Below are 72,089 nucleotides of genomic sequence, written 5' to 3' on the forward strand. Positions count from 1 at the left end.
TGGGCGAGATGGAGGCTACTAAAGGAGACGTCGGTGCCAAGGAATCAGCTGGTGGATGCTGCACAAAAGCACCAGAAGGATTAGCAGTACAAGGCACACATGGCAACGATAAAGAAGGTGCAACAGAGGATAATGGAGCAGAAGATGGAGTGACAAGTGAAAGAGAATCCAAGATAGGCTCACAAAAAACAGAGATGTCCAAAGATTGTGGAGATCGTGAAGAAGAGGAGCCAATAAGAGGAAAATTCAGTTCATCAAATCTAACATGTCGTGTAATATAAATACGTTGAAGAATGGGATCAAGGCACCAGAATCCCTTATGAGACATGCTATAACCAAGAAAAAGACAAGCAGCGCTCCAGGGAGCAAACTTATGAGAAGCATAATCTCGTAAATAAGGAAAAACATGAACGCCAAAGGGATGAAAATTTTCATACGTGGGTGGCTTACGATACAATACCTCACAAGGAGATAGCCCATCAAGAACAAGTGTGGGCAACCGATTGATAGTGTAGACAACGATGCTAAATGCCTCAACCCAGCAAGCTAAAGGGACATGAGACTGAAATAACATGGCAAGTCTAGTTTCAGTGACATGCTAATGTTTACGTTCAACTCGACCGTTCTGAGATGGGGTATAGGGACAAGACATTTGGTGATGGATGCCAGAAGTAATGAGATGAGATTGAAATTGATGACTTGTAAATTTAGCCCCCCGTCACTCTGAAAAGTCTTGATTTTGTGTGAAAGTTGAACTTCAACAAAGGTTTGAAATTGCAAAAAAATTTTAAAGGCATGAAATTTTAACGTCATGGGCAAAACCACATGAAGCGGGAGTGATCATCAATAAAAATAATATAATAGCGATAATGAGAAAAGGACGTAATGGGAGTAGGGTCCCAAATATCACAATGGATAAGATCCAAAACATGTTGAGAACACCGATCATTAGAGGTGAAAGGCAATCTGTGGCTCTTAGTAGTTTGACTAGCAACACACAAAGTAGGAGAATGCAGTAAAGATGTAACAGAAAGATGCCCTTTTTCATTCAATAGAGAAATAACAGAATAATTAACATGACCCAAACGTGCATGCCAAAGATCATAAGAAGCACGAAGATAATTATTTTGAAAGGCAGAGAGAAGCGCTGAATGACTGCGCCCAAGCACATAGAGACCATCTTCACAATGACCAATTGCCACCACCTTTCCTATTGCACGGTTCTGTATGGTAAATGACATATCAGTGAAAGTAATGGAAATAGGAAAATCAGAGGTTAATTTGTTGATGGATAACAAGTTTTTGGTGAGTTGAGGAACAACTAAAACATCTAACAAAGTTATATTTTTAGATGGAGAATGAGTACCAGTGTGGGTCATCGGTAAAGAAGCTCCATTACCAACTATTATACAATCCTTGTAAGCACAGCCTTATCCAACTGAGATGAATCAGGAGTCATATGTGCAATGACTATAGTATACGTATACAAGGCAGCATCGGGACCCCCTAGAGAGCACTGGGAGAAAGCTTCAGCAAGCTGAGCATGAGAATCAGCTAGTGCATACTGGTCATGACATCTTTCTGTAGTGTGCCCCTCACTGCAGCAAATCTAGAAGTGAGGAGTATAATTCCCACAACCCTTGCCACAACCAGCATTGGAGAAGCTGCCTTTGCCACGTGATTTGCAATTCCCACCACCACGAGACGCACCAAAGGAGCCTTCAGTAGCAATGAAAGCAGCCAATGGAGCAAGATCATGAAAGAGTGGCAACGGAGAAATAGAGAGCTGGGCAGTTGAAAAATTGACAAACTCAGGACCAAGACCACGAAGTTACCAGTGGACCTTGTCAGTGTCGTCAACAAGACGGCCCATGGCAGCCAACTGATCGCACATCGCCTTAAAAGAGCAAGAGTACTCAGTAACACTGCGAGTACCCCAATTTAGAAGTTGAAGATCGTCCTTGAGATGAATCTCACGGGTTTTCGATTGGTGACTAAAGAAGGACTCGAATGCAGTCCAAACAGCCTAAGAGGTGGAGAGACCAATAATCTCATCCATGGCTTCCTCTGTGAGAGAGGAACGGAGGAGAATCAGGAGACGCTGGTCCTCAGGTTTCCAAGCAGCATGCTAAGGATTTGGAACATAAGAGGAAGCAGACGTATTGGTTTCCAGAGGCTCAGGAAGAGAGCCATCAATGTAGCCAAGAAGTTTTTTAGAGTTAAGAAGTGGAAGAACTTGGTTGCGCCAGAGAAGGTAGTTGGCAGAGGAAAGTTTGATGGTGATCATATGAACCATCGTTTGAAGAGGAAGGAAAGAGTCAGAAGCCATTGGATCGACGGAGTTTAATCCAGAAAGGTATATGATACCATGAAAAGGTTTGAAAAACCAGCATGCTTGGCTCTAGTGGTGACGTTCTCACTTATAGAAATGTAAGTTGTCAATGTACGGATATGGAATGATTTACAGTCGTATATTGCACAACTAACTATGGAAACTATCACCTAGAAATATCTCCTATAATCAATGAGGATCTCATGAATATGGTTCATAATCAGAGGGCAATATTCTTGAACCCTCTACAAACTATATAGGTCAACCCGAACCTGGCTTGTTAAGCTAAACATGTTAAACATTTAAATCCTGATCCAACACATAGATAATGGGTAGTGTCGAGCACCCTTTTTGACACTCTTAAAAACACCTTAATTAGCATGTGCTTTTTAGTGGTATAATCTGTCTGGTTCAATTCGGTTTTGGGTAAGTTTTAGAACTGAACCGATATATATATATATTAGTTTTAAAAATTTAAGAATTGATACAGATCGATTTATCATTGAAATTGAAACTTTCACTTTTTTTAGTTTCGGTTCGGTCCAATTTTTCGCTTATTCTTTTATTTAATGTTTAAATAAGTATTTTGAATGAGTTTGTAATTTTTGTGAAAAATATTTAAAAAGATTTGAAAAATACTTTAAAAAAAAAAGAGAGTGGAAAATGCACTTTCGCTCGGTGGACGTAACATGTCCTTCACTTTTACCTTCCTACGTCCATTGCTTATTTTACTGTGATGATCCAAAAAAGTTCCAACTTCTTCAGAGAAACGGCTCTTTGAACATAATGCAAAGAAAAATAATAGCATTTTTTTAAGGAAAAATTTATACAACCTCCTACAATTTACACAACCTCCACACATCACACTTTTTTTTAATTTTTATTATTTTTTTCTTTTATCAAATATTTAATATATGAATAATGAATAGAAGAATTGAATTAGTTTAAAAAGAATAAGCTCAAAAAAAATTAAAAAAAAATTTAAAAATTAAAAATTTAAAAATTTTAAAAAAATGGGGTTTGTGGAGGTTGAGGAGGTTGTGTACAACCTCCTTTTTTTTTTTAAATCAAACAGATGAATGCAATTAAAAGAGACTACATAATTGGTGACTTAGGTGGGTTTGGGTAGTGAGGTATTTTTAGGTATTTAGTAAATCGTATTGAAAAAGTAATGATAATATAGTAAATAGTAGTGAAAAGTAAGTGAAAACTAATAACAAAATAATAAATAGTAGTGAGATATTTTGAGAATATCTGCAATATTCTCAATACCTAAACTAGACCTTATAAATAAACATATTATAAAAATAGAACTATGTTTGGTGAAAACTAACCAAAGTGGGGTAAAAAAATATCAATCTTCCATTATGTTTGGTCAAAATCAACGGTATCATAGCATAGTAATCTTAGGAATGGTTTGGTTACGTAAAATTACATTATTTCATTTCATCTTATCTCATATAACTATTACAATTTTATCAAATTTTCGCACAAAATATAATAAAAAACTCAACTTTTTCAAATTCTAAAATAAAAATAATATTAAAAAATTATTATAATAATATATTATTTAATTTTTAACAAAATATCTCATCTTATCTCACCTCAACTACTTAATTTAACGAGGTCAGTTGGTTCCCATCACAGGTCATGTAGCCCTCTACATTTATGTTGCTCCCACGTTATCATATTATATATATATATTTTTTTATCTTCCCTATTTTATAACATTTATTTATATTAAACAAGTTAGAGATTGCTGATTGATTACCAAATACTATACCGTGTAAAGAAAAGGGTTCATCAAATCGTACAATAGCCTTTATTTTGGAAATGAATGATGCTAGTTTGCCGGCTGAGTAGCACAACTCAAATTGACCGTTAGGCAAAATTAGTCTTTTTCTTTTTTTAATTTTTTTATCATATTTTTTTTATAATTTTAAAACATTTTTAAAAAATATAAAAAAAATCAATACACTATTAGTTACTTCCTTAACCATTAAGTAAAAAAAAAAAAAAAGAATTAAAATAAAGGGGGTGTCAAAATGAAGTGTCAAATTTGGGGGTCAAATTATTTTGATATAACATCTGAAAACCTTTGGCATGGTGTACTGGTTTTCGTATCTGACTCTGTCTCTACTTTGCTCTGTAATGTTTTGCTCTATTTGGGTTGGTACCAACTTCTCTGTCTCTGAGTGCACCCACTTTGGAAACAAAATGGTTTTATTGTGGTCTTTCTTGTGTGCACACTCGGGGCTCCGAGAAGAATAAATGAAAGATTTCATCTCAGTCTCTGCCTAGTTTGGCCACTGGGGTTAGCACAACCCTACCACGAGGGTGAAACATGGTCTCTGCTCTGTTTTGATCTGATGATGATACTCAGTTTATGTTATGCCAAAGTATTATGGGTTTTACGTGTTTTAAAACCATCGTTCTGTTACTTTTGAAAATATGTTCTGTCTTGCATGATAACTCTGGAAAATATTTTGTTATGCATGCTATACTTTGTAAATTCTCATGTTTGCATGCTAGCATATGTCCTCTGCTTACTGAGTTGTTGATAATTCACCCCCTATCTCCATAATATTTTTCAGATGATGTGAAGAGTCCAACTGAGGATTTGGATTAGATTGGTGAGCATGATTAAGCTGAGAGAGACTGTTAGAAGAAGGAATTCTGATGTCTTAATGTCTTTTAGATTTAATTATATCTTAGGCTTGGGTTTAGTAAGACTTTTGAAGATATTAGTTTGATTTGTTATGACTACCGGGAGATTTTGGACTCCTTAGTTTATTTTGCTGCAGTAATAACTTTGCAGAGTTTCAATGTGGTTATTTAGAGTACTTGAGATTGAGTTTTACTAATAAAGTGTTGGAGTTTTATTTTAGTTGTGTTGGAAAACATGTTATTAAGTGACAGGTAGTAATTCTCCAGGCCAACCGGGTTTGGGGCGTTACATTTCGCAATAACTCTTCACTGTAATAATTGATCTGTATTCAGCTTCTGTTTTGAATAATTGTAAATCTTTTATGAATTCGAATTTCACATTACTGACTTATCTAAACAATTTTAAAGACTTCTAGATAAACTCAATATTGTTAAAGATAAAGTCAGCAATTATTTTACATCATCCAAATTTAAACTTATAATGATAAGATAAATTTTATCATTTAATTAACTAATCCTAGCTAACTTTAGTATTTACAATTTTAAAAATAGGGAAGGGATACAACTCACGCAACATGTGACGTAAAGCAAGCCCTTGATTTTGAACACGAGATTTAAACAGTAGGGTGGAGATGTATGGTTACTTTTTTGGCACAAATTACCTACTTCGCAAAACAGAGTTCAGTTCAGATTCTATAATGGCATCTCACAAGGCATTCCGCGCAAGCAATCTTGATGGTGACCAAACAAAAGAAGATGAGAGCTTCGTCTACGCCGGCCAACTGGCAAACTCACTTGTGCTGCCCATGGCACTGCAAACGGCCATTGAGCTCGGCGTTTTCGAAATTCTTGCAAAAGCAGGTCCTGGAGCTAAGCTCTCCCCCTCACAGATTTCAACAGAGATGCCCACCACAAATCCTGAGGCACCCAAGATGCTAGACCGCATCCTCAGGATGCTAACCAGCCATTCTGTGCTGAGTTGCTCTGCGGGTGCTGATGATGCTGGGTCTTTTCAGAGGCTCTACTCTCTTTCACCTGTGTCAAAACAGTTCGTTCCTGACCAAGACGGGGTCTCCTTGCGCCCTTTGATGGCCCTCGTTCAAGACAAGGTCTTCTTAGCTAGCTGGTCTGTACCTATTTTCCCTTCGTTTTTCTATTTATTTATTCTACTTCTATTTATATATGCATAGTTTAGTTAGCTTTGTCTTGATCCATAATGTATACTTAAAAATAAGTGAAATGGTTACAAAAAATGTCGTAAAATATAATTTGTAAATTAACTGTAAAATTATTTTTATTATAAAATAAATCTAACCTATTATATAAAATTATATTAATCTATAAATTTATTTTTATAAAATTCTTTACGGTAATAACACTTTCTCTGAAATACAAGAATATCAAACAAGATAAAATCGCCCCAGCTTCTGAATTGTAGCGGGCCACGTGCTCCCAAATCTAGAATCCATATCCAAGAGCTTTTCTGAATTGCCAATAATTAATAATAATAAATAAAAAAAAGCTTTTCTTAACATATATATAATATATGAGTGCGGCTCCCAGCCGGTCGGGTGCAAAAATTAATTTCACACCGGCCAAATCATGAAGAGCCATGTAGGCCTCCCACAAAATTTCCTCATGCACCCGCATACAGGTGGTCACCAATTTTTTTCTCTCGCTCTCGCTCTCCCTCTCCCTCTCCCATCTGCACTCGGACGACGCCCCTAAAAAAGTCCCTCTCCCATCTGCCCTCCGACGGAAGATGCCCCAAAAAAGTCCCTCCCCCATCTGCAATTGAGCTTCTTTGCCTTAAAATAAAAATCCCTCCCCTACCTGCAACCGCTCTTCCTTGTTACCTCCTTTGTTCTTCTCCTTTTCTCTGCTTTCACTTATAAAAGTTGTGTTTTCATCTCCAGCACTACAAAATCGATGTATAGAAGGGAGATATCTCTGCGAGAAGACATGTTTTTCCCACAAAGGAGAAGAACCCCATCTTTCTCTTCCTCTCTCCTCGATGCAGTTTACCGTTCCATCGACGAGTCCAACACCGAAGAAACTCATTTCAAAGAAACAAGCGTGTTCAAAAAACTAGAAAATTATACAATGATCTTCTAATAAGTTTATGTTTTCGTACGTAGATCCCACATGCATGATTTGAATCTTGCAGAGTTGCAGTACTACTACAGGCCATATGTGGCCATACGATGATACGTAATAATATGTTTACAGCTACCAGAATGATCTAAAATAAATGCTTAATTTTGGGTTGATTCTGCAACTCATGATGTACGTACGTAGTTTCCAAGCATATCTGCATGCACACACTGACCATGATCATGTCATGTAATGTGTTTGCAATATTTAATATTTAGATTTCGTTGCTCTTTCTCTTTAAAAGAAAAAAATGTGTGTTCAAGAAACAAAGCATTTCTAGCTTTGCTAAGCGTGGCACTTGGGTGGAAGAAGAGGAAAAAGAGGTGCTGAATCTTCGTCGAATCGACGATTGGATGGGGAAGCGGAGCATTCACAGCTCTGTGCTCTACAATTCAGCCTCGAGCTCCTCGGAGTCTAGCTCTGGCGCAACCTTCTCATCCTCGAAAACAGAGTTGAGCAAAAGACACAAACTGAAACCAAAGCTGCAGAGCTCCAAGAAGCAGACAAAGTTGGAGTAATGGGAGAGGAGAGGAAGAGGGGAGAAGATGGGTTACGGGGGAAAAATGATTGGGGGGAGAAAGGAAAGAGAGAAGAGGAAAGGGGGAAAATAGAGAGAGTTTTACCTAGATCTGTGCTTATTGTCATTTCTATAAGCTGCCGACGTGTTTATTTTTCACTGGTGGGTGTGAAAACGAAAGTTATACCCGACCGGCCTCAAGCTTTTTCCATAATATATCTAGTGAAACTAACCGCCTATTTTTAGCATCTCTAATAAAATCCGAGGAAAAACATCATTTCGGGCCCAAGACGGCCAATTGCAGAAGGTATTAGCTGCGTTTGATGAGTTGAGTTGAATTTTTTTTTATGAATAGTAATAAGTTAAAATGACAGAGTAAATTTTGTAAGGTCTAATTAAAATGAGTTTAAATGTGTTTAGACGTTAAGATGATCAGTTTAGATACATTTATAAAAAATTAAAAAATATTGTGAGTCTCACGTGTAAAGAAGTGTTGAATTGAAAAAGATTGTGGATCTCACGTGTAAAGAAGTTTTGAGTTGAGATGAATTTAATAATTTGAAAGTTGGGAGTTTAGATGTTAGATTTAGTTTAAAATTAAATTGAACTGAGTTGAATTTAGATGAGTTTAACAAAAATAAATAAATAAAAAGCACAAGTATTTACTAAAAGGCACGTGCCCGGTTCCCATGCATTGGATCTCATCATTTCGAATTAAAAATAAAAGATAAAAATCTAGACTAAAATGTAATGTCGTTTAATTAAGCGACTAATACAAATTATCGACTTTCTTTCAGTTTGTTTTATAATTTTACATTGTTTGAGCCAAACGTAACATGATTAACATAAAGTCATGAAGCATTATTTGTCGGTCGCCTAGGTAGGACCCTAGCTATGTCCCCACCCCCCACCTTTCTCCATCTAGAATTATTAGGTCTTGTTTGAATATTGATATCATCTCAATTCATTTTAACTGATCTTAACATCTAAATATTATTTAAATATAAATACTTTTTATTTTTCATTTTTTTTATTTAATTATTACTTAATCATTACACATTTTTCAAACTTTCAAATAAAACCAAAAATCCATTCAAGTTTATTATCAATTTTATTCAATTTTTTTTTTCTTTTTCAAAATTTCATAAAATATCTCAACTCAAACTATTTTAATTTATAAACTATTTCACTAATATTCATAGATTTTTTTATTTCATTTCATATAAATATCCAAACGAGGCCTTATTCTCGCCATTTGCCACGTGCTACTAAGATTCATGTGCATTTTTTTTTTTTGTGTCCATGATATAAAATTAATATGGTTAGATGGATCATGGTTTTTGACCCTAATCTATTCATAGGTCCCAGCTAAAAGATGCAATTCTTGAGGGAGGAATTCCATTCGATAGGGTTCATGGCACGAGTGCCTTCGAGTATCTTGGCGTGGACCCCAGGTTTAATAAGGTTTTTAACACAGCTATGCTCAATCACACTACAATGCTTTTTAAGAAGATCCTTGAGTCCTACAAGGGCTTCGAGCCACTCAAGCAATTGGTCGATGTTGGTGGTGGTCTAGGTGGCGCGCTTCACTCAATTACTTCAAAGTATCCCCACATCAAGGGCATTAATTTCGACTTGCCTCATGTCGTACAACAAGCCCCATCTTATCCAGGTACGATTTCAATTCATAAATGATCTCCACCTAATTTCCAATGTTGTTTACCTATATATCTTCTTATTTTACCAAGTTAAAATTTGATTAAAACAATTAGGAGCTAAGTGGCAATTAAATCAATCTTTTTATAAATATATTAATATGTAATTGGATTGAATTGGATCAAGGTTTTATAACTTGGAATCATATTATATATAATATATAAATATATATATATATGTATCAATTACGATCATTTACACCTATATTCATAACAAAACAAATAAAAATTCATAAGAATAATTAAGAATATAATCCAAAAATGTTACTGAAAATCTAATTAAATTCATTAAATCAGTATAATACACGAACAAATTAACACGTAGCAATAATAGGGTTTTCAAGTTTTAAGGTCAAGATTTGTATAACAATATAATTTTAACTTAAACAGCTATTCAATTAATTAATTAATTGCAAGTTTAAGGGTTGGGGTGCAATTAATTAACTTTTTATTACTCACGTCTAATTGAGTCAACCCGCCGTTTGACCCGAACCTGGCAACACTGGATCGTACTTCTCGGATTCACACAGGTCGTATCAAATATCGCTAGCATTAGATATAACTTGGTACCGATATCTTAAGTTTAAATGCTAGATAACATTATGGTTTGGAAAAATAAGAGCTATGTAGATAAAAGGCGCTTATTAACTAGCTCATATTAACTAGCTCAAGTTGCAGGCGTGGAACATGTAGGAGGAGATATGTTCAAAAGCGTTCCTAAAGGAGATGCAATCTTCATGAAGGTGAGTGAAATATTTAACTTGCAGGGATTCTATCTTGTATGACCCGTACGTATTGACTTAGTAATCCAAATACATTGCAAATTTATTGCCAATGGCACAATCCATTAGTGCAAAACATTGATCATGTTGCTACGACTATATATAGCATTACTTTAAAAATTAAGGGCATTGCGGACATCTCTTTCAAATTTTTGGAGATCGTATTGTCGTTTGGCATAAAAATTTCACAAAAAGGCATGAAGGAGTTCAAGGTGAGAAATCCTATTCTTCAACATATAGATTTTATCATCCAATATCTTCACTTGAAGTGGTTTGCTTATGAGACAACATGAAAGACTGTCAAATCAGTGAGTATAACTGAGATTGATAAATACTTGATGAATATAACATTCCAGCTTTGTTCAAGAAGATATATGTGATCCCATCTATGGATAATTTTATAGGGGATACTTCATGATTGGGGTGATGAACAGTGCTTGAAACTTCTGAAAAATTGCTCTACATCCATTCCAAATGATGGGAAGGTAATCATTGTGGAGGCATTTCTTCCAATGATGCCCGAGGTTAGCACTTGTATGAAGCGCAACTCTCAACTTGATGTGCTTATGATGGCTCAACACCCAGGAGGGAAGGAAAGGACGCAGCAAGAATTTGAGGCCTTGGCAACCAAAGCTGGATTTAAAGGCATCAGATATGAATGCCTTGTTTATAGTTTCCAAGTCATGGAGTTTTTTAAATAGATTGCTTGCTTGTAAAATTTATAATTGTATCTGTTGTGGACATGTTTTGTACTCCTGCTAATGGTCTCTGATGACCTGTATCAAGTAAATAAGGGAGGCTTGGTATGGTATAGGACACTTCAGACGCCTATAAGTTAGAATAAAGCATATTGAGTATTTCAATTCTTTGATTGTTTAGAAGTTACATCTGGCGTGTGCTTTGACCACCATTTATATAGATTGAGTGTTTAATTGGTACGATTTGCTAACGGCTTGATCCTCTACAATCATGGTTAGACTGCGGGTTGTTAGTACTTTTCTCCGCTATCATGCTGGGCGGAATTGATATCTTGGGTGAGTATTTCGGGCGATTATCATGCTTGAGATCATTCATACTATTCCTTGCCGATACATTATTAACATCATTAAATAGCTATTAATAATGGTTAGACCTGTATCAGTGCATTTGGGAGTCACGACCTTGGTTTTTTGCTAGGCGGGCTTGTGATTTTGGATTCATGCATGAGCCTTTATGGTGTGGAGTCTGATCCACTTCACAAGAAGACAATATTTGCTCCTCTAGTATCTATGAATTCTGAAATGAAAATGTTCACAATATAGTTAGGCTTAATTAGAAATTGTATTTAATCAGTATTTTAAACAGATATTTTACGACGGTTTTAGTTTACTAATAGAAAACAAAGTGCCACTAAAGGTAAGTTTTTTTATGTGTTTGAACACTGATAATTTTACCTTCGAACTGTATCTTTTGTGACGCTTTTAAGTGTAAAGCCCGACTAATGTTAAGAACACAAGGAGAAAAACATGAGGACTATCAACAACTCATGTAAAATGATGTTCAAACACTGAAGGTTTATTTACTCGTTAGATGTACGACTGTAATATCCGAATTCTACTACGTAGGTCTTTACGTTATCTATTAATATTTTAAGTTAAATATTTTGAAATAAAGACTTTTAATATTTTATAAATTTATTTTAAGTTGGGTGAATTTTATTTTATGTGAGTTATTAAATAATTCAAGAGTATAATTTTTATGACCTTAAAATATTTCTTTCAAATTCCTTTAATTTTTATTTATTCAAGAAATCACACACAAACTCTTTTTATTCATTCCGGGACAAATTTGATTGAAGTCATTGACTTTTCTTTCCCCTGAAACCAAAGCTTCCTCGAGAAGCCAAGTAAATCACCTTACTCGTAGCTTTCTCCAGAAGCTAATTAAATCTCTTTTCCTTCTCCTACACAACAGCATCTAAGGCAGGCAAGTAAGTGGTTCGTTTCTCATTTTCCTGCACCCGTCGGCTCTAAAGCAAACAAAAGAGAAAAGATTTCCTCAATCCTTCCCTCACACGAAGAACCCTTCGGTTCCACAACCCCCCCGGGGAGCGCGACTTCTCCTTTCCTCAAAGCCGATCTCTCTCATTTTGTAAACCTAAGAGTTTCATTGAAAATCCTCAACGAAACCAACCCTGTAAGTGAATTCTATGGCTCTAATCTCTGGTTTGGAATCTTAGATTTATGGGTTTAACTTAAGGTTTGTTTTAAGAAATTTTCTGTTGTGTTCCAGCTTTGGGTCTATTAAGAACCTCATTGTAAAACTCTGTGATTATACTCCACAGATGAATGAATGGAACTGCTTCCAGAGAAATATAAGGAATTGATCCTTGCTGTTTAGTTGTAGTGAGGGATATAAGAAAATGTAATGGATGTTGTTTGAAGAATAAAGAAGAATGCCCTGAAGGTATTTGATAAAAACACTCAGAAAAGCCACTGGTTCATAGCTACGGGTTCTTCAAGGGACCCCACCTCCCTTACAAAATCCTAAATTCCAGAATACTCCAAAAGATGCCCCACTACACTTCGTTCCTCACTCAAATACCCACTCAGTAACAAACTCTTAGAACTTTAGCTAAACTGACCATGGGTCTCTACATAATAAAAAATAGTAATAAAAACACACCGTTTTGGTTCATCAAAACTGTGCGTATTACAAAAGCAACTATAATCAAACTTAGTCTATTTATCCCTTTTTATTTAAACTGGGCGTTTTCCCCATACAACCCAAACGGTGCGTTTGAGATCTCCCCCATGCGCTGCCGTTTTGAGTTCTAGCTCTTCATTAGTTTCGCAAGCTTCCAGTTCACATCACTTCGACAGTTTCTTCACTTCGTGTTCCTCTTCTAACCTTAGGGTTCGAACAACTCCCTCTTTCTTCACAGCACCTTGCCCACAAGGTGGGGATAGAGCTGTTGGAGCTTCCATAATTTCTCCCAAGTGTTCTCCTCTTCCGCTTCCATTTCACTAATACCTCTGTTATTCCTCGATTCCCTTCTTTCTATGATCACTGATCTACAATCAACTCGGGTTCAGGCCGAACCTCCCCATTCGTGTCGACTGGAGGTAGAGTCACCAGTGGTTGGATCAAGCTTCCCACCTTCTTTTTAAGACAAAATACGTGGAAGGTGGGGTGGATCCGAGATGTATCAGGTAGCTTGAGACGATATGTCACCTCTCCCACCTTTTTCTCCACCTGAAAAGGTCCAAAGTAGCAAGGAGAAAGCTTCATATTGCGGCGATGTACCACGAATTTCTGTCTGCAACCAAAGGTACACCCAATCTCCTTCCTCAAACTTCCTTTCGGTCCTATGTTTATCTGCTTGTGTTTTCATCCTGTTCCTTGCACTTTCGAGATTTTCCTTTAACAGCTTGAGAATTTGGTCTCTATTTTGCATTGTTTGGTCCACTGTCTGGTTTGATGAAGTACCTGGTATATAGGATATGAGTGGTGGTGGAGGGCAGCCATATATTGCTTGAAACGGTGTCATTTTGGTGGCTGTGTGATAGGTGGTGTTATGCCACCTTTCAGCAAAGGGAAGCCACTGTGACCATTTTTGGGGTTTAATCCCAGCATAACACCTTAGGTAGGATTCTAGACACTTGTTTAATGCTTCGGTCTGCCCATCCGTTTGAGGGTGGTAGGCCGAACTGTGGTTCAAAACTGAACCTTGCAGTGAGAAGAAGGCTTGCCAAAATGAACTCACAAACACCAGATCCTGGTCAGTAACAATACTACAGGGTAAACCATGTTGTTTAAACACATTAAGCATGAACAAATTAGCCACAGTAGCTGCTGTATAAGGATGGGATAGGGGTATAAAGTGCCCAAACTTGGGGAACCTATCAACCACAACTAGGATCACAGTAAACCCACTCGACATGGGCAATCCTTCTATGAAATCCATAGAAATATCAGTCCAAGCTTGCTGAGGTATTGGTAGAGGTTGTAGCAACCCCGCAGGTGGTGTTGTCTCGTACTTAACTGCTTGGCAGGTTTCACATTCCCATACCCATTTTTTTATGTCCTTCTTCATCCATTTCCAGTAAAAATCCCTCTTAGCACGTTGGTAGGTCTTCAAATACCCCAAGTGTCCCCCTAAGGGATTATCATGTATATGCTACAACACCTTACTTTTAAAGGCAGACTCGACTGCAAGAACAATTCTCCCTTTTTTTAGAATTAACCCTTGCTGTAATTTATAGCCTTGAACAGGAACCTTGCCTTCCTTGAGAGATTGTAGGACCTCCTTTAGCTCACTTGACCCTTCATAACTCTCTTTGAGTTCCCCTACCCAATCAGGTGTTGGAAATGACAGCATAGCTAAGGATCCCTCATTCAACTCCTACATTTCCTCTTTTCTTGACAAGGCATCCGCCACAACATTTTCCTTTCCTTGTTTGTACATAATAGTGAAGTCATACCCCATTAGCTTACTTACCCACTTTTGTTGAGTGACGGTTCCCACCCGCTGTTCCAACAGAAACTTTAGGGCCTGCTGGTCCCTTTTTACTACAAATGAGTGCCCTAAGAGATAAGGCCTCCACTTCCTTACAGCTGTCACCAATGCTAGGAGCTCCTTCTCATAAGTGGAAAGAAGAAGTTCCTTACCTTTCAATGCTTTGCTCATATAAGTAAGGGGCTGCCCAGCTTGCAATGAGACTGCTCCCATTCCCCTACCGCTTGCATCACACTCAATGGTAAAGGGTTTTGAAAAATCTGGGAGTCTAAGAACCGGGGGTTGTGTCATAGCCAACCTCAGCTCCTTAAAAGCCTTCATTGCCACTTCATCCCACACAAAGGCATTCTTTTTTTAATAAATCTGTTAATGGGGTAGCAATCGTTCCATATCCTTTAATAAACTTGCGGTGGTACCCCGTCAAGCCCAAGAAACCCCTCAATGATTTAACATTCAGTGGTACAGGCCATTCTAACATGGCATCCACTTTATGGGAATCTGCCATTTCCCCGTTTTCATTAATCTCGTGCCCCAAATAATCCACCTCGGTAACTCCAAAGTGGCATTTTGACAATTTGGCATATAGCTGGTTTTTCTCCAGCACCTCCAACACTACTCCCAAATGCTTCTTATGATCTGTCCAGCACTTACTGTAAATTAGAATATCGTCAAAGAACACTAAAACAAACTGCCTTAAATAAGGCCGGAACACTTCATTCATTAAACCTTGAAAGGTTGATCGGGCATTAGTCAATCCAAAGGGCATCACAAGGAATTCGTAGTGCCCTTTGTGAGTCCTAAAAGCTGTTTTTTCCACATCTTCAGGCACCACCCTGATTTGATGATATTCGAACTTCAAGTCCAACTTGGAGAACACTACCGACCCATATAATTCATCCAACAGTCCGTCAATAACGGGTATGGGAAGCTTGTCCTTGATAGTCACTTGGTTAAGAGCTATATAGTCGACGCACATGCGCCAACTCCCACCTGCCTTACGCACCAAGAGCATGGGGGAAGAGAAGGGACTTGTGCTAGGTCTTATCACCCCGGACTCTAACAGCTCCACCACAATCTTTTCTATCTCAGATTTTTGGTAATGGAAATAACGATAAGGTCTAGCCATCATGGGTTGAGTTCCATTTTTAAGGGGAATTCTATGGTCTTGGGGTCTTGAAGGTGGCAACCCTCTTGGTACCTCAAAAACTTGGGAAAACATAGTAAGTAATTGTTGGACATCCTCCCTCAAATCTTTGGGTTTCTCCGTATCTCCCTCAAGTAACAGCTGTAAAAAAAACCCTTTTCCTTTATACATCGAAGCACGCATGGCCTTTCCCCCTTTTTCAATTGTAAGGCCATCTAACCTCAACCCCAATAGTTCCACCTTTTTCCCCAAGTGCTCAAACTTCATACTCAACTCAGAAAAACTCCACACAATGTCTCCAAGGGTTTCCAACCAATCCACCCCAAGGACCACATCACAACCATCAAGAGGCAAAATATAATAAGAAGGGTTAAATTGAATACCTTGTATTTTTGTTTTAACCTTGCTGCAGTGGCCTAGACCTTGCACCATTTGTCCATTTGCAACCTTGACAACAATCTTCTTACCGTCATCGACACCCAACTTTGCAGCTCGTGCAATAGATGGATCCAAAAAACTGTGCGTAGATCCAGAGTCCACCAAAAGTACCACTTGTATACTCCCAATCCACCCAACAAGTTGCATAGTTTTTGAGCTAGGAGTCCCCGTGATCGCATTTAAAGAAATTTCGGGTTCCACCATTACCCCTTTTTGTTTTGAGTCTAATTCAGTCATAACATCAGCAAGTACAACAGCTGTTTCTTCCTGTTCTTCCTTACTTTCCTGCTCCTCAATCCCTTGTATGAAATAAGTTTTTGGATTTTTGCATACATGATTGGGGTTCCACTTCTCGTCACAATGATAGCACAACCCCTTTTTCCGTTTTTCATCCCACGCTATAGAGAACACTTTCTTGATGGGGCTACTGTTTTTCTGGGTGTAATTGCCACTGCCACTGCCACCATAGGAGGTATAAGTGCTACTCGGATTAAACAAGCCCTTCTCACCCAGCAACTTCACTGATTTCTTAAACATGGGAAGAGGCAACCTCACTGATTCGGGCTAATCCAAACGCTGCAGTCAGATTGTGTGGGTTAAACATGGGAAGAGGCAACCTTATTTCATCCTTTAACCCACTAAGAAAGCAACTCAGTTATGGTGCTAGGATATGCCCCTAACTCTATTCGACAGTGCCTCAAAATTAGCCTTATAGGCTGCTACCGTGGTGCTTTGTTTTAACATTGTCAAGGACTCCATGGAGTCGTCATAGGCCGTTGGTCCGAAGCGAACCAACATAGCATGCACCAAGGTTTCCCAGCTCACAAACTGGGCTGTGTCTAAGGCCTCCTGGTACCATACCAAGGCTTCCCCTTCCATGTGGTATGAGGCCAACAAAAGTTTTTGGGCAGGGGTAGTTTGATGGAATTCAAAGTATTGTGAAGCTTTGAAAATCCATGCTGATGGATTTTCTCCATTAAAATGGGGAAAGTCTAAGCGAACACCTCTCACATTTGGACCCCGTTGCTGCAGCTGATCATTTTCTTGTTGGTTTTGCAGGTCCCTAGCCATGTTCCCTTGGTGAGCTACCAAGGTGCGAACCATTTCAGTGATCTGGTCGAGTCTTTCATCAATGGTATTGAGGCGGGTTGTTGTTGCTTGATGGTTTTCATCCAAGCTATCAATCTGTTGTTGCATGTGTTTGGATCTAGTGGCATCAACCATGGTCTTTAATGGGTATTCTGGTTTATATATATCTATTTGGGTTGGGTATGGTCAATGGGTGCCTGTTTGGATGGTTTCTGGAATGTGAATGGATTTCTGGTTTTTGAGTTTTTGGATTTATGGGTTGTAATTGTGGAAGTAAATGTTGGCAGGATCGGTACCCTTGGATACCACTTGTTAAGAACCTCCTTGTAAAACTTTGTGATTCTACTCCACAAATGAATGAATGGAACTGCTTCCAGAGAAATATAAGGAATTGATCCTTGCTGTTTGGTTGTAGTGAGGGATGTAAGAAAATGTAATGGATGTTGTATGAAGAATAAAGAAGAATGCCCTGAAGGTATTTGATAAAAACACTCAAAAAAGCCACTGGTTCATAGCTACGGGTTCTTCGAGGGACCCCACCTCCCTTACAAAATCCTAAATTCCAGAATACTCCAAAAGATCCACCACTACACTTCGTTCCTCACTCAAATACCCACTCAGTAACAAACTCTTAGAACTTTAGCTAAACTGACCATGGGTCTCTACATAATAAAAAAAACAGTAATAAAAACACCGTTTCAGTTCATCAAAATTGTGCGTATTACGAAAGCAACAATAATCAAACTTAGTCTATTTATCCCTTTTTATTTAAATTGTGCATTTTCCCCATACAACCCAAACGGTGCATCTGAGATCTCCCCCATGCACTGCCGTTTTGAGTTCTAGCTCTTCATTAGTTCCGCAAGCTTCCAGTTCACATCACTTCGGCAGTTTCTTCACTTCGTGTTCCTCTTCCAACCTTAGGGTTCCAACAGGGTCTTTCGGATTTCTCTTCCCCTTCTCATTTGCTATGTTTTCCGTGGCTCAAAAGGGGACCAAACCAGGTAATAATTCTTCCGTGAGTTTTTCTTGTAAATTGGGGGTTTTTCTAAGCATGTTGTGCCTTGTAATTGAGGGTTCGATTTCTGTGTTAGCCGACTAATTGTGAGAGTTCTATACCATTTTCTTGTTGCTTTCTGTAGTGGTGGTTCTAGTGGAGTAGTAACCAAAATGCCCTGTTTTTGGGCAGACCAAATGTCTTGAGAAGATTTTACCGTGTGTCTCTTATCATTGAGATGGCATCTCTTCTGGTTTATGTTTGTTTGTCACAAGTGATGACTATTTGATCTGTTGTGTGTATATATATATATATGAAGAAACCGTGTGTGTATGTGTTCTGTTTTGGCTGTCCCAGCCGTGTGTTGCACAAAGCAAAATTGTAGTCCATTCTTGTGTTTTATCAAGCTTAAGCCATGTTTTAATTTTTGTTAAAGTCATGTCTTTATGTGTTAAATTAATGGAGTTAAAGTTTATAGTTTTAGACATGTTTTCCCTAAGATTTATGGCCTAAGTAAGCCACTAAGATTTTTTAAATTAAATTAATCAGCTTACCTTAGGAATTCTTAAAATTGCCAAGAGTTTTATCTCTTTATTAGTACTGTTTTCAGATTATATATATATATATGAGGATTTCTTGAGTTTCTACCACTCGAGATATTTAATTGTATGGTTGAGATTTGGTTAAGTGAGGGATGTTTAAGACCATGAATGCACTGAGATTGCTAGCTGTCCATGTACTACAGATACTTTGAAAATATATTTTGTTTTGGAAGTCTAAACCAACCCATGTTATCCTTGCTCAACTTCATCCCTTTTTGTTTAACCAAAGATAAACTTTAGTATGAGGAACCATTGAAGAATAAGTGACAAAAGTCAACTCTTTTATGAGCAATGCCTCTTGTTGGATTTGCCTTCCACATGATGATACAAAACTGTCAAAATGCCCTTCTTTATGAAAATTTCAGATTATAGCACCTCTTTGTTCCCTACCTTTTTCCTAAATAAATCCCTACCATCCTATACATTTTAACTTGTGATCCCTACCTATCCCTAGTATAGGAAACAATAGCCTTTAAAGAGGAACAACAAGTAAGCTTCATGCTTTCATGGGTTCTTTAAATATTGGAAGGAGGATATTAAGAGTTGACTTAGTGCTATGTATGTAGCTAAGGGGTTAAGGAAAACGTTTTAATTCAAACTTGGAAGTTTAGTGAGCCCGTATGGGTGTCGGTTAGTAAGCTTAAAGTGAAATGAATATTGATGTATTTACTCCATTTCATTGAATAGGAGTTTATTTTCAAGTTCAAAGGAACTCACTAGTAAAGCTCTCAGGTAAGTAGCTATGACCATGCTCCTTACACACAAAGCTCTCTTATGAAAGAATCTTTCTCTCTCTTTACACTTGTTCTCTTATGAAAGAATAAATGTATATATATATTATGTACAAACCTTCCTTGATAGCCTCTGTTAAGCACCCTATCGATTATTATTGTGTGTATGTGTATAAGGTACTGCATGCACGTAGGTTCTAAGTCATGAGGGTTCCATACATGCTCTCTCAATAAATTTATTGTTTTTTCAGATCGGTAGAATAGCATTAAAATGTATCTTTTTCATACAAATGCATGTGCATTGGAGTAAGAAAGATAATGAAAATGTTTTGATTGCAAAGAGGGAAGGAGATAAACGTCTCATGCCTTAGGCTTCATGAGATGCTCTAAATGACGCGAAAAAAATGTTTTAAAATGTCCCTATGAACTCATATTTTAAATAGTGCGAAGAAAGAGTTTGAAGATGTCCCTACGAATTGATGTTAAATTGTTCCTGTGAATTGATGCTTTATGGATGCCATGAAAAAAATGATGTTTAAGCTCATACTTTAAAAGTGATGTTTCTTCATGAATGCACTGTTAAATGAAAAGATGATGTTAAGTTCATATTTTTAAATGACGTTTTCCATGAATGAACTGTAAATGTAATGGATTGAAAGGACTGACATGAATGAATGAATGCTTAATGTATGAAGATATGTAACGGCCATATAAATGAATGGAAAGGGTACCAATGAATTGGCAGATTGCAATGCCGGGTATGTAGTACTGGTAGTGCACTCAGTTATGCCTCCTGACTGTAAAGGAATTCCCAACCTGTGGCCACGGGCGGAATCCAGGTCCAAATGAAGACTGCTAGCCCCAACACACGGGGTGTAATAATGTGTATTGGCCAAAGAAAGTGAAACGTAAAGTTTTTTCTAAAAAATGTTTATGCATGAAAGCTAAGAAATGTTTATGTATGAAAGTATAACTTATTTCGTAAACTGTTATATATGAAAGCATTGTCAAGAATTAGCAAAAAAGTTTATGTATGCATGTTTTCAAAAGAAAAGAATAGATGCCTAGTATGTTCACTGCATGGTGTACTATTTACTAAGTATTCGATTAATTTTGTTATAAATGTTTTAAACGTCTAGGTAATGATGAAAAGGCTGGGGAGCAAAGCATTATTGCAGAGGGAGAGGCAGACACTTAGGACCTTCCCTAACGAGGACAGTTATGTTTGGAATGATGGGTTATGTTATGTTTAGACATTTTATGTGGGGATGGACTCTAAGAGTCTCTTATGGATGAATGTTCGAATAGAATGTTCATTAGGTGTTCCCTTATTAGATGAAAAAAAATTAAAGTGTACGTGTGTCATGTCCATGCCGATCGCGTGTTATTGAAGAAAGAAAAAAAATAAAAATGAAAAAAAAAAGGATAGGCATGTAAGTCGCGATTCTGTCCCTCTCCGGGGCGGGGTCGTGACAAGGACATATTTTAAAAAAAGTACTTGATGTTAGTACTTGATGTTTGGAAGGATAAGGACGCGATCTATGTAAACAAGTAGACCAAAATGGTTGGACTCCGCTTCACATTGCTGCATACATGGAAAACATTGAGCCAACAAAACTATTTCAAGAATTTGATAGAGAGGTAGCATAAATGGAAGAGGGAGAGGGTAGGACATGAGCTCTTCACATTGCAGCTCATTACAACAACTACCACGTAATAAAAGTGATTGTATCGGTGTGTCTGGAATGTTGCGAAGTGGTTGACAATGACGGCCGCAATGCACTCCATCTCGCTGTGAGCAATAGATTGTTTTGGTCTCTTGACTCTTGAGATGGTATATTCTTTTTGTTAGTTTGCCACTAAAACTCTGCTAGCTTACCTTCGCTTTCCAACCCATGGAGATTTCACTCTTATGACCTTTGAAGAATATACAAACTAAACAAAATGTCGTTGTGTAATTTTATTTCCATAAAAACTTATTTAGATAAAAAATTAAAACAATTTTTTTTTCCTTCAATGCTTTGTAGAAGAAAATAAATATTGTCATTTTTAATAAATATTAATGAAATTTTCTTGGAAAAAAAAAAACTACTCACTTTTTTTAAACTATCGATCCATCGACCTTTTCTATTTCAATTTCTCCCATACAGAAAATGTATACTTTTTTCTCTCTTTTGTCAAATTTTTTAAGCCAGACTTCAAGAATCTCAATAGCTTTGAAATGGACCTTTCTTTGGGCCCATGTTAAGATTTTTTATTGGGCCTTTCCTTGGCCTCAATTGTTAGCTAAGTTTAATCTTAGTCTTGGGTCTTATTAAGTTGGGCCCTATAGTCTTGTGTCTACTAAGTTGTGCCTAGAGTCTTGAGTCTACTAAGTTGGGCCTAGAGTTTTGTGTGTATCCTGAGCCCTCTTATCTTAATAAGCTAGAGCCCTTATTTAGCCAACTTTGGCCTTCTCCAAATCTATCTATTATTTTAACCAAGTTACTTAGCTCACAGGGATGGCAAGTCTCCAATATGTCACTTGTCATTCTACCATTGGCCTCTTGGCACATTTTCTTAAAATTAATATAGCACTAGAATTCTCTAAAAATATTAACTAAACGTAAGGAGTAAGTTTCTTTGCCAACTCATACTCCAAAATTTTCATTTTTTGCAAGGATCACAACTTCTACTTAGTTAGGGTCATGATTATAATGGTCAAATGCTAAGGTGCTTTTAAGTGGGGTGTTGCAAGTATAACCTTCCAGAGTATTCTATTTCTATTCTTTTCCAAATCAAAATTAAAAATCATAGAAATTATGCTTACCCAAGAAAGAAGGTTATCTTTTTGTTATCATTCTCTTAATTTCGAACATAATAGCAAGTGGGCATTTTTTTCCCTTTGCGATTGCAGAGGCTAGTTCGCTGTAAGAGGAGGAGAGAGAGACTGAAGCAGTTTGAGGGGAGAGAGAGAGAGAGCTAGGGGAGAGAGGGAGAAAGATGAGCGCACATACTAGGAAGGCCGATTGTTTGAATGTGGTCAGCTCTTTTTTTCTTTCTTATAATTAGAATGATGATGTGTTACTCGTCCTAGTGTCTCTCCCAGTAAGAGCCACTTCATGGTGTTAACATATAACAATATAGATTCTCAGTCGTGCAATAACATAAAAATCAAAATTATCAAATAATATGAAAATCAAAATAAATCTAGAAATAATAAAAGGCAAAGAAGGAAAAATATTAAAGAAAGAGAGGAGGTAGAATAAATGAATGAAGAAGAGGAAGCAATAACTAAGAAGAAAAGGAAGGCATCTGGGAAGGGAGAGAAAAAAGAAAAAGAACAAATAAAGAGGAAAAGAAGGAAAGAAAAGATAGAAGAAATAGGAACATAAGACGATTGTGTGAGGAGGACAAAAGAAATAAGAGAAGAAAAGAAAAGAAGTGGGGAAGAGAAGAAAGAAAAAGACAAGGAAAGGAAATTAAAGAGAAGAAAGAAAGATGTTACGACAATGAGTAATGTTACATACAGTCATGGAGTGCGCAAGTGTCATGCAGTTGCTTTGAAAAAAAGTGGGGTTCACTGTTAAAAAATTAATTTTTTTTCATGTGAATCCCGTATTTATTTATATTTTTCAAAATAATTGCACGACGCTTCCGTACTCATGACTACAAGTATCGTTTCTCTATTTTAAAATTATTTTGTAAATCAAACATTCAACTTCAAAATAATATGGGTTAACTACTGCAAAATTAGTCACGTGGTTTTCACCAATTTGCAAAAAACCCAACTTTTAGCAATTTAAGTGCTTAGGCCTACAATTTTTTGTAATTAAGCCCCTCTATTTATAACAAAGATCCCAGAGTTATTTTTAAAATGACAGCAAATATATTTTGTTAGCAAATCCAAGAAAAATTAATTAATTAACTACTTAAGAAACCATAAACACTTTTTAAATAAAAGTATTTATTAATTAATTCCAAAAAAACTAGAAATTTTTTAAGAAAATCAATGTTACAAATCTTTAAAATATGAATAAAATATTTTCCCTCCATTCCACCAAATCTTATAGCATTTCTGTATACTTTAATAAGATGGTTGACGTGTTAACTGTTAAGTTTAACTTAAATAACTAATCTTTAGATTTCAAAACCTAAAGAATTTTAATAAATTAATAAAATAAAAAATACTTACTCTGAAATTAATCTAAACAATATTATTGCTAGCTGTTCGCCCGCGTGAAACACGCCTTAAGGACAGAGTACTAATATGGAACCAAGGAATTAGCCTTACCACTTTAGTTCTGTAAAAACTAAAAGCTTAAAGTGATGCCCTACAACATGACGACACGTAATCATGGTTACGTCTAACGCCTAATGAGTAGTAAGCCTTCCCTATAAATATCACAACCCACATTTGAGGTGGAGGAGTTAAATTAAGGAGCTGGAGCTTGCATTGCTTACTTACTCGATCAGAAGTAAGATTATTATCCTTTTCTGTTATTGATACTAAAATATTTGGTAGTAAATTACTTTTACATGTTGTGTTTTTATATGATCTCTTAACATATATATATATATATATATATATATAACTTCTGTTTGATCTTAGATGACCGTTTTAATATTTCTAATTGATTGTATGGTTATATATGCTTTACTTTTCACAAGTTAATTACATTTTGATTTTCATTAAATTAATATATGATTACTACTCTCTTTTATACTTAAACTTTGTCTTCAATTTCTCAAGTGCATCTATTTCAGTTTAGTCCTTCCCAAGATTAAAACTCAGCGTTATCCAGAATTCCAATTTCCAGACCCATGTTCCTCTTACGGATGAAGGAGGAAATTGTCAAAAAAGAATTTTGTCATAATATGGATAGGATTTGCGCGTTAATAGATAAATGTTGATTGTAACATCAACTATAATGCCTGTGTCTAACATAGGATTTTCTAGAGTACTCTCTTGCAGCATACAAACGCGCCTCACTGCAATGGATCCTATTATCTATAAAGCAGCGGCACAAGGCAACCTGGAGGCCTTTGAACAATACGATCATATCTCCCATCCACTTGATGGATTTTTGACAGTTAATAAAAATACAATCCTACATATTTGCATTTCAAGTATTCTCGTTAAAGAAAAGTATCCCGCTACTGGAGGAACTAACCAAGCCTCAGCGGCAAAATTTGTGAAAGATGTACTAGGCAAGTGTCCGTCACTTTTATTGAAAGCCAATGCGGAAGGTGATACTCCGTTACATGTGGCGGCAAGGTATGGGCATGCTTCCATAGTCGAAGTCCTGATTGAACATAAAAAATCCCAACATCAAGATCTCGAAAGTGGAGTACGCGTTGAAGCTACTACGGAGATGATTGCGAAGCTGAACAATGAGAGAGACACGACCTTACATGAGGCTGTACGTCACAATCACATTGAAGTGGTAAAACAGTTACTAATGGAGGTAGATCCAGAATTTTCGTTTGGTGCTAATGTTGCTGGTGAGACCCCACTTTACTTGGCTGCCGAGAGACACTTTCCAGATTTGGTATCTGAAATTTTGAAAACATTCCAATCACCAGCTTATGATGGCCCCTTGGGTAGAACGGCTTTGCATGCCGCAACATTTTCAAATGATGCAGGTATTGCCTATTTTATGTGGTGAAATAAGCTATGACAGGACATCAAATTCATGAGATATAAAAATGTTTGATATTCACAGGGCCAGTTTTAGATTAAATTCGTGCTTAACAAGCTTGCAAATAATTTTGTTTGGTAAATAAAGATTGATGTCTGCCTTGTCCTGCATTTGCTTTTTATTTGATGATAAAGGACTGATTACTAAACACGGCTTCCACATTAAATGATCAACTGAATAGTCCTTTTTCTGTCTCCTAACGTCTTCCTTTTTGTTCTTCAGAAAATTATTACATTAATTTACCTTCTTTAAACTTCTTTTAGGAATGACCGAAAACATTTTGAAAAGATATGGACGTGATCTATGTAAACAAGTAGACCAAAATGGTTGGACTCCGCTTCACATGGCTGCATACACGGGTAACATTGAGCCAACAAAACTATTGCTGGAATTTGATAGAGAGGTAGCATATATGAAAGACGCAGAGGGTAGGATAGCTCTTCACATTGCAGCTCATCGCAACAAAGAACGAGTAACAAAAGAGATTATATCAATGTGTCCAGATTGTTGCGAAGTGGTTGACAATAAAGGCCGCAACGCACTCCATCTCGCCCTGATGACCAACTTGTGGCCAGATGTAGCGCTAGTGATACAAGATAATTCGTCTCTCCGGAATCTTTTGAATCAGAAGGACAACGACGGGAATACACCTCTCCATCACTATTCCATTTCTGCTCGTTACCACGACCGTGTCCTGAATTCTCCAAGAGTTGACAAAATGGTCTTCAACAAAAAGAACCAGACTGCTTATCAAATCTTAACAAGTAAAAGCTTTCCATCTGTTGATCGTAAGGTAACGTAATCTTTTATCTTTCTTCAAAAAATACTATTATATAATGAATATTTGAATATTTAGTTCTTTTCAATAAGATATGCTAAGGAAGTGGATGATAGCAAATCTAATGAAAAAAAATATTTCAAAATATTCAAATCTATAGTACTTTTTTTAATAGATTCTTTTGGTCTGATGTCGTGTCTCTTGACTCTTGAGATAGCATATTCATTTATGACCAGCCACAATTTTTTTTTGTTTTTTTGTTTTTTTGTATCACTTGGAGCACAATATTACCATTATTTCCTTTCATTTGGCCCAAAGTCACTAAATCAGTGTGAAGCTCCCTCGTAGAAGAAGAGTTTGAATTAAAATGCCATGTTAATTGCAACCGAGGTAGCTATAGACATTACGGGTTTTAGTATTCAATTTTGCTTTCATATTGCGTGGTACTTGTTTTGGGTTATAGGGCGTGGGCCAATAGAAACCGAATCCGGTCCAGTTCCATCCAAGCCGAATCCTTTTAAGTTATGACTTCAATTTGAAGATGATGTGACAAAGAAACCACAGCCTTTCCTTTGATGTAAACTTTATTATTTTCTGAATATTATGCGAACTAGTACAACCTAGCTAACAATTTTCAAGAACATGTTCCTATAATTCTGGCATATATAACCTGTTTCAAAATATTTTTGATTTGATATATATCATAAAGAATGGAAATGAGTAACATGCATCTTGGGAATGATATATAATATTTTTCTATTCATTTAATGAGTGCTAAATGTTTTTTTAGAAGATACATTTAAATATGAAGTCAACTGTCTTTATATATTCTGGTTTTAGGCCTTATTTTATACGGAGCTACCTTGCTTTCTCAAACAAATATTGTTTGCATTTGTTTTCTTTTCTCACTTTCTGTCAATCTATAGAGAAATGATGAATACTCACAATTCAACCCAATAAATATTTTACAGAAAAAGCGGCGAGTTATTATTAAAGTCCAGGAAAATTATGATTTCCATGTCAATGGGCGAGTATTAGAAGTTGGGCATGATGAAATTGAGAAAAGTTATCCGACGGAGGAGAGTGATAAGGAGTGGAAGAAGAAGACGATAGAAGAGATGGATAAAGCGGCTCAAGCCCATTTGGTAGTTGCTGCACTCATTACAACCGTGACCTTTGCAGCAGGCATTACCATGCCAGGGGGCTTCATTGGTGGAGATGATCATCCACATCCAGGCTCTGCAGTTCTGAGGAATAGTGTTGCTTTCAAGGCTTTTATCATTACAAATGCCCTATCATTGATGCTATCTGGTTCTGCTATCTTTATGCACCTTATTAATTCACTTCTCCCTTCTGATGACTTCTTCCAAAAGCGCATAAGTTTTCTTGATATGGCCTTTCAGTTCCTTCTTTCCTCCATGGTACCGATGGTTTTGGCATTTGTCACAGGAACATATGCTGTGTTAGCGCATTCAAATATTGCCATTCCCATTTGTATTATTTGCTTATCCTTCTTTCCTATCCTTGTTTATATATATAGAAAATTAATTAGGGATTAAGCGCTATGATTTAGCCGCTATGCAAAAAGGTTTCTGATCTAATCAATAAAAATATTATGTGTACAAGACATATTATGTGTACAAGACTTTTTTTAAGATAAATATCAGTGTATTAATTGCAAATTTAGTAACTTAGTTTTCGCCAGTTTCCAAAATACCACCTCGGTTACTCAACTCATAACATTTATACCAACAATCTCAAACTTTTACAACTCACAACTTCCGTTGATCTCTCGTAACAAATTTTTTGCCTCATGGCATGTAACACTCTGTCCCATTTGAGCATTTCTTCCCAATGGCTTATCTAAATTTTCATATGAAATAACTAACTAAAACTGACTTTTTCTATTTTAGCCAACGACTTTTACAATACACCACATATTAGTTTGCCAATTCTTTCTATATATCAATTAATTATATTCTTTATTTTTTTCCTTTTTTTATTCATTTTAAATATTTTAGAGAACAGAGGGACCATAATGAAACTCGACTTTAAAAGAATTTTCTTAATGAAGCATCGGGTATACAACATCCCCTTTCAAAAGATAAAACAGACTTTGTGAAAAATAAAAAGGGAGTTTGCGGAAGCTCTTGTGAAAAAAATTCTCAAATCTTATTCTATTAAAATCATAAATGAAAAAAATATATGTACACGATCTAGGCATCTGCCTCTTCTCCATGAGCTAAGTCTCGTATTGTGGCTCAAACCTCTCTTCAAGCATTTATTCGGACAATCATTCATTGAAACAAAAATAAGTCTAATGCTCAATAAGAACTACTTCATACAGTAAACGTATAAAAATATAGGTTTTCGCAAGAACTTTCAAAGTCACATTCATCACATTAAGTCACATTAATCGGTATGCATACATCCCCTTGATTTCTCATGGCCTCAATCATACAATTTAGTTGTGCAGCCACGTCAATCTTATTTATGTTGTAATAGTCTTTCCTCTTTTAACCTCATGGTTAGTACAGACTATTACGTCCCATGTGTTAGGCCGTTAGTGATCCTTGCAGTCATGTTCTTCCATATATAGCTAGTGGATCATAAGAACCTAGCTTTGAGAATAGGCATCACTAGGTCCACCCCTTAGCATCATGGTACCATCCTCATTGTTATGGCACTTTATATGATTTTTTCTTTGAACAGACAAACATGCAATTCAGTTCATTTCATGTTATTTTTCATTTAGTCTTTCATTTCCTTATCCTATCTTTGATTTATTCCTTTAATATATGGAAATACTATATATAACAGTCAGAAATATGTAATCCATTACATTTCATACATCACATACAATAATAAGAGGGTATATAAAAAGAAGCTATCGATGAATAGTCTATACACACACAGATAGCTAATATTATATATATATATATATCGTTAAAACATGTACACATAATATAGCTTGCAAAAATGACACTTTTGTTTACAATAAAATAGTAAGAAGGGTACGTATGAACATAGTCATTTACCTCGAGCTTATGCAAAATCACCTCCCTTCAATCAAATCTCATTCACTTTAGTGCCACGCCATTTTCCTTGTTAAGCACACCATTAATAAAAAGACATAGAACTCTACTTAATGAGGCTATCCTTGACCTTAGACCCATAATACTTCCTTAAAGAATTCCCACAAGACCTTGTAATTACTCAAATATCCAACTGGTGACACAATGACAAATACTTGACCATCGTTTTCGATTGTAATCCACCATAAGGTCGTAATCAGGCTTGTTCATCTGGGCCAGATTTTTTCTTGGCCTGGTCCGGAACCCTAATAATCGAGTTCTGGCCAAGAACAAACCCGGGCTGATACCCACATCCAGGTAGCGGGTTTTAAACCCAGAACCTGATTTTTTTTTAATTATTTTTTTTTATTTATTTTTTTCCCTCTTGTTTTGAATGTTTTGATGTTTCCTTTTCCTTTTTCTTGTTCCTTTCTAGCAATTAAATGGATAGAAACTCAAGGAAAAAGTTGTGGGTCTCGATAACAGGTCTCGATTGTCTTTTTTATTTTTTTACTTAATGATTAAATAAATATTTTTTAATGATATTGTGAACTTTTTTAAATGTTTAAATGAGTTAAAAAATGCATGAAAAAAAACACTCAAATAGCCTTGTCGGTGTAGCAGTGTTCAACCTAAAATATTCTTTGTGAAGTTTGTTTGTAATAAAAGCATGGACATGACAAAGTTTGTAGAAAAAATAGATGACAAATACATGCATACATATATATATATATATATGTATGTATGTATGTATGTATACACACACACACACACACACATGAAAGACAAATAATATACCAAAGAGAAATTCTTCTTGTAATAGCCTGAATTCAATGGTTGAATTAGGGCAGGTTTGGTAAGCAAACCAAAACACAAAATTCTCATCTTATCTCATCTCATCATTACACATTTTTCAAATCTCCATACAAAATATAATAAACAATTCAATTTTTTCAAATCCCAATACACCTTTTTCAAATCCCAAAACAATAATAATATTAAAACATAATATTTTAAACTTCAAAACAAAACACAAAATTTTCATCTTACCCTCCAAACCTGCCCTTAATATAGGCATTAGGAACTTCATGAAAACACAGTAAGTTTTCACGATTTGCTCGATCGCGTAAGTTTTAGTATGTCAGCATAGTTAGAACTATCACTCACTATGGTGTTAGAAGTGAAATTTTATTTATTTGAGATAGTTAGAAGTGTCAGTTTGAAATCTGATCTGTGCAATTAGGCTTAGTTGATTATTTCGAATTTTACGCTGCAATAATCCTATTTTCAGTTTTCAGATAATACGCTTGTTCGAAAACGTATTTTGCTTTTTTCGAGGCATTTCGGGGCAGAATTTCAATAAAAAATTGCAGAGTTAGGTTCTATGAATATGTAGGATTTTATAGTGCAAAGTTTATTTTTCACTTTCCCGAAGTGAATAGTAACCTGAATAATAACATCTAGTGCAGTGTTTTCAAAATCACAGTGTGAAATGTCCAAATTAGGTTAGAGAAGTTTTATTTGGACATTTGGCAAGATCTTACCCACACTTGATGAATAATATTAGACACTTGGCAACATGAGAAACCATTAGATGGATTTGTGAAGGAAATCAAGGTGTGAGATCATGCCACGTAAGCAAAACCCTATTTTCCAATCAATCAACCAAATTATGCGAAACTAAAGAGGGTTTCAACCCTAGTGAAACTCAAAAAATCTGGAATCCATTTGAAACCTCAAAATCTTGGTTGAAACCAAAACTCTAAATGGTTTCCCCAAATCATAAAGTTGGCTTCCAAACACTTTTTGAAGCTTTGTATTTAATCACTTGATTAAATCACTTTCACATGCTACTAATTCATCAAATTATTATTATGACATCATTATCTAACTTTTTAAATCATGGAATTTGATTGGACCAAGAAAAACTAGATTTGAGCTTGTTAGCATCACGAACCATAACCAAACCCCTTTTAAACCCCAAATTGAAACCCACTTGGTTAAGATCCACAAATTTTGGCCACCTTAGCAAATATTCTTGAGGAAGTTTCCTCCCCCACATGGTAGGCCATCCTCTACCCTTGACAGCACCCAAATAGTGCCTTGATGTGAGAGGAAGGTCCACCTTACCACCCTTCATACCTCACGGCAGCAACAACAGCCCTTCTCCCTCACTATTCTTTACTCTTTGTAACATAGGCACCTCCAATCAAAGGGTCATCCAAGCCCATACCTCCCCCCCTCCAAAATGCTAAAGTCTTGCAAGACACCCTTCATTTCATTTCATTTCATCACTTCTCCACCCCGTTCTTAGAGAGAAACCCAAAAGTGCTCTCTCGCTTAGATTCCTTAGTCATTTTGCAGGGTGATTTTCGATCACTTGTAAGTATTTTCTCGTGATGAATCTTTCATAAAAGTTGTTATTTTTTTTAGTTTAGTTTCTGTGGATATCTTATTCATTTCATTTAGTAGTCATTTGATCAGTCAAAAGTTATTTTAACCATGGAAATGTCATTTTGGGCCTTAAACTAGAGAGTATGTTATATTTTGGAGTTTTTGACCAAGCTAATGGACATATCTTGATCCGAAATTTTTATGGAGCATTTTCAACATGTGTATATGAATGTTCATTGAGAATTTGTTGCATGACTAAAGCTTTTTATGAAAGATTTTCTTAGATCTAGAAACTTAGAAACCGGAAGAAGAAAATTTTGTGGTTTAATCTTACTCCAATGACTTTGATATTTTTATTTGATGATCCTAAGCCTCTTATATGCATGTTAGGATGTTAGTTTGACGAGTTTTAGTACTAATTTCAAAGATATGATTTTTTTTATTATGCAAGAGGATATTCAGTTAGGCCAAAGGATTGATTTTTTTGCTAGATCCAAGTTTTGGGTTCATTTTAGCCATGTGATTTTAAGTTTAATGGTTATATCTTCTTTAAGACACATTTCTAAACCTTGTGTTGTGTTGGTTTGAAGATCTCACTTTTTTTAAGCCATGGATCAAGTGATTGATCAAAACTAGTTAAGAAAAAGTTTCTGTTTTGGGACCAAAAGTGGAGCCAAATACTCCAAGTGTTGTATTGTGATTTTTGGTAACTTTTGTTAGAGGATTCAAAGTATGATTGTTCTTAGGATGACGTTATGTATATGTTTGAAGTAAGATTTATTGTTTTGGAATTCTTGGAGATGTTTTGAATAAGGTCAAAACTTGTGATTCAAGCCTTTGTTTTTAGTTAAAAAGTTTGGATCTTTTTACTACTCTATCATCGTAACCCCATGAGATAAGACTACTTTATCATGGTGACCCCATGAGTCAAGAATACGTTTCAAGTGCATGTCCATGTTATGTTCCAACTTCATGTATTTCACATTCACGTCATGTTTCAGTTCACATTCATGTCTAAGTCAGTTAATGTTCGGTTTACATTCAATTTCACGTTCAGTCATGTTTCAAGTTCATGTTCATGTTCAAGTCAGTTCACGTTCAATTTCATGCTCAGTCATGTTTCAAGTTCACATTCATGTCCAAGCCAGTTTACGTTCATGTCACGTCAAGTCAAGTCTCAGTTTCAACTTCATGTCATGTCAAGTTTCCAGTTTAGTTCACATTTTAGTTCAAGTTATATAAGTTCATGTCATGTTATGTTTATTATTGACCTTGATTATGCATTCATGCCTTCACTATCATGCATGCATCATTAACTTCTGTGGAAGTTTCCTGTTAACTTGCTGAGATTTGTAATCAAATCTCACAATGATAGTCCCAACTACCATTTCTCCCGAATGTTAGGCAATTTGTCAGGAACAGAGCAAGGAGCGCACACTGGCAAACTAAAGGAAGTTGATTAGACACCTCAAATGCGATGCGAAGCTTACAGACTCCATAGTTAGGTTTTTGGACAATATTTTGACATCGTTAGTCGAGTTACATGAGTTACTCGATGAACTAGCCCAATAATATATTTTGGTGATGTAATTATGCAGCCCAGTCTCCCATTTTGAGATTATAGTCAGTTGGGACCCGTTTCCCATAAACATCCATGATTACAGTACGAGTCTTATAACCAAAATTTTGCAACAAAGATCTTCATACCCTAAGTTTAGAAACATACTTAAACATCCATTAGAAAAATACTAATCATCACCATTAAACTTTTTAGTAAAAAGATCCAAACTTTTTAAATAAAAGCAAACTCTTGAATCACAATTTTTGACCTTTTTCAAAACATCTCCAAGAATTCCTAAAAAACAAATCTTACTTAACATATTCCTAATATCATCTTAAGAACAATCATGTTTTGAATCATTTAACAATAGTCACCAAAAATCACAAAACTACACTTAGAGTATTCGACTCCACACTTGATCCATGGTTTAAAAAGATGATATCTTCAAACCCAAACATCTCATGGTTTGCAAATGTGTCCTAAAGAAGATCCAACATTAAACTTAAAATCACAAAACTAAAAACAACCCAAAACTTGGATCTAGCTAAAACCATCAATTCTTTGGCCTAACCGAATATCCTTTTGCATAAAACAAAAACTCACATCTTTTAAACTACAACTAAAACTCTTCAAACTAAAATCCTAACATGCATATAAGAGGCTTAAGATCATCAAATAAAAAAAAATCAAAGCGATTGGAGTAAGATTAGATCACAAAAGATTCAAATTTTCTCAAAACAGAAATTGTTTTTCATCTTCTAGTTCTAAGTTTCTAGATTTAAGAAAATCTTTTATCAAAAGCTTTAGTCATGCATCAAACATTAGCTTGGTTAAAAACTCCAAAGTATAACACACTCTCAAGTTTAACTCCTAGAAAAACCTTTCCATGGTTAAAATAAATTTTGACCAATCAAATGACTATGAAATTAAACGATTAAGATATCCACAACAATTAAACTAAAAAAAGAACAACTTTCATGAAAGCATTGTTGTAAGAAAATACTTACAATGGGTCAAAAGCACCATGCAAAATAACTCAAAAATCTGTCCGATAGAGCTTTTTGCGGTTTCTCTCTAAGAACGGTGTGGAAAATTGATGAAATGAAATGAAGGGTGTAAAACCAAAAACTCCAAGTGTTGTTTTGTAATTTTTGGTGACTTTTGTTTGACCATTTAAAGCATGGTTGATTTTAGGATGATGTTATGAATATGTTTGAAGTAAGATTTATCTTTTGGAATTCTTGGAGATATTTCTATTAAAGTCAAAACTTGTGATTTAAGGATTTATTTTTTGTTAAAAAATTTGTGTCATCTTACAAAAAGTTTGGTGTTGATGATTAACTTTTTCTTAATGGATATTTTAAGTGTGTTTTTAAACTTAGGATAGGAAGATTTTTGTTACAAAATTTTGGTTTAATCATGAGTTTTGAATATGGAAGAAATTGCAACCAAAATCAAGATAAATGACCTATGCATGTTTCGGCCAGAGTGAGTTTTCCTTGGTTGTGAATCGTTTTAAATTTTTTTAAGTTGATATTTGAGTTTAGGACAAAATTTACATGAGAAATGTAAATTTTGATAATTTTTGAAGTTAGAATGTGAAATCCGTATGTTAGGTGTAAAATGGTCATTTTCCAACATGTAGAGGGTAAAATGGTAATTTTACTCTAAATTTTCTATTCTGACATTTCTAATTGTTAGTAACTAAATTTGTAACTTTTAGAATACCCTCTTACAGTTCTTCGTGTTTCGCACTTTATTCTAGTAGAACGCGACGATCGTGACAAGTTAGCTCTTAACTTACTATCAGTTTACTGTGTATTTGTGATGGGTAAGGGAACTACAGTTTATGTTCATATATTGTTTATATGTCATGTCATGCTATATCATCACATGTTTATCTATTACACGAATTATTCTATCACGAAATTCATATTTGTTATACAATACATTCTGTGTCATGTTACTATCTATTGCAAGTATGTCACATTACGTATGCTATTTGTTACATATATGTCATGTTACGTAATATTCACTGTCATATGTTATGTCATATTATGAAATATTGTCTGTTATATGTTATGTCGTGTTACAAAATATTGTCTGTTACATGTATGTCATGCTATGAAATGTTGTCTGTTACATTTATGTCCCAATGTATGTCATGTCTGTCGTCTTACATTTATGTCACGTTACGCTATGTTAGAACTTCTGTCTTTTTGTATTCATGTCATCTCATCTCGAATATAGTTTGTGTATTCAAGAACAATCTTGTTAAGTTATTCATGTCTATCATGACCCTAAGCGCTAGAATAGGGTTTGTGGAACTCTTTTGTTCATGCTGGAGTGTTTAAATATGTAGAAAATTCCATGGGTTGACAAAGTGCGGTCAACATGTTGCGAATGGGGCCTAACTAGCTGGTCATCGGAGCCCGCTAGACATTAATGCCGATTGAGCCACACTTTATTTTACATGTGTCCATAGCAAATGTGGCACAAACAATTCATGGGGCCACAATAACTGTGGAGCAGATACTATGTGAGACACAATTATTATGACATGTAAAATACGTGGGGCCACATCAACTGTAGAGTACTTATTAACGCACTCATAGCAAGTATAGACACCTATGTTGTAATGCGGTAATCGGCAGGGACACACGACTCAAAGGGACCCGTGTGGCATCCGTATGCTCACTTTATTAATTAAGTCTATTGAATAAGATTCTAAGTTCATATATTTCACATTCAAGTCATGTTTCATGTTATGTTATGTTCAAATTTACGTTCATGTCAAGTTTCAAGTTTATGTCACGTCAAGCTAAGTTTCAGTTTCAGTTTCAGTTCAAGTTATGCCAGCTCATGCCATGTTATGCTTATTATTTCATGCCATGTTATGTTAGGTTATGTTATGTTTACAATTAACTTTGATTGTGCATTCATGCCTTTATTGTCATGCACTTTATTGCCGTGCATGCATCATGAACCTGTGTGGAGGTTTTTTGTTAATTTGCTGAGATTTGTAATCAAATCTCACTGTGGTAATCACAACTACCATTCCACCTGAATGGTAGATCTTGTTACAGGATCAAAAGGAGAATCGGGAATCGACCAACTGGAAACGTAGACTAAGCGATGATGCAACGTAGATGTAGTTATCTCAGATTACTACTTGTATTTGTGGAGTTCAATCTCCAACACTCTTTTGTTTACAACCATTTTGGACTAGTGTTATGATCTCAGTTGTTTAGAACGTCTTTATGTAAGAAATATGTTTTAAGTATTTGGGATATTATAAGCTTGGTGCAAAGTATTGTTTAAAAAAAAAAATTATCCGCTACAAGTATTGCATAATGCTAGATCCATGTTAGGAATATTGCATCTTATATGTTATAAACGGGGGCAGGTAACCGTGTTGCATGTCTCGACACATTAGATGTATGTCCGATCCCAAGCAGAATCTATAGGCGTCACATGTTTCAACCAAGTTTTTGGGGTTTCAAATGGATTTCAAATGGGTTTCACTAGGGTTGAAACCCTATTTGGTTTGGCACAATGTGGTTGATTAGATGGAAAATAAGATTTTGCTTAGGTGGCATGATCTCACACTTGATTTCCTTCACAAATCCATCTAATGCTTCCTCATGTTGCCAAGTGTCTAATACTATTTACCAAGTGTGGCTAAGATCTTGCCAAGTGTCCAAATAAAACTTCACTAACCAAATTTGGATATTTCATACTATGATTTTGAAAACACTGCACTGGACGCTATTATTAAGGTTACTATTCACTCCAGGAAAGTGAAAAATAAACTTTGTACTGTATAATCCTAAATATTCATACAAACCTAACTTTGCAATTCGTTTATTGAAATTCTACCCCAAAGTGCCTCGAAATAAGCAAAACGTATTTTCGAACAAGTGTATCGCCTGAAAACTGAAAATGGAATCATCGTGCCATAAAATCCAAAATAATCAATTGAGACTGATGGCGTATACCATAAGTTAGGGAGAAAATGTTGCTCACCAAACCTAATGTCCATCACTGGAGTCACTGGTCAGCTCCAATAGGGTGCATCGATGTCCATCGATAGTTGTGTTGGGGTGAGTAGTAGCACACGTCATCCTCTAAATCATATGCCACTTTGCCGAAATGACCTAGGTCGAGGTGCTGCACGACCTCTTCATTGCCGTTATTTGGCTGCTTACCCTTTACCAGCAAACGTTCGCAGTGAGTTGATGGCATAAATGATCTTGACGCTATGGCTCAGTGTTGGCGGCTACGACACGCCCTTCTACTACTCTGCTGGACTCAGCACCATCCCGTGCCAACTAGGGTTGAGCAAAAATCCGACAATCCGACTCCGACTCCGAATCCGGCTCCGCTCCGATTCCGCTCCGGCTCCGACCTGTCGGAGTCGGAGTCGGAGGTTTTTTCTTCTTGGAAGTCGGAGTCGGAGTCGGAGTCGGAGTCGGATCCTCAAAAAGATCCGACTCCGACTCCGCTCCGATCCGACTCCGATCCTCCACCTCCGCCTCCGACGTCGCCCTCCGACTCCGCCTCCGCCTCCGCCTCCGAGTTTATACATATTTTATAAAATATGTGTTTTTCTATATATTAATTATTTAAATTTTATACAACTATATCTTATATAGTTAGTTAAACTCAATAATATACTAGTTAAATAATATATTTATACTACAATATATAGACTAAATTGACTAATAATAGTTTAGTATATGACTATATGTAAATATCATACTATTACAAATTTACAATATTACTACCATGTAACACTAAATTACTAATGTATAAATATAATAGCATATAATACTAATAATTAATGTATATATAATATACTATAAACACTAAGATGAATAATGACATCGACATGTAATATTGTAATACTAATGTATAAACACTAATCTATAAATTTATAATAACATATAATACTAATGTATAATAACTATTAATATAACTATTAGTATAACTAATATCACTACTAGTATAACTAATATTAATACTAATACTAATATACTAATACTATTATATAGTTATATTAAATTAAAATCATTATAGCAAGTACTAATATATAATTATTCTAATCACTACAACTAATTCTAATACTAATATAGACTATAGTTATAACTTGTAGTATCATAATTATACTAAATCACTATAACTTATACTAATATAGTTATACTAAATGACTATAAGTTATAACTATAACTATATATATTATATAGTATTAATATCAATATTAGTATAATATATAGTATTAATAATAACTAATAGTCTAATACTAATATAACTATTAGTATAACTAATATCACTACTAGTATAACTAATATTAATACTAATACTAATATACTAATACTATTATATAGTTATACTAAATTAAAATCATTATAGCAAATACTAATATATAATTATTCTAATCACTACAACTAATTCTAATACTAATATAGACTATAGTTATAACTTGTAGTATCATAATTATACTAAATCACTATAACTTATACTAATATAGTTATATACTAAATGACTATAAGTTATAACTATAACTATATATATTATATAGTATTAATATCACTATTAGTATAATATATAGTATTAATAATAACTAATAGTCTAATACTAATATAACTATTAGTATAACTAATATCACTACTAGTATAACTAATATTAATACTAATACTATTATATAGTTATACTAAATTAAAATCATTATAGCAAATACTAATATATAGTTATTCTAATCACTACAACTAATTCTAAATTCTTATACTAATATAGTTATACTAAATGACTATAACTATAACTATATATATTATATAGTATTAATATCACTATTAGTATAATATATAGTATTAATAATAACTAATAGTCTAATACTAATATAACTATTAGTATAACTAAATCCCTATATAATAATATATATCATATATTTTTTTTATGAATCTTCATATATATATATAATATAAAATAGATTCATATTAATTAGTATATAATGTATATTAGTATATTACTATAGTAACTATTCATTATAAAAATTAAAAAAAAAAAAAAAAAACTTATTCATTATAGCAAAAACGGCGCCTTTGGATACTGGGAGGGTATTGAATTTAGAATTAGGTCTGCAGTCCCTCTCTCTCGCGCAAGTCACCCTCTCTCTCGCGCAGCGTCGCAGCCCTCTCGACTCTCTCGCCAGTCGCCCTCTCTCTCTCGCGCAGCGCCGCAACCGGCGCATCTCTGTCGCACAACTCCTCCCTCTCGCAAAACTCCTCCCTCTCGCGAAGCCAGTCCCTCGCGCAGCCCTCTCGTAGAACCCCTCTCTCGCGCAACCCCTCTCTCGCAGAACCCCTCTCTCGCGCAACCCATCTCTCGCACAGGCGCAACCCCTCTCTCGCGCAGCTTCTCCCTCGCACGGCCCGAATCGCAGAGCCCCTCTCTCGCCATCTCGCACAACCCTCCTCTCACGGAGTCACGCAGGCCGCAGCTCCTCTTGGTAACCGATTACCCAAATCCATCTCTGTTCTTTAATCAAATTTTTGAGGTTGATAATGTTGATTTTTTCGAATCTTTGAGGTTGATAATGTTGATTTTTGTTGGTTCTATAATTAATTCCTAGCTGTACGAATAGTCTGATGTAGAAGGATTTGAACATGGAAAGCTAAAGAGGTTGCAGTGATTCTGATTTTGATGTGTTTAATTTCACTCTATAAATGATAGTTTTATTTGTATTAGGCAAACAACATCTTGGCTGTTTTAGTGATTATAACCGATTATATGTGATATATTTGGTTGTTTTAGTGATTATATGTAACCGATTATATGTAATTTTTGATGTTGTTTTCTCAAATATATTTGGCTGTTTTAGTGATTGTAACCGATTATATGTGATATATTTGGCTGTTTTAGTGATTATATATAACCGATTATATGTAATTTTTGATGTTGTTTTCTCAAATATATTTGGCTGTTTTAGTGATTGTAAAACATCCACAAGTTGAGTTAATGAGTTTGTATTATGCTTTTGGGGCTGTGTTTGGCTGTTTTAGTGATTGTCTTAACCGTATTATTTTGTTTGTTTGTTGTGTGTTAGTTCTTAAATCATGAATATAAAAGGCAGAAACACGTCTACATCCACAGCTGCATCTTCTCCTGGCATCCCTGAACAGCCTATTGATGCTCCTTGTCCCATGGTTGAAGAGTCCACCGGACCAATAGAATCTTCGGTAGGCACTCGGACTCCTAGTGCCTTCTGTTCTAACCCTCGCCCTCCACCTGGTAGTAGAGTTCCTAAGAATAGGTCTTTAGTATGGGTCCACTTCACAAGAGTGCCCGATTGTGATCCTGAAGAGCCTATAGCTACTTGTAACCATTGTGGGAGGCAATGGAAATGCCATCCCAAAAGGCAAGGCACTTCGGCCATGAAAACACACATCCAACTTTGTCCCAAAAACCGTAAGAGTAAGTTGGACAACACTCAAACATTCTTGGTCCCGGAAACAAGAATTGAAGGCCAAGGGGAGAAGACCTTAGGGATGACCAAGTACAATGAGAAAAAAATCCGGGCAGCCCTTGCTAGGATGGTGATAGTGGATGAGTTACCCTTTAGGGTTGTTGAGGGCCAAGGGTTTCGAGAATACACTAAATCCCTTGATCCTAGGTTTCCAATTCCTTCTCGATTTACCGTAATGCGTGACTGTATAAGGCTATTTTTGAAAGAGAAAGATAGCTTGAAGAAAATGTTTTTGACCACCAAACAAAGAGTGTGCCTGACCACTGACACTTGGACTTCTATCCAAAATATTAATTACATGTGTGTGACCGCTCACTTTATTGATGGTGATTGGAAGTTGCAGAAGCGGATCATTTCATTCGTTCGGATTAGTGACCACAAGGGGGCAACGATTGGGAGGGAGTTGGAGGAGTGTATGCTTGATTGGGGCATTGACAAAATCCTCACAATTATGGTGGACAATGCTACCTCTAACGACTCTGCTATTGATTGGTTGAGAACAAGGGAAATAGGAAGTGAGGATTGTGTTGCAGCTCACGAGTTTATTCACATGAGGTGTACGGCACACATCTTAAACCTTGTTGTGAGTGAAGGTTTGAAAGATGTTGATGACTCGATCATAAGAGTCAGAAATCTGATTAAGTATGTGAAGTCTTCTCCCTAAAGACTTGCCACTTTCAAGTCTTGTGTTGATAGGTCAAAAGTGCCATGTTCTAGTTTCTTGTGCCTCGACGTGCCTACTAGATGGAACTCGACTTTTCTTATGTTGGACGTGGCTGAGAAGTATCAAAAAGCCTTCCAACTTTTGCTTGATGAGGATCCCTACTCAAGAGTTTATTTATCTGAGGATGGGCATGGGAAAAAGGGTCTAGGAGCTCCTGAGACTGATGATTGGGAGACCATAAGAAACTTTTCGAAGTTTCTTCATGTATTTTATAATGTCACCATGCGTATTTCTGGTACACTATATGTTACATCAAATTTGTATGTCCAAGAGCTCATTAATATTCATAAAAATTTGAATGTTTTTTGTACCAATAGTAATCGACGCTTGAGTTCAATGGCTTTGAGAATGAAGACAAAATATAATAAATATTGGGGTGATCTTGAAAAAATAAATCGATTGTTGTTTGTTGCTGCCATTCTTGATCCACGGTACAAATTAGTTGCTCAAGCATATTGGTTCAACAAAACATTGGGGGATGAGAGGGGTGAGGAGTTTGCTGTACTCCTCAAGAGAGATATGGAATATTTATATGAACAATATGTAGGGTTTTGTGGTGGCCGCATAATTGGGTCTAAGTCAAATCCGAGTCGGAGTGGTGAGGCTAGTGCATCAATGGGGAGTAATAGTGGTACCGGTAATGATGATGATCCCATGGACTTTTTGTTCGAATTCCATAAAGATCAAAAATCAGCATCCTTGATGGATTGTAAGTCTGAACTAGAGCGGTATTTGTTGGAGGATGTTGAGATTCCTACTGGGGAATTTTGAAATTTTGGTATGGTGGAAAGTCAACTCAAGCAAATATCCGGTTCTTGCCCTAATGGCAAGAGATATCTTGGCCATTCCGATCACCACCGTTGCATCTGAGTCGGCATTTAGCACAGGAGGCCGTGTCCTGGATCCATTTAGGAGTTCTTTGGCTCCTAGAACTGTCGAAGCTCTTGTGTGCACGCAAAACTGGTTGAAATCAACTCCTATATGCTTGAGTCAAAATTATACGGATGCCATTGATGATGCGGAGAGTTATAAGTTAGACTCAGGTAATGTATTTAGAGATTTTTTTAAGTTGTTATATATGTTGATTTTGACATTTTCTGATACTAACCTCTTATACTTTAACATCTTAATGTAGAATTAATCACTGGTATGGCCAACTTACTTCGTGAAGATGATTGACAATTTGACATATTGAGCCTTTGAGGTTTGAGCTACTATCCAAAATACTAAATGCTTCATGCTAAATTCTGTTTACTTTTCAAAGACAACTATGCTATCTACTTCTACTTTATTTATACCATTGGTCCATATATATTTAAGTTTCCGAGACCTTACTTCTACTTTGTTTATTTTTCATATTATATTAAAGTTGGGTTGTTTTTCTTACTAATATTTTCATTTTTTTTTCAGGCACAACTTGAAAGTTGGAAGTTGGAACATTTGGAAATTTGTAACATTTAATATATTTTGGTTCATTTGTTGGGCATTTAGAATATTGTAATTTGGAAGCTTGTAATTTATTTTATTTTGGTGCATTTGAAAGTTTGTAATTAAATATTTAAATGTTGTTGGAACATTTATTTTGGTTGGCTCTTAGAACATTTTGGATTTCTTTTTTGTTAGATATGTGATGGATGATGGATGGTAGGTGTGATATGTGGATGTTTATTGAAGTGATTAGTATTTAGTTGGATGTGGATATGAGGATATGGATGATGGATGATGTGGATATCAGTAAGTTTGGCCCTTTGAAATAGGTGTGATATGCAGGTTTTTGTTTGCATGTTCTTTTAGTATAATGATAACATTAGATTGATATTGCATGCATGTCCAGGTTTTCTATTTAGTTTAGATTGTAATATTGAGAAAGTTGAAATTTGAAAGCCCACAAATTTTTTTTTTTTAAAAGTGGGTCAAATATGAAGTTAAAAAAGACAAAAAAATAAAATAAAAAAATCCGACTCCGCTCCGACTCCGCTCCGACAAGTCGGAGCGGATTATGTACATCGCGGAGTCGGAGTCGGAGGTCGGATTCGACCTCCGACAAAGTCGGAGGTCGGATTCGACCTCCGACAAAGTCGGAGTCGGAGGTTGGGCCCTCCGACTCCGAATCAATCGGTGCTCAGCCCTAGTGCCAACTTCGCTTTGACGCTCTCCTGATCTAACCACATAGGCGAGTGTTGAGGTAGGTACGTTCTTCATGAGGTAACGTCATCATATTCCACATCATTTTTATCTATATCTATCAATTGGTTAAAAAAAAACTACCATCATATAAGAGAAAAGTATAACACTCGTGAAGGTCATTACCAAAACTTAATGACTTCTTGGCTACCCATCTAGCATACTAAATCCTTACTTAAGTGAAATCACTACTTTCCTTACTGCTCAAAGACTTATTCACCCCAAATATATATATATATATACACCAGAATTATACCATTCCTTTCGAGATCAATAATTGATTTCTCGACTCTTAGTGGCCCTTCATTACTAGAAAAACTCAGGTAACAATGGATCAAGAACTTCTTATATGGACAACCCCTAACTTCTATTCTGGGAATGTGCGCTTACTACTATTGTTGTTGTCTAAGAATTTCAACCTGCAGACGTATAGTTTCAGCTAATCCTCCATCCATCGAGAGATTCAAATTCTCCTAATTTGTGGCTCCCTCTAGGTTCTAAGGTATCCAAGCATGAGTCATGTGTCACTTCCTGAAACACACGAGTACACGTATTACAACCACGTACTATCTCTAATACTTGAAGAAATTCTAGCCTACTGAAGACTAAAATTTTAAGTCTAATATTGCTTTGAGACCACCCTGTGACGCCCCCAGATTCAGCTTGGGATCAGACGGACTGTAACGCCCCATTCCCAGAGGTCCAGAGAGCTAACTCTTAATACTTAAAATCAACTTAAATAACACAACTATAAAATCCAGAAATTCACTCTGATCATCACACCCTCGGGCAGTAACTTTCTACTCTTGTTCTCCAACTGAACCATAAAAAATATCTGAAAAAAATATGGAGATAAGGGATGAGTTATCAACAACTCAGTAAGCAGAGGACATATACTAGTGTGTAAATATGAGCATTTACAGAGTTCAGAATGCAGAACAAAAATATTTTCTTTTAGAATGCAGAATCAGAATAATGTTTTCAAAATGCAGCGTTAGAACATATTATCAAAAATATCAGAGCGAAAGTTCAAAAATATTCATAATCAAAATCCCTTTGGCATAGCATAAACTGAAACATCACATCTTATCTTATCATATCAGAACAAATACCATGTTTAACCCCCGTGGTAGGGTTGTGCAACCCCGGTAGCTAACTGAGCAGAAACAGAATGTGAGTCTTCCCCTTATTCATTCTTGGAGCCCCGAGTGTGCACATAGGAAAGACCACGCAGAAAACCACTTTGTTTCCAAAGTGGGTTCACCAGAAATAGAAAAGTTGGTACCAACCCGAACAGAGGCCACAGTTTTACACCCGTGGTGAGGTCAGAACGGAACAGAAACAGAAACAGAATGTTATGCCAGAGGTTTTTCAGAAATCACATCAGATCATATCAGAGTAAAGAAAATCTTCAGAACAAAACAAAATCATTACACAACATAATTTATGCACAAAATTTCATATTCACTCTCTTTTTCAAAGTTCAGAAACATAATGTCAAAAATAAGCTCATGTCTACACCAGTCATGACAGAAAATAATTTATTCTTAAACAGAATCTCATGAGTAATGCAGAACAAATAACTGAGGCAGTTCAAATTTCTTTTCAACATCAAATATGTATATTTTCCAAAAATAACCTCAGCTCATTTTATTTTAAAATGCAAAGTCTAGCATAGGAACCCCCCTTACCTGAACTTCTTAGCTTTTTCGAAATTCCTCAAAAACGTCGGACAATAATTAATCGTTACCTATAAAACAATCACGTAATTCTCATAAATTTTCAATTAATCACGTATTTCGATATTTAATCCTAAGCTTATAAAATAACCTATTTAATTCCTCAAAACCTAAAATTACCAATCATCACTTTCTAAAATCGTCAATGCTAATTTAATACTATGACTAAAACATTTAAAAGTCAGACCTATTTATTAATGAAAACAACTTATGAAGTTTAATACTAAGTAATATAATTATCCCAAAATATTTTAAAATAAACCATAACTATTATTAAAAAGACTAAAATATATCTAAAATGTAGAAATAACAAATTACCAATATTGTTTACTCTTAAAATAAACATTTACTTAATAACATGTTAAAATACTTAAGCGATTTAAGGTAAGTACAAGTAAAAATTTCGTTAAATAATAATAAACAAATAGCTTTAATCGTACTTTAAAAGTTTAAAATAAAATTTCACAATTACTAAAATAATTTGCTACCAAAGTACAATTTGAAAATCCTATTTATTGTCTGTAAACTTTTCTTATACCACCAGTATAAACCACATAAAAACAGACCAAAAAAATCAACTTGAACACATTCTAAAACTAAGGGTAAAACTGTAATTCCTTATTAAAAAACTATGCAAAATATAAGTTTACGTAGACTGCAAATGCATTCACGCAGTCTTGGTGCAAAAACCGTAAGAACAGGGGCGCGAGGTACTCACTGCCAAGGTAGGAGCTGCGCGCGACGCGGCGAAGAAGGTCATGGTGGTGAGGCACTGAGAGAGAGAGAGAGAGAGATATGAGTGAGAGACCTCACGCAGAAAGAGAAAGGGATGGAGAGATAGCTCGACGTGAAATAGGACAAAAACTCACCGTGGGGCAGCGAGGCTTGCGACGGTCTGGGGGTTGGGCGTCGACCTGGCAATGTCCGAAGGTGGAGGCTTGTCCTTCGGCGTCTTTTGATGGCAGTGGCATCGAAGTTGAGGGGGCTGACGACGTGGCTCACGGTGAGGATGCTTCCCCTGTTTCGGCGTGCAAAAATAGAGTCCTTCACGTCCCAACGTATCAGCGGCTTGGTGCAGAGGTGCAGGGCAGAGCAGCGTCAAACATGGTGGTTTCCATCGTGCGGGATGTGATTCGAGTGTTTCAGGCTGGGCTCGGTTGTGGCAGTGGCTGGGATGCTGCGCGGTTGTCTTCGCGTTGCACTACGGTGCAGTGGTGATCTGTGCAGCGGCGGCACGGGTTAAACCCTGTTGCGATACGGGCTTGGCTTGTTTGGGGCTGTGGTTCAGGTGCTGCACAGCTGCGCTATCGGGAAGGGCTCAAGGCGAAGGAGGCTGAGGCGTGAAAAGAAGAAGCGGTACTCTAGGTTTTTTATTGAGGATGAAGAACGGGCAAATAAATAGATGAAATGATGACCGAAATAAATAAAGAAACCCTAGAGAGCTGAGAGAGAGACGTGCGCGCGGATGTGCCGTGTGTGTGCATGGAGTGGGCGGGAGGAAAACTACGGGAGTAAAGAAATAAAGACCGAATGAGAAAAATAAACAAAAAAAAGAAACATGCGAGAAAAATAAACATGTGCAGAAAAATAAAATAAAAAAAAGAATAAACTAAAACAGAATAAATAAAATTGAGCTTGATTGGGTCCGGGTGTTACATGGACATCTGAAGCTTCAGGACATGTAGCACAATGTTACCTACCGTCGCTCATAACATATAAAATGCAATATTCCTAACATGCATCTAGCATTATGCAATATTTGCAGCGAATAATATTTGTTTTCCTGAGCAATACTATGCACTGAACTAATAATATCCCAAATAATTAAAACATAATTCATGCATACTTTACAAAATAAACATCCATGATTACAACATGGGTCTGAGAAGACTGTAATCTCAGAACATAGGAGACCGGGCTCCATAACTACATCACCATAATATACTATTGGGCTAGTTAGTCGAGTAACTTGCATAACTCAACTAATGATGCCAAAATAATGCCAATGTCCTCTCCCTGTTCTGGTCTTGATACATCGCCTACCATTTGAGAGAAATCGTAGTTAGGACTACCACGGTCAGATTTGTTTACAAATCTCAGAAAGTTAACAAGAAATTTTCACACAGATTAATGATGCATGCATGACAGTAAAGACATGAATGCGTAATCAAGGTCAATAATAAGCATAACATAACTTGATATAACATGGCATGATCTAACATAACTGGAACTAAAATGTGACCTAAACTAGAAACTTGACATGACATGAACTTGAAACTGAGACTTGACTTGACGTTACATGAACGTGAACTGACTTGGACATGAATGTGAACTTGAAACATGACTGAGCATGAAATTGAACGTGGACTAACTTGGACATGAACGTGAACTTAAAACATGACTGAACGTGAAGTTGAACGTTAACTGACTTAGACATGAACGTGAACTGAAATATGACGTGAACGTGAAATACATAAACTTGGAACATAACGTGGACGTGAACTTGAAAAGTATTCTTGACTTATGGTCACCATGATAGAGTAGTCTTAACTCATGGACTTACCATGATAGCATAGTCTTATCTCATGGGGCTACCATGGTTGAGTAGTCTTATCTCATGGGGTTACAACGATAGCGTAACAACAATGAACTGAACAATAACTTAACTGCATGAGAGTGTACATGAATGTGAACTTGACATAAGTTGAAAGACTGTTCCCCAGGTACACAAACTGTAATCAAGACGGAACGTGACAAGAAAGGAAAGCACAGAAATCCTAATGTAGCGTACTAGGGCATGAACATACTTTGAAAGACATGATGTACTTCAAACAGACAGCATTTCGTAGCTTGACATAACATATAACAGACAATATTTCATAACATGGAAAAACATGTAACATAAAATATTACATGACATGACCCACATGTGACAGATAGCATAACGTAACATGACATATTTGCAACAGATAGTAATATGTGATAGAATAGATTGTGTAAAAGATAAGTATTTCATGACAGCATAAATCATGTATAACAAATAAACATGTAATGACATAACATGGCATGACATATATGATAACATACATATAAACTATAGTTCCCTTACCCACACACATACACAGTTAGTTATTAGTAAGTTAAGAGCTAACTTACCTCGATCATCATGTTCTACAAGAATTCAAGTGTGATTATGAGGAACTGTGAAAATGATTCTAAAAGTTAAAAATTTAATCACTATTAATTAGAAACATGGAAAAAGCTAACTTAGAGTAAAATTATCATTTTACCTTCTACGTATGAGAAAATGACCATTTTACCCCTAACTTGAGGATTTTGCATCCAAACTCCAAAAATATCAAAATTTACATTCCTATGGCAAAAACATTTACATTCCTATAACCAAAACACAACTATGGAAAACTCACTATGGCTGAAATATCCATAGGCCATATCTCTTGATTTTTTCGCATTTCTTCCATCTTCAAAACTCATGATTAAACTGAAATTTCACAACAAAGATCTTCCTACCCTAAGTTTAAAAACATACTTAAAAAATCCATTAGAAAAATGCTAATCATCTCCATTAAATCTTTTAGTAAAAAGATCCGAACTTTTTAACTAAAAACAAACCCTTGAATCACAAGTTTTAACCTTATTCAAAACATCCCCAAGAATTTCAAAAAAATAGATCGTGCTTCTAACATATACATAACATCATCCTAAGAACAATCATGCTTTGAATCCTCTAACAAAAGTCACCAAAACTCATAAAACAACACTTGGAGTATTCGGCTCCACTTAGTCCCAAAACAAAAACTTATTCTTAACTAATTTTGATCAATCACTTGATCCATAGCTTAAAACGATGAGTTCTTCAAACGTTTAAAAATGTGTCTTAAAGAAGCTCAAACCATTAAACTTAAAATCTCATGGATAAAAACGACCCAAAACTAGGATCTAGCTAAAAACATCAATCCTTTACCCTAACCGAATATCCTCTTGCATAGAACAAAAAATCATATGTTTGAAACTAACACTACACTCTTTAAACCAACATCCTAACATGTATATTAGAGATTTATGATCATCAAATAAAAATATCAAAGCCATCGGAGTAACATCAAACAACAAAATCTTCAAACTTTCTCAAAACAGAAACTGTTTTTCTTCTTCCATTTTCTAAGTTTCTAAATCTATGAAAATCTTTCATCAAAATCTTTAGTCATGCAACAAATTCTCAATGAGCATTCATACACACATGTTGACAACACTCCATAAACATTTTGGATCAAGATATATACATTAGGTTGGTCAAAAACTTCAAAATATAATACACTCTCCAGTTTAACGCATAGAAAGACCAATCCATGGTCAAAATAAATTTTGACCGATCAACTGACCATGAAATGAAACGAATAAGATATCCACGAAAATTTCACTTAAAAAAAAACAACATTCATTAAAGTTTCATTGTGAGAAAATACTTACAAGGGGTCAAAAAGCACCACGCAAGACAACTAAGGAATCTACACAAGAGATCTCTTTTGGATTTTTCTCTAAGAAAGGGGTGGAAAAGGTTATGATATGAAATGAGGGTGTCTTGCAAGACTCTAGACTTCTAGAGGGGGAGGTATGGGCTTGAATGACCCTTTGATTGGAGGTGCCTATATCACAAAAATTGAAGAATAGTGAGGGAGAAAGACTATTGTTGCTACCGTGAGGTATGGAGGGTTGTGAGGTGGACATCCCTTTAACATCAAGGCACTATTTGGGTTCTGCCAAAGGCAGAGGATGGCTTGCCATGTGGGGGAGGAAACTTCCTCAAGAAGCTTTGCCAAGGTGGCCAAAATTTGTTGGCCTTAACCAAGTGGGCTTCAATTAATAGCATGTGGAATTGATTTAATTAAGTGATTAAACATAATGCTAGAAATCGGATCAAAAATAGTTTGGAGACCAACTTTAGGGTTTGGGGAAACTGTTTAGTATTTCATTTTAAACCAAGCTTTTGGGGTTTCATATGGATTCCAAATGTTTAGGGTTTCATTATGTTTGAAACCCTCTTTGGTTCGGCAGAATTTGGTTGATCAGATAGAAAATATAGTTTTGCTAAGGTGTCATGATCACACACATTGATTTCCTTCGTAAATCTATTTAATGGTTCCTCATGTTGCCAAGGGTCTAATACTATTCATTAAGTGTGGCTAAGATATTGCAAGTGTCTAAATAAAACTTCTCTAACCTAATATGGACATTCCACAATGTAATTTTGAAAACTCTGCACTGGAAGCTATTATTGAGGTTACTATTCACTCCAAAATAGTGAAAATTAAACTTTACACTGTAAAATCCTAATTATTCATACAAACCTAACTTTGCAATCCTAAATAATCAACCGAGTCTAATGGCGTAGACCATATTTCAATTTGGCACTTCTAACTATTTCAAATAAATAAAATCGCACTTCTGGCACCATAGTGAGTGATTGCTCTTACTATGCTGATAGACTAAAACTAATGCGATTGAACGAATCGTGAAAACTTACGATATTTTCGCGAGGTTTCTAAAGGCTTTAGAAATTCTACCATTGAATTTTTATCAGGCTATTACATCCTCCCCTCCTAAAAAAAAATTTCGTCCTCGAAATCGACGGAAGTAACAAACAACAAATTAGGGAGAAGATGTTGCTCACCAAACCTATTGTCCATCACTGGACGAATCATCACTGGTCGGCTCCGATGGAGGTCCATCGATGTCCATCGACATGGCTTGTTGGATTAAGTAGTAGTACATGTCATCCTCTGAATCATATGCCACGTTGTCGAAATGACTTGGGTCGAGGTGCTGCATGACCTCTTCATCGCCGCTATCTAGCTCTTGACCCTCTACCAACAGACGTTCGTATTGAGTTGATGACATAGATGATCCTGACGCTACGGGCTCAGTGTTGGTGGCTGCGGCATGCCCTTTTTCTGCTCTGTTGGACTCAGCTCCATCCTGTGTCATCCTCGCTTTGAAGTTATCCTGGCCTAACCACATTGTCGAGTTTAAAGGTAGGTAATGTTTTTCATGAGGTAACGCCTTCCTCTCGTAGCCCACACTATTCTTATCTATAACAATTACATGGTTACAAAATAAAAATAAAAATGAAAAATAAATAAAACTACCACATATAAGAGAAAAGTATAACACTTACGAAGGTCACTGCCCAAACTTAATGACTTCTATGCTACCCTTCTAGGAGATTGAATCCTTGCTTAAGTGAAATCCCTACTTTTCTTACTGCTCAAAGAATTATTCACCACCACAGATATATATAGATATATACCTCTAAATTCTACCATTCCTTAACTCTCTCTCTCTCTCTCTCTCTCTCTCTCTCAAATCATCAATTTGTATTGGAATCCTCTCACAAAGTAGGTCAAATCGTATCAGTATACTCTCTAAATCTAAACTTCAAGTATTCGCGCAGCTTAATTTGGAAGAATTTAATCCATACACAATTGAATTCACTTTTTCTATTTTCTCAGGGAAACCTATCCGCCTAGGACAAACTTCCTCATTCATAATCAAAATGAATCGTTCCTCCTCCTAAGTAACACCTTGATAAACGATCAACTATTAACCTAAACTCATGACTTTCTGTCTTATAATTGTCATAGCTCTTCTATCCATCATGAGCTGCATCTTATTCTAATTCTAAATAAAAGGATTTGTTCCTATTGTTCACGTAAATCCTCAAGACCAAGATTTTACTACCCATATAAAAGTCTCCAATATAAGGGCGATCTACGTTTTCCACAAACACAATGCTTCGCCAAAAACCTTTTAATGGTGGCTAGATAAAACTACTATCATAAATGAATCCTACTAAGGCTAAAGCTTGTCCCAAACAGTTTACTCTTTCAAACACAAATTCCATTAGATCCTTAAAATCAAAACAAATTCCAAATACACGGAATACTAGTCCATCAAACTTCAATATCCTTCCACTAACTACTAAAGGGTATTCTATATCTACATCGATATGAGCAATAATACTCCTAATGAAAAATTGTTACTCTTACCACCTAGGTAACAATTCAGCTTCCAAACTAAACATTAGTGCAATACTACAATCACCGAAAATAGGGACTCAATTGAATCAAACAACATACAAGTTACAAACCGCAGTGACTTAACATTACCCAAAATAACAATAATGCAATAATACCATCATTCGCAATCTAATCAACCTTAACTAAGCTTAACAATACAAAGGTCATAGAAAAATATCAGTGACGCCGCCAGCTCCACCAGTTCCTGAGGTACACTCTCATGGTTTGTAGTCGCTGTTGAGAAAGACCCCATATCTTTCCTTCCTTAGAGCAACACCCAGGTAGTCTTTGATCATATCACTGAGTTGGTATCCAGCGTATAGAACCTTCTGATCCACAGTACATCCACAAATTTTGTTTGTCCTTTTGAGATCAATAATCCAATTCTCAGCTCTCAGTGGCTCTCAGTGGCGATCACTGACTCTCTGAAAATATGCTTGAGGCTGTCCAACACAAGTCTAATATGATATATTTATGGCGCTGGAAACCTATTATGCCAAAAACTACGTACTTCACTCGAGCGGAGTGTTGAGCTCGTCTCGAGCAAACAACCAAATGAACATTGGCTCGAGCAGAGTGTCGAGCGAGGTTTGAGCGAACATTAGGGTTTGTGTCTTGCTCCAGCGGAGTGTCAAGCGAGACTCGAGCGAACTCCTGGACTTGATCTTCACTCAAGCGGTATGTCGAGCTATGTCAAGCGAACTTTGGCTCGATCCAACTGTCGAGCCAACTTTCAGCAAACACTTTTACAGCAACAAAAATAAACTAAGTTCACAATTTCTCGGTAGTCATAACAAACCAAGCTGATAGTTTCATAAGTCTTACTAAACCCAAGATAAAATTAAATCTAGGAGACATTAAATCTAAAGAACATCAGAAATTCCTTCTTTTAACATCCTCTCCTCAACTTAATCATGCTCACCAATGTAATCCAGGTCCTCAGTTGGACTCTCCACATCATCTAAAAATATTATAAAGATAGGGGGTGAGTTATCAACAACTCCGTAAGTAGAGGACATATGCTAGCGTGCAAACATGAGCATTTACAGATTACAATATGCAGAACAAAATATTTTTCAGAGTTATCATGCAAAACAAAACATGTTTTCAAACGTAACAAAGCGATAGTTTTAAGACACATAAAACCCAGAGTACTTTGACATAACATAACCTGAGCATCATTATCACATCAAAACAGAGCATCTTACATAGCAGAGACCATATTTCACCCCCACGGTAGGGTTGTGATATCCCCAGTCGCCAAACCAGGAAGAGACAGAGGTGAAATATTTCCCTTATTCTTCTCAGAGCCCCGAGTGTGCACACAGGGAAGATCACAATAAAACTACTTTGTTTCCAAAGTGGGTGCACTCAGAGACAGAGAAGTTGGTACCAACCTAAACAGAGCAGAGCATAACAGAGCAGTGCAGAGCAGAGACAGAGTCATATACAAAATCAGTAGACCATGCCAAAGGTTTTCGGATGCCATATCAAAATAAAATAGAGTGCCAAAACATAATCAGATCATTCTCACATACTGAAAACAAAAGTCGGAGTATCTTTCTAAATCAATGCACAATTTTTCAGATTCTCAATATCACTCTTTCTCAAATTTCAGAGACAACATGACAAAATTTAGCTCATGTCTACACAATGCATGTCAGAAAATATTTTTCCTTTTTCGTACAGATTTTATGAGTAGTGCAAATAAGCGACCGAGGTTGGTTTTTTCCAAGTTCTTATTTCATCACAAAATATGCAAACTTTTCAGAAAGTCAGCCTCAGTCTCAATAATTCGTGTAAAGCCTAGCATAGGAACCCTGCTTAGCTGACTCCTACAGCGTATTATCTATGTCTTGAATTCGACCTCTAAAAATCTCGTCACCTATTGATAGAAACAAAATATATACACTGAGTATTAAACGACAATTGGCATAACTTCCATCTAATAATTAAAACCCATAATCCCAAACCATATTAAAGCAAAAACAACTCACTAAGACAACCATATAGAAATCTGGATAGCCCGCATTTCAACCCAAAATACCATATACTAATCTTAATATTGACCTATACACCCACCAAAGTCAACGTCAAACACAAATAATCAAAATATCAACCACACTTCAATGGCCCCTAACTCCAAGCAATCATCACAACTCAACCAAAAAAACCACAAATATGGCTCCAAATAATTTAACCTCCACTCCCACGGTCGTATAAAAACCCGAATAGTACAAAAACAGCCCCTACTAAACTCCGAGTATCCATTTGGTTTACTACACATCCAACCCAAATAATTCAAAACTCCAAGACCATTCAAACACAAGGTGTTTGCTTGCACATCAACAGAGCCGGAGAACTCACGGACTACATATTAAAAAAGAAATTCATTGAAGTGACTTGAAGTGAAAGTTGTGTGCGTGCGTAAGAAACTGAGAACGAGAATGGCCTACCCAAGGAAGCTAAATTCTCCAGTAATGGCTTCAATGGTTACACGAAAAAACAAATCCGAGGACCCACGAAAACGCAATACCCAAAACCACAAGGCAACAACAAATCTGCAGTAATGAGAAAGAGAGGGTCGGCTGAGAGGATGGTAGTTCAGGGTCTTAAATGTAGAATAAAGGAGAGGAAGAAAGAGATACCTGTAGGCAAAAAAATCACCAAGTGGAAAGAGAAAGAGCCGCGTCTGAAGAGAGAAAAACCAATTGCAAAAAAATAGAGGTAAGCGAGAGGGAGAGGGACACTTTAATCTGCAGAACTGGTGTGCGACTAGGTGAGAAACCGATTTTGAGGGAAAAGGAAAATGGATGAAATTTAGGGCATGAGATTTGGAACCACAAAACAGAACCAACGACAAGAAAAAAAAAAAGAAAACGGAAAGAAGTGAGTAACGTGGGAGAGAGGGACGCGGGGGAAAACAGAAGAAAAGGAAACCAAAAGAGAAAGAGGGGGAGAAGGAATCGGGGGGAACAAGATTGAGGAAGAAGAGAACTTACCCCCAAAACGGCGTCGTTTCGCACTCCTCCAAGGAAAGGGGCTGGGCCCTCGTGCACGATCTGGGCCTCACCAAAACACTGGGCCTTACACCTGCAGTTTCTCTTGATGTGGCCCAGCTTGCCACAACTCCAGCATGTGATCTGCTGCCTAGATCTCATTTTGCTCTTCCCCCTGCTCTTGGAGTTTGATCTGTCATGTCTTCTGCCCCTATTGTCAACAATCAGGTCCGATCCAGAACTCGATGACTCAACCGAGTCTCTCCTACGTACCTCTTTAGCAAGCACCATGTCACACATGTCATCGTAGTTCAGTTTTGCCTTACCGGCTGAACTTGTAACGCCCCGTTCCCGGAGGTCTGGAGAGTAAACTCTTAATACTTAAAACTCACAATTCATCAATGTATTTATAGACTCCAAAATATAAAGTCAACAAATCAAAATACCCAAAAAAATAAAATCAGTTTACTAACAACAACTCTCAAATAACACTTGTACCCTCAGGCACTTATTTCACTTCGATCATCACACCTTGCTAAAACTTCCTACTCTTGTTCTTCAACTGAACCATCAAAATCATCTGAAAAATAATTGGAGATAAGGGGTGAGTTATCAACAACTCAGTAAGCAGATGACATATACCAGTATGTAAACACGAGCATTTACAGAAATCAAAATGCAAAACAAAACGTTTTCATTTTCAGAGTGCGGAAGCAAAACATGTTATCAAAATATCAGTGCGAAGATTTAGAAATAATTTCATTCAAAAACTATTTTTTGGCATAGCATAAATGATCATCATAATCATCAAAACATCATATCAGAATAGAGGCCATGTATAACCCCCATGGTAGGGTTGTGCATCTGCGGATAGCCAAGCAGAACATAAAACACTCTGTCACCAAGGTGTGCACTCAAAACAGAGACCAGTACTATAACCCGTGGCAGGGCCGTATCCACTATTATTACCCGTGGTTGGGCCGTATCCACTATTATAACCTGTGGTTGGGCCGTATCCACTATTATTACCCGTGGTTGGGCCGTATGCCCCTATTATCACCCATAGCAGGGTCGTAACTGAACAGAGTGGAAACATAATCAAATTTAGAATCAGAGAGTCATGCCAAAAGGTATCAGAAATCATGTCTTATCCAAACAGAGTACTGAACAAAATCATATCACAACATTATTTATGCACAAATTTCATATTCGCTCTCTTTTTCAAAGTTCAGGAACAGAATGTCAAAAATAAGCTCATGTATACACCAGTCATGATAGAAAATACTTTCTTCTTAAACAGAATCTCATGAGTAATGCAGAACAAATAACTGAAGTAGTTCAAATTTCTTTTCAAAATCAAATATGTATATTTTCTAAAAATAACCTCAGTTCATTTTATTTTAATGCAAAGTCTAGCATAGGAACCTCGCTTAGCTTTTTTTTTTTTTTTTTCTGAATTTTCCTCAAAAATTGTCGAACAATAAATAATCGTAACCTATAAAAAAAATCAAAATCAAGTAATTCTCGTAAATTTCCAATCGAACACGTATCTCAATATTTAAGCCTAAGATGCTAAAATAACCTATTTTAATTCCTTAAAAACCTAAATTCTTATTATTCCTAAAATACCAACATCACTTTCTAACTCATCAATATGCAACACAATAACTCCGACTAAAACATTAAATTCCAATTTATTTACAATTGAGATCTTACTATAATTTAAAAAACTAAAAAAGCGTAACTATATCGAAATCATTATAAGTAGATGATCATACTTTTGTTTAAATAAAAAATATTCTTTTAAAAGGATTTAAAATAAGATTTTGCACTTACCAATCACTTCAAGAATTTATCAGTATTTTCATAAAAACAAATATTTTGTTAAAAAAAAATCAATCTTTTACAAAAACAACTTAACAAAATAAACCCACATGTGCCTAAGTCTAAAAAATAAAAATCACATGCAGTCCACGTTATATACCCATGATTTCAAAACCCAAAGTACATAATATAAACTCATAAATTTTAAACACCCGAAACAATAAATCTAGAGGCATGCTTTAAGGGTAAAAAGGTAATAATACTTCCTACTATAGTTCATGTAAATTACATATACATATATATATATATATATACGCACATCTTGTAATGAACTAATAGAGAACAGAAATAAGAAAAACTCAACAGTGCAGCGGCAGCACTTACAGAGAGATGGCGGCGTGGAGCTAGCGGGGCAGGCCAATGGGAGGTGGTTGAGACACGACGACGGAACACTGAGCGAGAGAGAAAGAGATGAGCGAGAGAGGAATTACGCACCGAGTACGACGGGGAGCTACGGACTGGGGTCACCCAGGGCAACGTCCAACGGTGGAGGCTTGTCCTCCGGCGTCTTCTGGTGTCCACGGCGTCTTATGCGACTTCATGGGTAGTGGCTTAAGGGCAGTGGGTTTTTGAGACAAAATACTCTGTTTTTGAGAGCCAAAACAGAGGTATTTACGATTTCGTGTGGGCTTGGCATGGTGGTGATTTAAGGGAAGAGCAGCGACATGGTTGGCTGGGCTTCAAGGTGGCGAGGCTACTGGAGGCTACAGTGTAACGGAGGCTATGGGCTGCGGGGTGGCCGTGAGGGTGCAACTACGTGGGAGGCTACGGTGGTTTACGGTTTCACAAGGGGCTGGGCAATGACTGGTGGCTTCCACCGTGCAGGGGAAAGACTAGCATGGTGGTGGATTCTGTTTGGCTGAGCGCACACGGGCTCGGATTTTTGTGATGGTCTGAATGTAAAGGGCGGCTTGAGGTGTTGTAGGGCAGAGCTTGGACGCCTCGGTAGCATGAGGTGGTTTCTTGCATGATCACAACAGATTCTTCCATGGACTGACCGTGCGTGGGTTGGGGTGCGAGGAAACCTATCGTTTGTGGGACTTGGTGGTTATGGAAGAAAACTAAAATATCAGGGGTGGGAAAACTGGTTTGTGTGCATGAGTTTGGTGCTGCCTGGACGTAGAGGCGTGGGGGAGTTAACGTGCGGCAGCCCTAGCTTGGGGAATGAGACGGCACCCTATTTTTGGGTTTTCCTTCAAGCACGAAGGATGTTTATTTATAGGTGATTGAAAGACCAAATTAAAACCCTACATATGAGAGAAAACGGCGTGCATGCATAGGGATAAAACCAACGTGAAACTATGTAGAACGTGGAGTCTGAAAAAATAGGGTAACACGAGCTTGGGCTTTATGGTCCATGAAAAGAAATGTAGTGAATAATAAAAAAAAAAATAAAAGAGCTATTCCATAAATTTTCTCGGCCCATAAAATAGTACTTGAAAAATTTTAACTGGGTTTTTCACATACTTAACGCAAGAATATAAAAACAAGCTTGGTGTGGCGCCCCCGACCCCCATGTAAGGAAAACACGGGAATCGAGACGCCGGGATGATGACAACACGGTCACACATCCCAACGAAAGTGCCAAGTGTGTACATGCAACGGTGTACAACAACAACGCAGCGGATTAGTCAACTAAGTACCAGAATTTAAATACAAGTAAACATCAGTAAAGTTTTAAAAGTAGTTATACAGTCATCCAAAATAAAGTTAACACATGTCCCAAAAATACAAAGGGTAAAATAAATAACAAGCTAGTGATCCCAGATCACTCCTCGGGCGGAGCCGTCTCCTCAGGCTCACCCTCCTCCTCCTCATCTGCATCAAAATCTGCGTTACCACAGAATGGTACCGCAGGTAAGTATAACCCAAAAATAATCTCAGGAATAAAATGCATTTAATACAACTAACATGCATGCATATGATGAAATATGCATTTTTCCTCAAAACATCATTTTCCCCGAAAATGATAATTTTCCAACACACGCCAAAATCCCATTTGGCCCAAAAATAATCCGTAAAACATTTTCCCAGAAAATGAATTACACAAAATCCAACACACGCTATTTTCCCAGAAAATAGTCCATTTAATCCGTCAATACCCTATGCACCATGGCCTCCCCTAGGGACCATCCGCACGTCCTGGCTTCGTAGCGATGCCCAGTTCCGCGCCCAGCGCGTACATGGCCGAGCACCCACTACGCAACGAGCGATGCCCAGTTCCGCGCCCAGCGCGTACATGGCCAGACATCCTCTAGTCCCCGCCAGCAGAAGGACCACGGAGTCGGCACGAATCTCTCGTCCGATCCCATTGTCGCCCAGCGACAATCCAGGGGACGTTACTCAGTTTATTCCGCTCCCGAGTAACCAGAGGAGCTCCACCGAGATAATGCCCCATCTCGGCTTGGGGTCGTGATACGCACGCACCCAAATTCCATTCTCACATGAAAACCCAGTTTTCATAAACACATGAACATGAATGCAATACACGAAAACCCAGTTTTCCTTTACAAACATGATCATGCATGAAATAATGATATGCACATGTACCAACACAAATCCACATTCCTCAATAACCAATAACCAATCCAATCAAACCAACCCAAACAACTCCAATCATAAATCCATCCGACCCCCGTACTCCTCGGACTCAGTCCGGCATGCCAAAAAAATACAGTGAAATGCGTTAGTGCAAAAATACATAAAATTCATGAGAATACTTTGGAGAAATACTTACAGCGCTATATGATAATTTCCGGAGGATCACGAAGCTGAAAAAGGCGACGTCTGAGCAACACCACAGTGTAAAATACACTGTGGCCGTGGGTCACAAATACCCACTTTTCAACGGAGACAAACGAAGACCCCAAAATGATAGGGTAGGGCCTAGAGAGGTCGGTGAAGCCAATGGTGGTGGTGGTTTGCCGTGGATGACGGCGCAAATGGTGGTTTAAGGCCAAAAATGTACAAATCGAAATGGACTTGGTGGGGCTTCACCGGTGACGGATCGGAGCCGGGGTTGGGTCCAAAGGGTTGCCAAGAGGTCGGGGATGAAGTGGTAGGAAGATGGAGGCCAATGGTGGTGCGACGGCGGCGCTGGAGCGAAAGACGCCGCGGCTTCAATGGGTTCGTGGAGGCTAACGGTGGCACGAACGGCGGTGATATTGGTGGGGTAGGGTCGCCGGCGGCAGGGGAACCGAATGGAGGGGGCGGTGTCGACCACGGCGGCTCGACGGCGGCGGGCTGGGGTGGAGGCCGAAGTCGCACGGGAGAGAGGAGGGAGTTGGGTCGCGCGGGAAAGAAAGAAGACTGAAGGAAATAAGGAGAAAAAGAAAAAAGAAGGAAAAGAAAAGGAGAGGAAAGAAAAAGAGGGGAAAAGAAATGAGGTCCAATCCTCATAACTTGGGTCACGAAAATGATCCAACGGAAATGATTTTAAAACCACAAATTAAATAAAATAATTTAAACGTAATGGTAAAGTCAAATTGAAATAATTAAATCTCACAGTATTAATTTAAATATTAAAAGCAATTTAAATACATAACAATAAATAAATATTAAGAAAGCACATAAAAATAATTTTCACCAAGTTAAAAATCCTAAAAATAACCCAATTAAAATCCAGTAATTTTAAAACAAAAGAATAATTTTTTGAATAACATAAAAATAATCATTCAATAAAAATACACTAAAATACGGGGTGTTACATCCTCCCCCCCTTAAAAAAAATTTCGTCCTCGAAATTAGCAAGGTCAAACATTAAACTAAGACAGGAACAAGATTCAACCGAGAGCATACTTAGAACATACCGTCAAAATCAAACAAACAAGTAAGGATAATGCTCCCTCATGTCGGCTTCTCTTTCCCAAGAGTAATCTTGAGCCAACGGATCACCCCATGACACTTTCACCATAGGTATTGTCTTGGACCTTAATCTTTGCTCTTTCCGATCCACGATCTGCGTCGGGGCAACTTCATAAGTAAGGTTAGGCTGAAGTTGAATGCGTTCAGGGTCAACAAAACGTGACTCTTGCTGTCCAAAGCTCTTCTTCAACGAAGACACATGAAACACATCATGAACATCCCCAAAATAATCCGGCAAGGCAACTCTATAAGCAACAAGCCCAACTTTCTCTACGATCTGAAAAGGGCCAACATACCTTGGACTGAGCTTTCCTTTCTTACCAAAGCGCTTAACGCCTTTCATAGGAGAGACTTTAAGATAAACCCAATCACCTACTTCAAGGGATAAGTCTCTTCTTCTTGTATCTGCATAACTCTTCTGGCGACTTTACGCTTCTGCCATTTTAGTCCTTATGAACTGAACTTGATCCTTCATTTCTTGAATTATCTCAGGCCCAATTACTTTACTCTCGCCGACTTCATCCCAACACAAGGGTGATCTACACTTCCTTCCATACAAAGCTTCATACGGGGCCATCTGGATGGAAGAATGAAAACTGTTATTGTAAGAGAATTCAATAAGCGGTAGATGATTCTCCCAACTTCCTTGAAATTCTGTGACACAAGACCGCAACATATCCTCTAGAGTCTGAATAGTACGCTCTGATTGACCGTCTGTTTGAGGGTGATATGCACTACTAAACTTCAACTTAGTGCCTAAAGCCGCCTGCAAGCTCTTCCAAAAATGGGACGTAAACCGCGGGTCCCGATCTGACACGATACTCTTGGGTACTCCATGCAAACGCACTATCTCCTTGACATATAACCGAGTCAACTTACCCAAAGAGTCAGTATTATTAACAGGCAAGAAATGGGCACTCTTGGTCAACCGATCAACAATCACCCAAATTGAATTCTTTCCACTACGGTTCCTCGGCAAACCCACTACAACATCCACAGAAATATCATCCCACTTCCACTCAGGAATAGGGAGAGGTTGAAGTCTACCAGCAGGTCTTTGATGCTCAGCCTTTACTCGACGACAAGTGACACATTTCTCAATAAACAAAGCGATGTCCAACTTCATTCCTCCCCACCAGAAATTCCTCTTTAAATCTCGATACATCTTCGTGCTTCCTGGATGAACTGAATAAGGAGCCGCATGGGCTTCTGCCAAAATCCGCTCTTTAAATTCAGAATCTCGGGGAATCACTCTACGATCCCGAAACCGAAGAATACCATCCTTATCCAAGCTGTAATTCAAGGGTCCTCTAGACTTCCTGACTCTTTTCCTGATAGCTAACAATGTAGGATCCCTTCTTTGAAGAGTCTTCAATTCTTCAAAATCCACTACTCGGACATCCAAGACTAACGATAACAATTCCTCTTGCTGTGAACTCTCGATAAGAAGTCTCCTCATTCCACAAAGGAGAGAGTCCAAATCCGACGACTCTGCTTCATCCACTTGTTGAGATTTCCTACTCAAAGCATCAGCAACTAAATTCGCCTTTCCTGGATGATACTTGATCTCACATTGATAGTCGCTAATCAACTCTAACCACCGTCTCTGTCTCATATTGAGATTCTTCTGAGTAAACAGATGCTTTAAGCTCTTGTGATCAGTAAAAACTTCACAGGCTTCACCATACAGACAATGCCGCCAAATCTTAAGAGCAAAAACTATTGCCGCCAACTCCAAATCAACACCTATGCTAAAACTTCTAAACCTCCATTGAATTCTACTTTTGGTAACCTAATAGCCACTTCCAAAGCTAACCATCAATAACAAATTGCACAACTAAATTATTAATCTCCAATTACAAGTATCTTGTCAAAATTCAAGTCACCACTAATTCCCCAAAATCAGCACAATCTGAACTCCTGACTACAACCAAAAATACCACGCTCCTGCTGCGCACTCTGATATTCGCAACATGCATAAAATTTATGTCCTCATGAAACTAACACCATCGACTACAAGGTGGCTCCATTCCTATTGACCAAAAACTCTTATCACATCTTGGTAGAAAAAAAAACTCCCTTTCCAAAAACCACGAATTATAACTCAAATTCCTCAATTAACTCCCGCAGCCTTAAACAAAATCGATACCATAAAATACATCCACCTCATCTACGATAAGGAACATACCTTAAAAGGCTCGATTTCCAACCCAACCAAACAACAAGAGCGCCTATAAACTTCTACCTGACAATCTAAACCCAAAAGCTCATCACTTACATTCTGAACAACATCTAATCTAGCGGTGACTAAACTCACTACGAACCACCATAGACTACACCAAAACATTATCAAAACCTTCTTGGTAATTCACCCACTTATCTCTACTCCTACAAGCTAGCATTAACACAACTAGTTCCTTCAATAGTACATCACTATTAAACCTCAAGGCAAACCATACTGCTCAAATCTTCAATCCACCAAAAGTCATTGCAAAGCACCCAAGGATCCTAATGCTTTATTAACCGCATACTTGATCATCTTATCCACTGTTGATACCTAAGGTTTAACTTCGAAGATCTTATCATACACCATACATGATGTCCCAACAATCTCTCTTCCAGTTAAATAACAATGTCCTTAATTCAACCGACTGAATGCTAAATTTCCAAAAGAAAGTATAACCTCAAAAATTTAAATTCTTAGGTGACCTCAAGTCACAATTAATTCCTGAAGATAATCACAATAACTATTCCCAACCATGCTTCATTGAGTAACCCACTTCAACTGCACACTTCGATCAACTCACCAAAAACTCCAAGCCAAGGTCTCTTAAATTACCACTATTGTGTCGACTCCTCTTCAACACCTACCAAAGTCTCTTCCTCCAAACCAAAATGAGACTAGGACTTATACTCTCCGAAATCCATAACCACTCACCACTACTATACATCAATGTCACGCACCCTTAGCCAAAACCAATAATCCTCCAAACGTGCAGATGATCATCATTACCATTTCCATCACTAGACCTATATCCTCGAAATGAACAAGAATCATTTCCTAAATCTGCCCCATCTATTATCCTTAAAATTGATACGGATTAAATCCTCAACCTATCACTGAAACATCGAGCTAAAAGCAATAATCTTTCGAATTAGATCAACATTCTCAATCCTCAAAAAATACACGAACTAGATAATTCCCTTCAGTTTCCAAAGAAATTATCCTAAAAAAAAAAAAAAATTCTCATAACTTATTTCCTAAAAACTATGAAGCCTCAAACCTCAGATGAACTTATCATAAATCTAACCTTGAAATTTGTTGAACTTACAACCTCCTAACCCAAAAACTCATTACATAAATTCTACGGAACCTAAGACCCTAATTATCCTAAGCAATTTAAAATTATTCCCCTCCTCCTTAGCAGCAATTCGAATTCCTACTCCAAAAAGTTCACCCTGACCATGATGTTCGAACCTCGATATTAAAACAAACCAATTACCAAGAGTTCAAACCTATTACACCAAATGTTCAAGCCTAACAATGGCCTTCTCAGTCGTACCATCTCATGTTATATCATAATCCTTAACCCGCCTTTCAATTCCGAACAAAACAAAACAAAACAAAATCAAATCATATCAAATAAAATTTCATACATAAAATAGCATACGACAAAATGCATAAAATCAATGAAGTAGCTCACAATAAAATGATTAAAATAATAAAATAACATACCATAAAATAAATCAATAAAATAAATAAACAAACAAGTAATATACAATAACTAAATAAAACCAATAAAAACCACAAACTTTAAATTAAATAATTTTCAAATCACAACTTTTAAAACTTTCTGGTACTGCACCTATGGGACATGTGGTTTTACCCAGAGCCGAACTGCTCTGATACCACCTGTGGCGCCCCCGACCCCCATGTAAGGAAAACACGGGAATCGAGACGCCGGGATGATGACAACACGGTCACACATCCCAACGAAAGTGCCAAGTGTGTGTACATGCAACGGTGTACAACAACAACGCAGCGGATTAGTCAACTAAGTACCAGAATTTAAATACAAGTAAACATCAGTAAAGTTTTAAAAGTAGTTATACAGTCATCCAAAATAAAGTTAACACATGTCCCAAAAATACAAAGGGTAAAATAAATAACAAGCTAGTGATCCCAGATCACTCATCGGGCAGAGCCGTCTCCTCAGGCTCGCCCTCCTCCTCCTCAACAGCATCAAAATCTGCGTTACCACAGAATGGTACCGCAGGTAAGTATAACTCAAAAATAATCTCAGGAATAAAATGCATTTAATACAACTAACATGCATGCATATGATGAAATATGCATTTTTCCTCAAAACATCATTTTCCCCGAAAATGATAATTTTCCAACACACGCCAAAATCCCATTTGGCCCAAAAATAATCCGTAAAACATTTTCCCAGAAAATGAATTACACAAAATCCAACACACGCTATTTTCCCAGAAAATAGTCCATTTAATCCGTCAATACCCTATGCACCATGGCCTCCCCTAGGGACCATCCGCATGTCCTGGCTTCGTAGCGATGCCCAGTTCCGCGCCCAGCGCGTACATGGCCGAGCACCCACTACGCAACGAGCGATGCCCAGTTCCGCGCCCAGCGCGTACATGGCCAGACATCCTCTAGTCCCCGCCAGCAGAAGGACCACGGAGTCGGCACGAATCTCTCGTCCGATCCCATTGTCGCCCAGCGACAATCCAGGGGACGTTACTCAGTTTATTCCGCTCCCGAGTAACCAGAGGAGCTCCACCGAGATAATGCCCCATCTCGGCTTGGGGTCGTGATACGCACGCACCCAAATTCCATTCTCACATGAAAACCCAGTTTTCATAAACACATGAACATGAATGCAATACACGAAAACCCAGTTTTCCTTTACAAACATGATCATGCATGAAATAATGATATGCACATGTACCAACACAAATCCACATTCCTCAATAACCAATAACCAATCCAATCAAACCAACCCAAACAACTCCAATCATAAATCCATCCGACCCCCGTACTCCTCGGACTCAGTCCGGCATGCCAAAAAAATACAGTGAAATGCGTTAGTGCAAAAATACATAAAATTCATGAGAATACTTTGGAGAAATACTTACAGCGCTATATGATAATTTCCGGAGGATCACGAAGCTGAAAAAGGCGACGTCTGAGCAACACCACAGTGTAAAATACACTGTGGCCGTGGGTCACAAATACCCACTTTTCAACGGAGACAAACGAAGACCCCAAAATGATAGGGTAGGGCCTAGAGAGGTCGGTGAAGCCAATGGTGGTGGTGGTTTGCCGTGAATGACGGCGCAAATGGTGGTTTAAGGCCAAAAATGTACAAATCGAAAATGGACTTGGTGGGGCTTCACCGGTGACGGATCGGAGCCGGGGTTGGGTCCAAAGGGTTGCCAAGAGGTCGGGGATGAAGTGGTAGGAAGATGGAGGCCAATGGTGGTGCGACGGCGGCGCTGGAGCGAAATGACGCCGCGGCTTCAATGGGTTCGTGGAGGCTAACGGTGGCACGAACGGCGGTGATATTGGTGGGGTAGGGTCGCCGGCGGCAGGGGAACCGAATGGAGGGGGCGGTGTCGACCACGGCGGCTCGACGGCGGCGGGCTGGGGTGGAGGCCGAAGTCGCACGGGAGAGAGGAGGGAGTTGGGTCGCGCGGGAAAGAAAGAAGACTGAAGGAAATAAGGAGAAAAAGAAAAAAGAAGGAAAAGAAAAGGAGAGGAAAGAAAAAGAGGGGAAAAGAAATGAGGTCCAATCCTCATAACTTGGGTCACGAAAATGATCCAACGGAAACGATTTTAAAACCACAAATTAAATAAAATAATTTAAACGTAATGGTAAAGTCAAATTGAAATAATTAAATCTCACAGTAATTAATTTAAATATTAAAAGCAATTTAAATACATAACAATAAATAAATATTAAGAAAGCACATAAAAATAATTTTCACCAAGTTAAAAATCCTAAAAATAACCCAATTAAAATCCAGTAATTTTAAAACAAAAGAATAATTTTTTTTGAATAACATAAAAATAATCATTCAATAAAAATACACCAAAATACGGGGTGTTACACTTGGCACTATGCCCGGGTGTTACAGAACTACTCATAGCCATATTCATGGCATCTCAACTATTTGGCAATGATGCCAACAGAATCAACTTTCTAATCTCATCATCAAACTCAATCTCTACAGAAGACAGTTGATTTGTGATCGTACTGAATTCATTCAAGTGTTGGGCTATAGACATACCTTCCGACATCTTCAAATTGAAAAATTTCTTCATCAAGTGCACCTTATTGTTCGCAGACGGCTTTTCATACATACCTGACAAAGTCGCCATGAGATCCACCGTGGTTCTGTCGTTACTAACCTTGTGTGCCACTGTTCTGGACAAGGTCAGCTGAACAAGCCCTAAAACCTATCGATCTAACAAGTTCCACTCAGCATCAGCCATGCTCTCTGGATTTTTTCCCAACAGTGGAAAGTGGAACCTCTTCCCGTAGAGATAATCCTCAATATGCATATTTTAGTACCCAAAATCAGTGTCATCGAACTTCTCGATCCAGAGTGTGTTCACTTTATCTCCAGTCATCATTCTCCTTCAGATCCAACCTTGGCTCTTGATATCAGTTATTGTAAAATGTTATGCAAAATACACACACCAACAATGTCAAATAAAGTAAATACAATACAATCAAACACACACACAATATACGAGGTTTGGCAAATTGCCTACGTTCACAAGAGTTGCAAATATCTTATTAACCAGAGGAGATTACAATAACTCAATCTCAACTCACACTCTCAAGGGCTTTTTGTTCTGTCACACAATATGCACATCACTAGACAATTGTTCTCTCTTAAAATATGCTTGAGGTTGTCCAACACAAGTCTAATATGATATATTTATAGTGAGTGGCACCAAAAACCTAATCTGGCAAAAACTATATACTTTGCTCGAGCGGAGTGTCGAGCGCGCCTCGAGCGAACAACCAAGTGAACATTGTCTCGAGTGGAATGTCGCGCGAACACGAGGGTTTGTGTCTTGCTTGAGCGGAGTGTCGAATAGGCCTCGAGCGAACTCTCGAACTTGATCTTAGCTCAAGCGGTATGTAGAGCAAACTTTGGCTCGAGCCAAATTTCAGCAAACACATTTTTAGCTACAAAACTAGTCTCCACATACACCCCAACATAAGGAATTGGAGGAAGCAACAGTTGAGATAGAATGGTTGAGGTCCAAGGAAAAAAAGTTGCTGACCCGATTAGATCAAGCAGCGGATATTGAGGTGAGATTAGAAGAGAACATGCAGAAGAGACTGGGATGGAGGTGCAGAAAGCTATGTTTGAATAGTTGCAGTCAATAATGTCTTAAAACTCTATGCGACCACCATAATCTTGAAATTTATGTTTTCTTTAATTGTCTTTCTATTATAATATTCCAAAACATTTGAACAATTGTGATTTTTAAATTACAATTTGTGTAATATTAGTATATGATTTTTAATTAATTTATGTTTTGTATGATTAGTACTGCTTGAATGTAACTAATCAGTTCGAACTCTAAATTATAATTTACAAATCCATTTGAACAAAAACAGACCCATTCGAACAAAAACTAATACATTCGGACAATCGAGAAATATAGTCCATACATTCGTTCGAACAATAAAATATTTGTTCGAACAACATTCATATGCAAAACCCCGTTCGAATAGAAAAAATTTCAAAAATAAATAGTCAGTTCGAATAAACATAATTTATGTTCGAATACAAGTCATTTGAAAAATTATTAGTTCAAATGCATAAAATTTGTTCGAACACTCCGTCCATTTGAGTATGATCAATATGGTCATTTGTTCGAATGAAAATTTCCTATAGTTTGAACGGTAAGTGTCGGTTCAAACTGATAGGATTCCATTCGAATGCATGTTTGAGACTACAATTTTTCGGAAAAAAAAAGACTCGTTCATACAGGTTCAATTGGTCCGACCAATTTCATCCTTAAAAATTATTTTTTGAGACATCTCTAAAAACCTTTTGAGACAGGCTTTTAGAGACAAAATAGAGAAAATATTTTCATCTCTAAAAATATTTTGAGACAAAAATTAAGTATTTTTAGAAAAAATATTTTATCTCAAAAAACTCAATCTCTTACCGCGCGCAGCAACGTGCATTGCGTCTGAAATATATCTTCCATGTCTTAGACTTTAATTCATAGTTGTTATCATGCATTGGTAAAAGGGAAAGAAAAGAAAATGCCAGGGAAAGGTGTGGATTGGGAAAGTTTGGAAAAGACAAACTTTGTATTGTGTGAAGTTTGTTAATGAAATAGAGAGGTTTTCTTAAAAAATAATAATAATAATAATAATAATAATAATAATAATAATAATAATTGTGCGATTATATACAACCGGCAACTATCAAATGGAAGCAACGCTAGCAACTCTAAAGATCCCTTAGTTCATTTTTATATTTTTTTTCTTTTAAATATTTCTTAAAATTTTGTTAATAATTAGAAAAAAAATATACAAATAAACTAGTAATTATTTCCTTAAACATTAAAAAAATCTAGGAACAAAATAAGGGGGCAAATTAACATTTTTCAAATATAAAAAATATTTTCTAACCTGAACATATTTATTTTCCCATAAATTTAAAAAATAGAATTGTAATGATTTGTATGTCTATAAAATGGTAGAGGGTCAGAAAGAAGGAGAAGTGTTCATGCAATGGGGATCTGCCAATTCATGGCAGGTTGACATGTACAGTAAAAGGTCAGGCAAACATATAAAAGGGGATACCGAGACACATCAAGGGGACGTCCAGACAAAATCAAGGGGATAGATAGAGAGATAAGAAGATGATCAACAGACGAAGAGATACAGAAATAAAAAGATGATCAACAGATGGATGGATATAGAGATCAAGGGACGAGAAACAGACAGACGGATCACGAGGGATTTTTGAGACAGATAGGAAGAGCTCCAACCTTCTCTATATAGTAAGATATGAGGATCCATGAATGATTGTAAACAGATATATTATATTGGAGACTTCCCTCCCCAAATGCTTGTGGACGTAAGCATATTGTCGAACGACGTAAATTTTGGTGTCATCTCTTTTTATTTTCACAGCACTTATTTTTTATTCACCCCCATGGATGTACGGAACACCACCGAAGGCTCTAAATATTTCACATCATGATATTGTCGGCGTAGAATCGCCTAAGCCTGTGAAAAACGATGTCAACAAAACTGTTGCACGCAAACATAACAAAAGTAGGAGGCTTTGGTGTATGTGGGGGGCCTAGGTAGATGCCTTAATTAGGTGATATTTTGATGTAAATGCTTGGGCTGTTTGGCAAATATTCTATGAATAGTGAAGATATAAAAGTTGAAACGAACAATTTATAGGATTTTGCGAAAGTAGTGGACACAGCTTAAAAGTTGTTCCTGCACCGTGTCTATAAAGTGTACTCACGGTGTCCAGTCAATTGGGGCGAGCACCAATTCCAATCCAAATGGTGTCCAAATTCCCAAGATCTATTCTAATTCTAATTTTGTTGTAGTCCGAATCAACCACCACTTTGATTTGTGTAGGTTTTGATTCGATTCGACTTAAAAGCAGAGTTGGATTTAGATTTTATTTTTTTTATGACTTTTTTTAATTTTATGTTTAGTCTATTTTTAAATAAGATTTTTAGATTTCATTTGTATGTTGAGTTGAGTTGAGATAGTGGAGTGAGTTTTATAGAGCATATCTAAGATGAGTTAATTTAAATATATTTAGATATTAATACGAGTTTATATGTATTTATAAGAAATTAAAAAAGATTGTAAATCTCACATATAAAGAGGTTCTGAGTTGAAAAAAATTGTAGATCTCATATGTAAAAAAGTTTTGAATTGAGATGAGTTTAGTGATTTTAAAATTAGATATTTAGACATTAGATTTAGTTTAAAATTAAACTGAACTGAATTGACAGTTCAATCAAAATTCAACTGTCAATTCAGATGTAGCTTTATATGCCATATCAGTTGTTAGCCACATGTCATCAAGGGCACAAAGTTGGAAAAAACATTACCAGCATTGAAAAAACATAACCACTATTAAAAAAAAAAAAAACAAAACAAAACTGCTAAAAAAGAAGCAGCCACCAAATATTGTCATTTGTTCCCAACGACAACAACCAAAAACATATATTAAAATTAATTATCTGTTCCTATTCAAACAACAAAACAAAACCAAATCTCAGGTGCTTGTTCTCATTCCAAGTTGTGCTGAAACACAACTAGCCACCCAATCATTTACAATAACCAAATACAAGCCAACCACTCAATACTTCACTGCTGAATTTCACAATCAATTCATCATCCATCATCCAATAACACATTGCTGAAACACAACAGGCCACCAAATATTATTATTTGTTCCAAAGTACAACAACAATCGATGAACTAATAAACGCCAAACCAGTGCGAAGAACCTCTCGGCCGAAAAATCCCCCAGCTCGTCCAAACCCTCAGATCTGTCGAAAGGGGGTGGGAGCTTCGGCTCCTCGTCCCCTCCACCAGGCCCTCTCCCTTTTCGTTGTCCTTTTAACTTCTGTATAGTGTTTTTGTTTTATTTTGTGTTTTTAGGCCGAATAAGGGAGGATCGCTGTTCGAGTCTTTCTGGCCACCACATCTATACACGCGCCCCACCGGTATGACGCCCAGCCGCCGATCTTCAAGACCTCCAAATCCGGCGTCCATCGGAGTGGCACGTAGCCCGCACGCGCGGGACAAAATTTCGGACAGCGCTGGCGCGTGGCCTTCAAGTGCCACCGAGGAGCCCTCTCCTGACACCACGCTCGG

At 36.9% G+C, this 72,089-nt stretch overlaps 2 protein-coding genes across 3 annotated transcripts; both read left to right on the forward strand.

Moving 5' to 3' along the window:
- Positions 1-5,650: 5,650 nt before the first annotated feature.
- Positions 5,651-11,103, forward strand: LOC109017756 (caffeic acid 3-O-methyltransferase-like). Of its 2 annotated transcripts, none has more exons than XM_035690849.1 (4): positions 5,651-6,125; positions 9,032-9,342; positions 10,064-10,128; positions 10,572-11,103. In XM_035690849.1, exons 1-4 carry the CDS (start codon positions 5,698-5,700, stop codon positions 10,866-10,868), a joined length of 1,101 nt encoding a protein of 366 aa, XP_035546742.1. In that variant the 5' UTR covers positions 5,651-5,697; the 3' UTR covers positions 10,869-11,103. The 2 variants fall into 2 exon arrangements, with proteins under 2 accessions (XP_035546742.1, XP_035546743.1); XM_035690850.1 differs by having other exon boundaries at positions 5,674-6,125; positions 9,125-9,342; positions 10,572-11,017.
- Positions 11,104-24,097: 12,994 nt separating this feature from the next.
- On the forward strand, positions 24,098-27,684 carry LOC118348627 (protein ACCELERATED CELL DEATH 6-like). The gene is made up of 4 exons (XM_035690683.1): positions 24,098-24,123; positions 24,621-25,291; positions 25,611-26,140; positions 27,097-27,684. Exons 2-4 carry the CDS (start codon positions 24,643-24,645, stop codon positions 27,682-27,684), a joined length of 1,767 nt encoding a protein of 588 aa, XP_035546576.1. The 5' UTR covers positions 24,098-24,123; positions 24,621-24,642.
- The last annotated feature ends 44,405 nt before the right edge of the window (positions 27,685-72,089 follow it).

The sequence above is a fragment of the Juglans regia genome, chromosome 6 (genome assembly GCF_001411555.2).
Source record: "Juglans regia cultivar Chandler chromosome 6, Walnut 2.0, whole genome shotgun sequence".
Lineage (NCBI taxonomy): Eukaryota > Viridiplantae > Streptophyta > Magnoliopsida > Fagales > Juglandaceae > Juglans > Juglans regia.

Excerpts from the sequence above, each read along its gene's own strand:
- LOC109017756 (XM_035690849.1), top strand. The coding sequence starts at position 5,698 with ATGGCATCTCACAAGGCATTCCGCGCAAGCAATCTTGATGGTGACCAA. Across the intron at positions 9,343-10,063 it reads ACAAGCCCCATCTTATCCAG|GCGTGGAACATGTAGGAGGA; the intron begins GTACGATTTCAA and ends CTCAAGTTGCAG. Across the intron at positions 10,129-10,571 it reads GAGATGCAATCTTCATGAAG|GGGATACTTCATGATTGGGG; the intron begins GTGAGTGAAATA and ends ATAATTTTATAG.
- LOC118348627 (XM_035690683.1), top strand. The coding sequence starts at position 24,643 with ATGGATCCTATTATCTATAAAGCAGCGGCACAAGGCAACCTGGAGGCC. Across the intron at positions 25,292-25,610 it reads AACATTTTCAAATGATGCAG|GAATGACCGAAAACATTTTG; the intron begins GTATTGCCTATT and ends AACTTCTTTTAG. Across the intron at positions 26,141-27,096 it reads TTCCATCTGTTGATCGTAAG|AAAAAGCGGCGAGTTATTAT; the intron begins GTAACGTAATCT and ends AATATTTTACAG.